The sequence below is a fragment of the Vigna unguiculata genome, chromosome 2 (genome assembly GCF_037176805.1).
Source record: "Vigna unguiculata cultivar grain cowpea cultivar isolate G323 ecotype 2 chromosome 2, ASM3717680v1, whole genome shotgun sequence".
Taxonomy (NCBI): domain Eukaryota; kingdom Viridiplantae; phylum Streptophyta; class Magnoliopsida; order Fabales; family Fabaceae; genus Vigna; species Vigna unguiculata.
This window is the reverse complement of record NC_140793.1, coordinates 16883612-16955700: the sequence shown is the minus strand read 5'-3', so window position 1 is coordinate 16955700 and position 72089 is coordinate 16883612. Positions and strand designations below refer to the sequence as shown.

Genomic DNA, 72089 nt, shown 5'->3' with positions numbered 1-72089 from the left:
ATTTGATAACATAAGCGTACTGCTATTGCACCTATTTCAATTTTATGCAATACGTGAAAGCTAATAGAAAATGCATAATAGCCTAAGTCTAAATATGTAAATCAGATTTTATGTACTGTAGTCAAAATGTATAGATGCAATAACTCATCTCAACCTAAACAAGTGTTAAATGATGCACCGCCGGGCGACAACCAATGTGTAGTAGCATTTGTGATTTTGGTTGTGATGGTTACGGGTTGGGGTTCTGTTATGGGGTACTGGGTTTTATGCGTGTGGTATGGATAAAAAAAATGGACAGACTTTTATTGTATAAGTCTAATGCATGAAATATGAATGGGTGATGATGCTAAACTTGAATTGGTTTTAGGTATTGGAATAAAGGAACTAGTGCAGCTATAGTTTAGGTGAATTTATGAATTTGCATGAGTTGTTTGGATAATGTGGTTTTTGGTTTTGGAGTTCATCTTTTAGAATGCATAATGTGGGACTAATGTGTGAATATGTGACTATGTATTGATGTTAAACTTAGGTTGATATGAGAGATTAGTTGAAAGGTGCTCTGGTAGGTGATGTTTGAGACCTTGCATGATTAAATGCATTATTTGGTTACTACTTTATAATTTCTATGAGCATGGTTCATTCTTGGTTAAATTCAAGTGTTGGAATGGTTTTAAAGTGTTGAATACATGTGAATATCTATGATTGATGAATATGCATTGTGATGATGTAATTAGAGGCATGTTGAATTATGTGAGCATGCATTTGGTATTTTGAATGTGTTTCTGGAGTGATTAGTGTGTTAAGACCTGCGTTGGGCTGCAAAAAACCAGAAGTTTTCACACTTACTAGTGTAACGCCTGGCAGTGCTAATTGAACCGCCAAGCGACAGGTGAACCAGGGCATCCAAGGGTGCTCCTGAACCACCAAGAAGTCTATGTTGCGACATCGCCAAGCGACACTTAGGCTGCATCAAACGATGGTCTAGTGGTAGTTTCCTATTTGGTGTATTTTGCATGTAAAGTTGTGGTGGCCTTGGGTATAGGATATGCTTGCATGTATTAAGAGCGGGGAGGTTCATAATTGAGTGATTAATACGGAGAAGGAGGTTTGTATTGGTGGTACTCTTGTGTGAGTATACGAGCGGAGAGATTCGTATGTTTTGTGCTCACACTTGAAGGTTATTTCGAGCGAGGAGGTTCGTAATAGGATGTGTTCACGCATGTTGGATTATAAGTGTGCACAATGATATTGGATGTGCTAGTCTCATGAACGAGTATGCGCACGATGTGATTGGATGTCCTAGTCTCATAATATGAGACTATGACTACATATTTATCTTGTGATATAAGGTCTTTAAGAATGAGAATCTGGTTAAGTTGAATTATTTTGTGTGACGTGTTCACATTACTTACGTACAATTTATTTTGTTTAAGCGCACCCTTTCTGTTTGTGTTTGGCGATGATCGTGTGATTTGTCACACAGGAGCCGGTGTGATTCCAAGTGATGATAGTGATGCTTAGATGTGGAGTTATGGAATAGCTTGGGAGTTTTATCGAACAAATATGTTTTGAATAATTATATTTTTCTTTAAGTTGAATTTGGATTTGGACTTGTAATCGTTTGATAATGAATTATGGATTTTTTTAGACACTTTTAACGAATTTAAATTTTCCTGCATTTGGGAATGGTATCAGATGTTTAAATCTTATTTTAATTATACATTTCTTTACCAAGTAATATCCGACTAGGGTCTTACACTCACAGCGTTCGCATTTCAATTTGGGTTATGACATTTTAGTTAAGCTACACATTTTGACAATTGAAAGCTACTTTGACCAGGGGCATGTCTATAATAAAACAAAGTTAAACCAAGGGCTAAAAATCCAATTTAGAAAAATAGAAAGGTATCCTGGTTAAATTGTTTACTGAAAGGAGAGGCTTTAAAAGAACACATTATATTTGCAACAGAAGTCTACTAAAAGAAAACTATATTTCTCTACACAACCAAAAAAACTAATTAATTAAGGATAAACACAAGTTTATTTACACTAAAACGAAATTTTATAGAAGAAAAACTAGCAAAGATAGGATGTTATCACCTCATCACAAAGGTAAGCATCTTCATTAGTACACTCACTAGACCCCTTATTATCACCCTCATTCTCACTTTCATCTTGGTTGCTATACTTGTCAACACCCCTAAGAATCATGGTCTTTTTGGTGGGGCATTGTGTTTCTATATGACCTATACCAAGACATTTAAAACTAGCAAAGATAGGATGTTATCACCCCATCACAAGTGTGTGATAATGTTATTCCCTCTTTATCTTTTCCCTTGACTAGGTTCCTATATGGCTCTTCCTTCTTCTCTTCTCTTTTAAAATCATTTTTCACATAAGCGTTAGGTTGAGCTTGGTTCCTCTTTGAAAAAGATTTTCTCAAATATTGTTGTACTACCTTTATGGACATTTGCACTAAATCATTTAAATCTTTGTAAGGTAGAAGCTCAATGTTATCTCTTTTATAAAGATTCAAGCCACTTAAGAATCTAGATATGGTAATGGTCTCGTCTTCAATTATCCCTACTCTCATAATAAACAACTCCATTTTTTTCTTATATTCTTTTATAAACATATTTCTTTGTTAGAGGCTTTGGAGTTTGTCCATAAGCTTTCTATTGTAGTATGAGTGAATGTGCCTCCTCTTAAAGGCATACTTAAGACCATTCCAATACTCAATTGGGGGACCATTACTACGAAGCTTCACTTGGACTAGAGAAGTCCACCAATACATTGCATACCATTGGAAGCTAAGGGTTGCTAAAGGCACTTTTCTTTCTTCTCTAACTTGGTGGCAAACAAAAAGTTGCTCCACCTTCATTTCCCAATCCAAATATGTCTCTACATCATCCTTTCCTTGAAAATATGGTAGGTCAACTCTAGAATCCCTAGGGGTAGGGTCTCTTCTTTATCTCCCAATGTGATAAGGTTGTTGGTAGTAATCTCCTAACTTTATCCTCCATCTTCCTCAATTATAGTTTCATTACTTCTAGATACTCTACCAGAGTTACTCCTACTTTTAATTTTATTTTGAATTTTCTCATCCTTTAGTCTCAAAATTCTAATTTCCTCCTGTAAGATGGCAAGTTGAGCATCTCTTTCAATTGATCTTTTACTTTTTTTGTTGCCTCTTGTGTTCTCCATAGTTCAAGTGATTTGAGCTATTGATAATCTTGTTTTAAGTTGTGAATATAATGCTAACACTCACTTGCACTATGTAGAGAAGGCTGCCTAGAAATGACTAAATTTTTTTTTATTTTAGGTTTTAAAACAAAGGTATTTCTAAGAAATTCCAAATAGGAAGTAGATAGCAAGCTTCTTAAGTTCTCTTCTAGAAAAGAGAGTTAAATAACTTGGATTTCTTAAGTACAAAGTCTTTCCTAGCCAAAGGAACTAAAAGACTCTTGCACAAAACTTCTTTGATGGAATTAAGTGACAAATTAAGACACACTATAAAAAACAATTAAAACAAAGCAAGAATTTAAATGCCTAAGCTAATCGACCCTAATGGTGAGGCTTATTGGTACAAGACACACTCATCGTCTACAAACACATTTACTATTTGAAAAAGGTTATAATTAAGAGATGAGAGAATACCTAGGGCTCCTTTGAAGCTTGGAGTTCCACTTTGACTTCCACCCCCTAAGATGCTACCTCAAGATATTGGTCCACCTCCAAAGAGAGTCTTACATCAAGATGTTCACCAAAACCAAAAGAAGCCAAAGGAAATAAAGCAATAAAAGCATGAAATGAATGAAAGCTAAACTTAGAGGAATGAAATTATATGACAAGACACAAGGAATTACGAATTAAAACAAGGAAAAAATTAGGTTCGAAATAAAAGGCTAATCACACAATTAAAAATCACCTAGAGAATGGCACTAAAGTAAATTTCAAAAACCAAAAATCAACTATTGCGGCATTAGGTCACTCAATAAGCTCAAAGCCGAGACATATAGAGGTTGAATTGCAAAGAATTAAATGCTTAAACTTCAAACAATTAATGCACTAACTCCAAGTAGTAGTAGTGGTCATGATGCACAACTTTTGATCAATTTTTCTTATCTTTTCTTTTGTTCCTTTCGTAAAACTTTTTCTATATTTTTTTTTCTCTCTTTAGAATTTTTCTCAACAATTTTCCAGCACCAATTTCGAACCACTTCTTCTACAAATCCATCATATATCACTTGAAGCAAAGAAGAAAAGAAAAACACTTAAAATTGGAAAGAAACCTAAAGAATCAAAGTAGAGATTATGAAACTTGAAACAAACACAATTTAATCCCAACTCTACAAACTTGTCAATGGTCTAATAACGAGTAAGAACACAAAATTGAAAATCAAAGGCACTAAAAAAGGACACCAATATATAGTGTTTAAGTGATTAAGCAAGCATCAAGGAAGATACCCACTGAACATTAAGATAACCAAGATTATCTAGATGTGAAGGTTCATTTTCAAGGCTCTAAGAGAGAACAAATGTTCAATTAGAAGAAAAATTCAAAACACCAGAAATCATAATATTCGCATAAAAAAAAACCAAAGGAAGCACATGTTCTAGCAAAATTCAAACGGCTAAATAAGGGTTTATGACATGTAATGACTAAACATGACTTCTAAACACAACATTTGGATTTGAAAACCAAAATGACTTAAAACAAGAACAAATCCATCGAACAAAAATAATAAACACTCAATAAAATTTAAAAAGCAAATGATCATAACACAATAGAACACATATAACACACATGGAAGATTCAAGATAAAGCAAACGAAGTTGAACCAAAAGAATAAGACATAGAATAAGAAATCAATTGGTAAAAAACTCAAGTCAAGCAAGGAAAGAAGCATAAGACAATAAAAATTTGAAGAAACAAGGAAGAAGATGAACTTATCTCTTGAAGCGTGTCCAACCAAAGCCCTAGATACCACATGGTGAGTCCATCTTCAAGCTAGAAATCCATTCATATGTAATGAAGGAGTCCATGGAAGGTTGAAGGCGTGAAAGTAAGTATAAAGGAGAGGAGAAGGTTCGGTGATGGTGATTTGGAGTAGCTCTCAAGTACATAACCAAAATACATAACTAAAAGAAAATCCTATACTATTGGGCCCAAAATAAACCATAGTCTAATATTTACAAATATAGAGTCCAAGGTTAGGTATTCACATCTTCCTTAACTTCAACTTGGGCCTATTATGCTTAAAGGAGGCCCAATCTTCTCGTATCCTCCTACGGTTGTTGGCCCTTTTGTTAGAGGCATGTCAACACTTTCAAAACATATATGACCTCACCACCTTGGACTCGTATCGAAACTGTAGAAGAAAGCACACAGGATACGAATCAGCGTGTGAGCGGTACCACCAACATGATGATGTGACCCCAACAAGACTTATAGCATTGGGCCAACGCCTGGGCATATTTCTTTTATTTCTTTTATTTTCTTTATTTTTAATTAATTAAATATTTTCTCTAAAATTGCCTTTATTAAATGCAGATCAACTTTTACAAGCATGTGCATTGTGGGCCTTGGTTTGTTGCGGCCCATTCCAAAAAAAAACCTGCATCATGCGCCTTTCACGTGGGTCTGCACCCAATTGCTTATAGGAATCATGCGTGGCCAGCATCACATGGATCCAGCTTCTACAATCCACGCATCTCACGGATACAACACCTAGCACAACATTCTGCAGCGTCTTTAGAAGAGCCACATGTTTGGGCTTCTATCCAAATAGCTTTCGCTTGAACATCTTTCACACACAAAGCCCATTGAAGCCAACCTCTCAATTAGGGTTCACGTGTTTTCCACCTCTGATTCTCTCACGTTGGGAGCATGCCGCTAGGGTTCAAACAATGAACTTTTTCACGTTTAGCTCAAACACGTCCCTCACCATTCTTCGCTAGGGATTCCAAATCCATTTTCAGTAGATATCATAACCCTCCTTCCAAAAATGAGTTGGCAGACAAACATTGCAAACAAATATGTAACATTCCAAGGAATAGGGCATTGGACAGTGACTTTTGTTTCTACACCGGATGCAATTATAATTTTACAAGGACCAATTGTGGTCACTTTTCACATGCCTCCGACTATGTATGTTAACTCTCTTATAAACTTATTCCCACTTAACCATGTGAAAACTAGTAATAGTATTAGATAAATATGGAATAGTAAATAAATAAAATTTTTTTCTCCTTCTCCTATTATCTGAAAGCTATAGAATGTAAAATATAAGATGTAAAAATTCCGTGTGTAAAATTATGATGTATAAATTATAAAGACATCCTTAAGTTTATATTTTTGTTTTATCAAACTTCAAGTATAATATAATTATATGTTAAATAATAATTAAAAATCAAAATATCTTTCTATTTGGAAAGAGACGTCACACAGATAAATTAATTCACGAGATAAGATAACAATCATATTATCCTAAAAGTACTCGATATATATATATATATATATATATATATATATATATATATATATATATATATATATATATATATATATATATATATATATATATATATATATATATATATATATATATATATATATATATATATATATATATATATATATTCTTAATTAGAAACTAATTTTAGAAATAGAAAATAGTTAGTCAATATAATGATCAATTTAGATATCAATTTATAAAATTAAAATTATTGATTATTAAAATAGTCACTATTATAAATAAAAAATTATAATTAGTCATTAATTAATTAGAGACTAATTTAGAAACTTATTCATTTTGGGAGCTAAAACCTAGATAAGTAATTTTAAAGATCAATTTAGTGACCAATGTAACGCCCCATTTAATTTAATACAAAAATTAAAGGAAATGCCACACATAAGATAGCATAACAACGCAGTCCTAGGGTTCCCAACATCACCCCTACGAAACTAGGCACACCACGATGCCAACAAAAGTAGGATAACTGTTTAACTAAAAGTTACACTCTAAAAACCACGAATACAGGGGCCATAGCCCTAAAGAAAACACGAAAGAAAGAAGTGTGAGATCCAGCCCAGATGGCTAAGTAGCGGAGTCGCCATTCCCTTGTTGCCCATGAGAACCTCGCCCATCTGCTCCCATCAACCAAGTTGATGATCATCGCAAGAGAGAACAGCCACATACATCACAACCATGCAACAAAACGGGTAAGCTAGAGCCAATAACATATTCATCATGCAGTCAAATATATTTTCCTCATCTCATATCCACATAGCAACCAAACATGTTATGACTCTTCATTCAATACACTACGACTCGACTCGACTCATCCGGATACGTATAACTTAGTCGGATTCAGCAGATGCTTGCGCTTGTGGTGGATATCCCTGCTCAACTCTGAGCTGCTCATCTCCGAGCTATGTGGTACAAGTGTTACGATGAATCAAATCTCCCTCACCACAAGGTTAGCCCTTAATGAATTTCAGGCCTTCTGCTACTCTCACCACAGGAGTCAGTCTACTCTAAGTGAGACTAACTGGCCCCTTAGAGTGTCAGGATGCAGTCCTTTCCTTGAATCCTTACCTAGTTATACAGATGGGCACCACCATGGGCACCCACTAACAGGGGCCATGGAATTACGTCCCGACCACTGAAGCGCGACCCCAGAGGTCTCACCTAGAGACCCCAAGGAATTTATACGCTGACACGGACCGACATTCATAGCTCAGAAATGAACGAACATAAAATCATATTTACATTTCCATACCAACCATTGAGATTAATTCCTCATACGCATCATATTTCGAATCCCTACCTCTGATCATCACCACCCCATGAATCTAGGGCCTCATCTCATATTAATCACGTGTTCCTTTGGTTCCAAACCACTCATTCATTTCACATGCCAATATTAGACCCAACCCGTCATAATCATTTCATGAATCATGCCAAACATACCTCATGTTCCATTATATACATATCACTCATCATACAATCATACTCAACCAAAATAGATCATTCAGGAACAAACAGACATCCAAAAACAGTACGGTCTTGCCCAGCATCTCGCTCAGGCTGAGGGGTCTCGCTCAGGCGAGCCTCCCCCTCGCCTAGGCGAGAGCACAAAAGCAAGGGCAGGAGCAACGCGGGATCTCGCTTAAGCGAGATCCCTCTCGCCTTGGCGAGTTGCCTGCTCGCTCAAAAGTTGAGCGAGTCGCCTGGGCGACCTTTCGTGCAAAAACTTAGGCGAGCTCCCTGTTTCATCTCGCCTAGGCGAGATGGACTCGCTTGGGCGAGATTAACAGGTCTCGCCACTGTTCTTCACTGCAACAGCCATGAAAATCGAACCCAAACCAACATACAAAGCATTCTCATACACCAAATCGAAGGATTAAATCATACAAGCAGATATCAACGCCATTACAGACCAAAACTACTGGAAAACAAGAGCTCTAACTTCCCGTACCTGGGATTCAAGCTAGCAAACGACCCAACACGCCCCCAACACCGAACGCACGAGCACAACAGCTCAAGGAGCGAATGAAAGAACTGAAAAGATAGCGAAACAGAAGCACGATATGGGTTACTTGGAACCCTAGCTGTGAAAGGAACGAAAAAGGAACAAAGGAGACGAGAATGGCTAGCATAGTACTTACATGGAGTAGGAGACAACTTCGAACTAGCTCGACGACGGCAAGTGCCTAACCCTAGCAGAACGTACTTTTGGCGCACTAAGGAAGGTGACGGCTACAATTCTGAAAGAGTGAAAGTGAGTGTGGGATTAGGGCAACATAGTAGGATCTTATATGCTGGGTCAGCCCTTAGGCCCACTTACAAGGGCAGCCCACTAACTTTAGGGCAGAAATAAAAAGGGGGCCTTACAACCAATTTATAATTTTTTAATCATAATAATAACTCTTTTAGTAACCAATAATTTTTAGTTTTGTAAATTGATATCTAAATTGGTTACCATAGTTATTAATTATTATTTATCACTAAAATTGGTCACTATTTAAAAATTTTATTGTAATATATATATATATAATATATATATATATATATATATATATATATATATATATATATATTACTAAGAAAATTTAATAGGAACTTAATTTAAAATAAACATTTTTTTTACCAACTTAGGAAGTTAATTAAGATTTTCCTTAATCATATTTTGAATATCAAAACTATTATTGTATTAAGTACACAAGAATAAAGAAAAAATAAATATAAACTATCCTTGACTTAAAACAATCGTACATATCTCAATTTTATATATTTTTTTGTCCAAGCATAATTACGTTTTTTTTTCTTTCGTACAAATCTACATTTGTTTTTCTTTCAGAGGTCTTTTCATTCAAATAATGAATTACAGATTAAATATAAAAATATTTCAAAAAATTTATGTAAAATTAAAATTAGGATAAATATTTAATTTGAAGTCATTACAAAAGCATTATTTTTTATTCTAAGTAATCTTCCTTGTGAATTCTGATCATCTCATTCATCTTAGGAAGCATCATCCGTTCAAAAGGTGTAAAGGGATTTTCTAGAACATCTTCGGCCTAGCCTCTTAATGCTTCTTCTTTAGCCACTCAATCAAAATCACTCATTTGTTTGAGCCTTAGTTTTTACTTCATGAACATCTTTTCTAAAATCAATATCTTTAGCCTTTGTATCTACTTAAAGTGGTTAAGTATCCTTCAAATAAAAACTTTAAGGACACTTTCAATCGATAAGTCTACTTGTCTTGTCTTGAAAATTAAATGCTTCCAAAAAGACAAGAATCACACCTTTTCACATCATTTTAACATCATATATTGATCACGAATTTATAAAAATCATGTTTCACATCATCTTTACTAATTTTTTCGACACATACATAAAGAAAAAAAAATGATATTATGGATAAAGTGAATTTATTTTTTTTCTCACTTTTCTTCTAGAATTTTATAGAATACTTTCTAAAAGGATTTGTTCTTACTGAGATCTGACGAGAATCTTCGAGGTGAGTCAATGTTCTTCTAGAGGTCGAACTGTTACTCAATCAATGAGTTGAGTTGACCTTTAAGAGAAATCGAAAGGGGATCCACCTATAAGAGTCTCCGTGATTATTAAGTTAGAGAGTATGGATCGTATGAGTGTATAAAGTATTTATTATTGAGTGAAAGTTGTCTCACTTCTTCTTGTAGAGTACACATATACAAGATTCAATAGACCTATCAATTGTATTAATAACATATATAAGATAATAAGATAATGAGATAATAACAACATAACAAAAAGATAATGGTACTTACTTATATTCATTGAACTTGGATTGGATCAATGCCATCCAGACTTCATGTTTAGAAGTAAACCTCTTTATTTTAAAATGGTTTTGGGCTAAGTATGTACACAAGCCCCCCAAACTTGGAAGCATGATGTAGATGGAGCAAGGTGTTGATCGAATAGATCATTTTAGGATTTAGTGTTTGCTCAAGTTAAGGTCAAAACCAATATTACCGGCTTTCGGTACAAAGTCGGTTTGGCCGAGTATAAGTCAAAATTTGCATGACCCATATGAGCTCAGTGAATAACATAATGTATATTTTATAATGAATACTTACCTGAGGATTGTTGTTTAGGTTTTTGAAGCACTACGATATCATTAATGATCATTGTTAACGTATCCCAAGGGTTTCGAATTAAGGTTGTAGCATTTTAAACCACACGCATTTTAAAATGACAGGTCACTTTAGTTCCATGCCATTTGGGCACTTAAATTCAAAACACTTAGTTTGCTTCCTTTATAAGTTGTGGTTGTTGTTCTTCAGGCTTTACTCATTTTTTTCTTGGCTTTGTTCTTCGTCCTTGCTTTTTGTTCATTTATGTAATGTCTTCTTCAAAATTAGTCTTGGTATGTATTCTCCTTCTTCAAGTTCGTCTCCTTTAGTTTTGTAGAGGAAATGGACTCATATGTCGTCTCTTGCAATGGTAGCCCTTGTTCTCTTGGTGAAGCCTTCTCCGTAAAGGCGGAAAAATGTGTCAGAAAGAACCTCCAAACCAAAACTTAAAAAGGTTAAGGTTCAAAGGCAAGACCAATTTCCCTCGATCCCTGACCCATAATATTTTTGGTTGTTGGGAGAGGTCAATTGTATCTAGTTTGACTTTAACTCTAAGAAAAATGTCTTAGAGTTTGTGTCTTCTTTTATTGTTTACCCTGTGTATATAGAGGATTTAGTATCAGTTGTTTCTTGTAGTCCTAAAGATAGGGTTTACATAATCGTGGCTCGTGTTGAACATCCATTCACTTTTGTATATGAGTATTTATTAAAAGATTTAAATGTTCAATTTCCTTTAACCGACTTCAAGTGTGAGCTTTTGAATGCTACGACTGTAGTCCTGAGTCACCTTCATCCAAATAGTTGTGCTTTTATAAATGCTTGTTAGATCTTGTGTCCTCAGTTACACATTACTCCTACGACAAAGATATTTATGTATTTCTACCAATTGAAGCATGACGACACTAAGGTTGGTTGAGTATCTATGAATAGGGCTCACATTGGGTCCCTATTATCTTTATACATCAAACATTTTAAAAAGGTATAATTATTGATTTAGTTCCTTAATTTTCTGGTTTGATTGAATTTGGTTATGTTATTATTGGTTGGTTCAAGTTTCCTAATTATTTAAAAAGGTTCAATTTGGTCCTCTTTGTTAAGTTGGAGTTAACACCGTATCCGTACGGACACGAGTCAAGCCGTAGAATTTTTTAGTTTTTTTAATTTTATTAATTTTTTCCTAAAAATTTATAAACTGCCACGAAGGTTGTCGTCGTGCCACGTGGCAGTTTACATTCTTGACATGTGACAGTGGTAATAGTTATTTTCAATTTATTCCTCTATTTAAATTTTTTGTTCAATTTAGTACCCTATTTTTTAAAACAATCCAATTATGTCATCTTCAATTTGAGACCAAATTATTAAATAAGCTTACTTATAACTTATATATACATGTTACAATAATTTTTTTGAATATATACATCAACTCACTTCACCTAAATATTCAACTTATTTTATTTTTTACATTTTTACCTTTGTAATTTTTTACACTTAAAACTTTTTACATTTGTACAAAATAAAATAATTTGAATATTTAGGTGTATTGATTTGATGAATAAATTCAAAAAAAGTATTTTAACATGTACATATAAGTTATAATTAAGCTTATTTACTAATTTTGTCTCAAAGTAGAAAGGACAAAAATGGACCATTTTAAAAAATAGGGATACTAAATTGAATCAAAAATTTAAATAGAGGACTAAATTGAAAACCACTATTACCACTTCCACGTGTCAAGACTGTAAACTACCATATGGTACACAGTAACCTGACACGTGACAATTTATAAATTGTTAGAAAACAAAAAAATAGAATAAAAATTTCACGGGTTGACATGTGTCCTATACGAACATGGTGTTAACTCCAACTTAACAGAGATGACCAAATTGAATTCTTTTAAATAATTGGGGAACTAAATTGAACCAACCAATAATAAGGGGACCAAATTGAACCAAACCAAAAAAATATGAGACTAATTTAGTAATTATACCTTTTAAAAATTATAAGACCATGTTTTTTAAACTTAAGCTTTCCCTTAAAAAGACTGACCATGTTTTATTGTTCAACAAAGATGGTTCCCCTTAGTCTCTTTTACTATGGCAACACGCCTTTAAATTTAACTTAATATGAGAGAATTTGTTGAACGTCAAGGAGAAAGAGATGTCAAAACCTTAAGTAGGCTTTAAAATCCTCATAATATTATGGAGCTCCTCTGGGTGCCCTTAGTTAAAGATCCTAAGTCTTTCTTCTTGGGTAAGAAACGTTACTACTACATTTATGAGTGTTTGTGATTGTGCTAACTTTGTTCTTTTTTGTAGAGGTTATCGGTTAAGGATTCAACTACAAAAACGTATCATGAGGAGATCAAGGTCTCTTTATCGAAGAAAATAAACACTATGGAATCTAAAGAAGTGAGCATTAATTCGTAAAGTAACTCATCGAAGCTTTGACATCGTTGAAATAATGATGGCCCACTACATGGCCATTCTTCGTTATTGGTGGGGCTTGCAACATCCTACGCAGATTCCATAACAAAAGTAGAAGAGTTGGGTGTCACCATTGCTAGTTAAGAAAAGGAAAGGTTGAGCTTGACAAAGCTAATCACGAGTTTGAGCTTGCCCCAAAGACTAAAGGCTTTGAGCTAGTGTAGGGTGTCAAAAGAATTAAAAATTTGGAAAAGGAGATATTCCTCTTGAAGAAGGGCTTAGTGGAAGGCCAAAGAGCAAATGTTGACGCATATCGCTTACAGGGAGAAATGACTCGACTGAATAACAAGTTGGAATAGTTTGTAAAGGGAAAAATAGATTTAAGGGTTGAGAAAACTGCCTTAGAGGCTGAGAAGAATGCCTTAACGAGTGAAAAGGCTAAGATGCAGAGGGTTTCAAGAAGGCTAAAGACAGACAACCCTCTTACTTTCTTCAATTGATTTGTCCAAGTTTTACTTGGACAAAGATGTAGTTAATGGAGAGCTTGTAGACGAGTAGCCAAACCTTATCTTGTAATTGAAAATATAATATAATGTGTGCCTCTTTGGAATTTTTGGATTTGTTTTTGCATTTCTTATGACAATTTTTTCTAGGTATATGTTGTTTATTCGGTGGAGAATGGGGTTGCCTCCCGTAATTAGTAGCGACTAGGTTGTACTTGGTGGAGAGTAGGTTGTACTCGATGGGGAGTGAAGATGCCACTCGTAATTATTAATAAGTAGGTTGTACTCGATGGAGAGTGGGGTTTCCGTTCGTGATTAGTAAGCCATTTATGTGTAAGCTAATTGAGAGATATTCAAGAAAATAATAAATACATGTGAGGATGCTATAAAATAAAAAGGGTTCCTATTAAAATTTTATTTGGCGAAGACCAATGGGATAAAATTCGAATGAAAGAAAATGAGTACATCAATCCTCATACAATACTTAGCTATAATAAGTTTTCAAGTGTATGGCATTCCATATCCTTGGGACAAGCATTATGTTTAGTTCATCTAACTTGTATGCCCTATTCTAGAGGGAGTTAGTGATGTGAATGGTTTGTTCCATTAAGGTGTCAACTTTACTTCAACTTTGTCTTTCTTGGTCTCTCTAAATTTTGCCATATGAGATATATTTTGTGAAAGAGACGTTCTTGCACTCATATGTTATATCTTTGTGCTACTCGTTGCTTCACTGCGGTGTCTCGTATTAAAACTTCTTCTTGAACCTAATTGATAAGATTGAGATTAGCTCAGAGGATGCCGTCATTTTATGTTGCATCAAAGTACTGCCTCCTTAATGATGTTTGACTAAGTTTGACAAGTATCATGACATCAATGTAGTATGAAAGCCGGAATGGTATTTCGTTGGTTGATGACTGTAGGTTGTAGTGGTAACCCAGAGTATGCCTAGAATGTGAGAATAGAAGTCCCACATCAGTGGGAACTTAGTTTGGGATTTACTTTTCATGTTATAAAAGGTAGCCTATTGTTTCTTTAGGAAGCATCCCAAAGTCTTTCTTTTCTTTCTATTTGCTTTAGTGGGTGAGAGAAAAAACAAGAGAGAATATTTGTTTCTCCTTGAAGGTTCTCCTTATTAGTTTTTCCTATTTCCTAAAGAGAAGTCCTCATTTGTTTTCTCCATGGAGATTGAGAGAGTGGTATGTAATTTTCTTTTCTTTGAATAAATTATATTCATTGCCTATTGTCTGTTTGTGTTCCTTTATTTTCATCTTGTATTTTAGTTGTAAGTACTTGTGCTAGTACTCTGATACCTAACAGTGGTATCAAAGTTGTTGGTTCGTGTGATTATATTCCGCTGCTATTGTCATTAGAATAGTGTTGTGATAGTGGATAAAGTGTGGTAGTGTGAAAGTGCATGTCTAGGAAAGTTCTAGCTAGGAAAGACTTGGTACTTAAGCGTGTCCATTAGTGACCCATCTCTCTTTCTTGGGAATTACCTGGTGCATTGATTCACGATCTACCTGCATTATTCCAGTAGACAGTACTATTCATAGTGAGAAGCGCATAAGTCGGTTTTAAAGCCATGACAACAAGATACGTGATAGAGAAGTTCAATGGAAAAAATTTCTCATTGTGGAAATTGAAGATGAAGGCAATTTTGAGAAAGGACAATTGTCTAGCGACAATTGAAGAAAAGCCTGTGGGCATTACAGATCAAAAGTGGAAGGAAATATATAACAATGCTATAGCAAATTTGCACTTAGCATTGGCAGATACGGTTTTATCCAGCATTGTAGAGAAGACTACAGCAAAAGAGATTTGGGATACTCTCACAAGCTTGTACGAGGTTAAGTCACTTCACACAAGGATATTCTTGAAGAGAAAACTCCATACTCTTCGAATGAGTGAGTCTACATCAGTGACAGACCACATCAACAATCTAAATACATTGTTTGCCCAACTTTCAGTGGTAGATTTCAACATAATTGAAAATGAATGTGCGGAGCTTCTACTACAGAGTTTACCTGATTCGTATGAACGTTGTTGACCTCCTACACTTTGAGGATGTTGCCGGAGCTGTTCTTGAAGAAGAATCCAGGCAAAAGAACAAATAGGATATGGTGCAAAATGCAAAGCAAGCAGAGGCTTTGACGATGACAAGAGGCAGATGAACAGAAAGTGGATCTAGTGGGAGTCAGATTCATGGTAGACCAAAGTCTCGAAGTAAGAAGCATTTCAAGTGCTACCATTATGGCAAGAAATGGCATATGAAGAAAGATTGTTGGCATTTGAAGAATGGAGGAAAGAACTCAACCTCACAAGGTTGTGTTGCAAATACCTCGGAAGATGGAGATATTCTAGTAAGCGAAGCAGTAATTAGCTCTAATGGTGGAAGACAACTTCATGATAGGTGGATATTGAATTCAGGTGCAACTTGGCACATGACTCCAAATCGAGATTGGTTTTACACTTATAAACCTATCTCAAGTGGATCTGTGTTCATGGGGAATGGTCATGCCTTAGAGGTTATTGGAGTTGGTACTGTCAAAATAAAGATGTATGATGGTACTGTTGGACAATTGAAGGATTTGAAGAAAAATCTGTTGTCTGTTGGACAATTAGATAATCTTGGGTGTAAGATCCATACTGAAGGTGGAATCTTAAAGGTAGTGAGAGGGAATCTGGTAGTGATGAAGGCAGAGAAGATTATGGTGAATTTGTACATGCTTAAAGGAGATACATTGCAAGAATTTAATGCAACACTTGCATCGATGAATCAAGAAGAAGTAGTGATGATGTGGCATCGAGACTTGGGCATATGTCAGAGCGAGGGCTGCAGATTCTTGCGGAACGTGATCTCTTACCCGGACTCAAAGAGGTTGATTTACCTTTTTGTGAGCACTGTGTGATAAGTAAGCAACACAGATTGAAGTTTGCTAGAAACACTACTAGAAGTAAAAACATACTAGACTTGGTTCATTCTGATGTGTGGGAATCACCAGAGGTATCCCTAGGAGGTGCAAAGTATTTTGTGTCGTTCATTGATGTTTACTCTAGGAGATTGTGGGTGTACCCCATCAAGAGAAAGTCATATGTGTTTCCGATATTCAAGGAATTCAAAGCACAAGTAGAGCTTAAAACTGGAAAAAGAATTAAGTGCTTGAGGACAAACAATGGAGGAGAATATGTAGATGGAGATTTTTTGGCATTCTACAAGCAAAAGGGTATTATAAGACAATTTTCTGTGCCGCATACTCCTCAATAGAATGGTGTGGCGGAGCGGATGAATAAAACTCTCCTAGAGAAGACAAGAGCTATGCAGAGTACGGCAGGATTGACCAAGTCTTTCTGGGCAGAAACAGTTAAAACTGCCTGTTACATGATAAATCGATCACCGTCTACAGTAATAGATTTGCAGACACCAATGGAGATGTGGAATGGTAAACCAGCTGATTATTCTTCCTTACATATATTCGGTTGCCTGTGTACGTGATGTACAACTCCTAAGAAAGATCGAAGCTGGATCCGAAATCCAGGAAATGTATATTCTTGGGCTATGCTGACAATGTGAAGGGGTATCGCCTATGGGATCCAACTGCCCACAAGGTTGTTGTCAACAGGGATGTAACATTTGCAGAAAATGAATTGTAAAGTAAGCAGGCAAATGATAGCTTTACAAAAGGCGCTACCATGGTACAAACAGAGAAGAAGCCTTCAGATGATTCTGTTGAGACAGAACATGAGCAAGAAGAGCAAGAGCCAAATGAGGTTGGTAATGAAGGACTTCGACGATCGACACGGGAGAAGATTACACCGTCTTGGCACTCACAATATGTTATGATGAACCATGATGCGTATTGTCTTATAAATGAAGATGAAGAACCTTCAACTTTTCAAGAGGCTGTAAGTGGTACAGATGCTTCATTGTGGATGACTACAATGCAAGAAGAAGTAAAGGCTCTTCACAAAAACAAGACATGGAGTCTTGTTGAACTCCCAGAAGGTCGGAAAGCCATAGGATGTGAATGGGTCTATAAAATCAAATGTGATAGCAATGATCAAGTAGAACGATATCGTGCCAGACTAGTAGTAAAGGGGTATGCTCATAAACAAGGTATTGACTTTAGTGAGATATTCTCTCTTGTTGTTAGATTGATAACAATTAGAATTATGTTAGCCTTGTGTGCTGCATTTGATTTACATCTTGAGCAATTGGATGTGAAGACTGCTTTTCTTCATGGAAAACTTGAAGAAGAAATATATATGCTCCAACCAAAAGGCTTTAAAGAAAAAGAAAACTTGGTTTGCAAGTTGAACAAATCTCTATATGGGCTAAAACAGGCGCCTAGGTGTTGGTATAAGAGATTTGATTCCTTCATTATTAGCCTCGGATACAACAGACTGAGTTCAGACCATTGTACTTATTACAATAGGTTTTATGAGAATGATTTTATCATCTTGTTGTTGTATGTGGATGACATGTTGGTGGTAGGCCCCAACAAAGCTCAAATCCAAGAATTGAAGGCACAGTTGGCTAGGGAGTTTAATATGAAGGACTTGGGATCAGCAAACAAGATTTTAGGGATGCAGATTCACCGAGACAAAAAAGATAGGAAGATTTGGCTTTCTCAGAAGAATTACTCACTGAAAATCTTGCGGCGCTTCAACATGCAAGATTGCAAGCCAAGTTCTACCCCACTTCCTATTAATTTTAAGTTATCCTCAAGTATGAGTCCTAGCAGTGAAACGGAGAGGATGGATATGTCTCGAATACCGTATGCATCGGCAGTGGGTAGTCTTATGTATGCCATGATTTGTACAAGACCAGACATTGCACAAGCAGTAGGAGTGGTCAGTAGGTTCATGGCAAATCTAGGTGGAGAGCATTGGAGTTCTGTTAAGAGGATTCTTAGATACATCAAAGGAACCTCAGATGTTGCATTATGTTTTGGAGGATCAGGATTTGTTGTCATGGGCTATGTCGATTCAAATTTTGCAGGTGATATTGATAAAAGGAGATCTACTACTGGCTATGTGTTTACACTTGCAGGAGGTGCAGTAAGTTGGTTATCCAAGTTACAGGATGTTGTAGCTCTGTCCACTATAGAAGTTGAGTACATGGCAGCTACTGAAGCTTGCAAGGAAGCTATTTGGATTCAAAGGTTGATGGAGGAACTCGGGCACAAGAAGCAAAAGATCGTTGTATATTGTGACAGTCAGAGTGCCTTGCACATTGCAAGGAATCCTGCCTTTCATTCCAGGACAAAGCACATAGGTCTGCGTTATCATTTTGTTCGAGAAGTAGTAAAGGAGGGGAGTGTGGATATGCAAAAGATTCACACAAATGAAAACCTAGCTGATGTTATGACTAAGTCGGTTAGCATTGACAAGTTTACGTGAATTCGGTTCTACTATGGCCTATATGAAAATAAGCAACGTGATGGTGTGAAGATTTGATTAGTTTAATAAAAAATCTTCAAGTGGGAGATTGTGAGAATAGAAGTCCCACATCGGTGGGAACTTAGTTCGGGATTTACTTTTCATTTTATAAAAGGGAGCTTATTGTTTCTTTAGGAAGCATCCCAAAGTTTTTCTTTTCTTTCTATTTGCTTTAGCGAGTGAGAGAAAAAACAAGAGAGAATATTTGTTTCTCCTTGAAGGTTCTCCCTATTAGTTTTTCCTATTTCCTAGAGAGAAGTCCTCATTTGTTTTCTCCTTGGAGATTGAGAGAGTGGTATGTAACTTTCTTTTCTTTGAATAAATTATATTCATTGCCTATTGTCTGTGTGTTCCTTTATTTTCATCTTGTATTTTAGTTGTGAGTACTTGTGCTAGTACTCTGATACCCAACATAGAATTTCTTTGCCTATATATAGTGTTATGGTTTGGACAAACTTCCTTTCTAACTCGTTCAATATGACCTTGTTTGCTGCTTTCGCTTGTCCATTGATTTTTGGAAGAGCTATTGAGGATAATCGACACTTTATCTTGAGCTGGTGGAGGAACTGCTTGAACCCTTTGTCGATGAACTATCGAACATTGTTGGTCACCACCGAACGGGGTAGACCATGTTTGGGGCCTGCATTAGTGCTTTTAATGGTATAGGAGACCTTCAGGCTAAGGGCATAACATTCTCTTGTCTCTTTTGGATTTTCCTTTATGGTGATGATAGTGTTGTCGCTCGTAGAAAACTTCATTGTCATATGAGAAGGGTGCATACGACAACGCCGAGTTTGTTAAAAGTGTGTCATCCTATAAGGATGTTATACTAGGTGTTTGCCTAAACTAATATATAACCAACCGTCAATGTTCGGTAGACTTCTATGGATAGGATTGTATTAGGGCATTGGGTATATCTAGCTTGAGAAACCTTGATCAACAAAGTAAGTTGGCGGAGCTTCCTTGGTTATGAAGACTTTATGCACTCGCCAACAGTGACAATGATTGGATGGTCGTGTTCAAGGTCATGCTTGGAAAAGTTGTCATTAGTGAATGTAACGTATGATAAAGATCGAGGTGAGAATAGCTAACCGAATTAATGCTCCGAAGATATATTTTTATGTTGATTTGGACCTACCTCAGTCGATGAAGCCTCCAGCGATCATGTGGATTATTGGCATTGACAAGATTTTGTTGTCAACTAATATGTACTCAATTTGATAAATTTAATAATAATATAACTATATGATATAATTGATTAAACCCCTTTAAACTCCAAACATTCAAAACTTGAAAAATACTAATTATGATGAAACATCAAATAATCTTGATGTTAAGATTTTGTAGTTGAAAAGTTTTGTATTGCAATATTAAATGGTTAGATTTCTTAAATATTATAAGTTCTTTTACCTTAATTTGATCAATTAGAGCTGAAAAACTTATTAAAGTAATATAGAACTATCTATGAAGGTAGAATTCTAACAAATTAAATAATCTTTGTAATCGATTAACTTTTTTTTTATTAGTTAGAAAAACTCTAAAAACACATTTTAATCGATAAAATATTGAATTAATTAATTAAAATCACATAAAATTTAAGTTAAATTTCATAACTATGTTTTAACTAATTCAAATAAACTTTTAATAGATTAAAATACATTTTAATTGATTAAAGTATTGAATTAATCAATTAAATAAAATTTAAAATTACATTTTATAACTGCATTTTAATCAATCCATATGAGCTTTAATAGATTAAAATAAGTATAATTAATGATTTAGTCCCCTAATTTTTTTGGTTTAGTTCAATCTGGTCTCTTATTATTGGTTGGTTCAATTTAGTCCCTCAATCATTTAAAAGGGTTCAATTTGATCATCTTTGTTAAGTTGGAGTTAACATTGTGCCCATACAAGACAAGTGTCAAGCAGTGGAATTTTTAAATTTTTTATTATTATTTTTTTTCTAAAAATTTATAAACGGTTACATGTCAGTTTACCATCATGCCACGTGGCAGTTACAGTCTTGACACGTGACATTGGTAATAGTTGTTTTCAATTTAGTCTTCTATTTAAATTTTTGGTTCAATTTAGTACCTCTAATTCTTAACACCATCCAATTTTGTCATCTCCAATTTGAGATCAAATTATTAAATAAGCTTAATTACAACTTATATATACATATTACAATAATTTTTTTAAATATATACTTCAAATCATTCCACCAAAATACTCAAATTATTTTATTTTTTACATTTTTATCTTTGTAATTTTTACACTTAAAATTTTTATACTTGTAAAAAATAAAATAATTTGAATATTTAGGTGTAGTGATTTGATATATAATTCAAAAAAAAATATTTTAACATGTATATATAAGTTATAATTAAGCTTATTTACTAATTTGGTCTCAAATTGGAAAAGACAAAATTAGATCGTTTTAAGAAATAAGGGTACTAAATTGAACAAAAAAATAAATAGAGGACTAAATTGAAAACAATTATTGTCACTACTACGTGTCATGACAGTAAATTGTCATGTGGCACGACGGTAACCTGACACGTGGTAGTACTACCAAAAAAATGTATTTTAGCGACCACCGAATTCGGTCGCTAAATAACATAAATCAGTCACTAATACCTTTTACAACTGAATTAGCGACTGAATTTATGTGGTAGCAAAATCCTTGGTGGCAAAAATAATAACGATCGATTTTTATTTAGTCGCTAAATAGCTAACAAAATATCAATCGTTATTTGGTTCCTAAAAGTTTGGTCACTTCCCAAGCATAGGAGACCAATTTAGCAACCAGAGGTGATACTAAATTCGGTTGCTAGTTTGATCACAAAAGATAGCTAGTTAGTGACCAACTATTTCGGTCGCTAAAGTATGATTATTATATTTATGTACAATTTTTTTTGGTCGGTAAATTGTTGGCAAAGTTATGAGACAAACAGTGACCAATTAAATTGGTCGCTAAAGTGTGATTATTATAATGATATACAATTCTTTTTGTCGTTGAAATGGTGGCAAATTTTTTTATCAACAGGGACTAATATTGGTTGGTCACTAAATTGGTGGCAAAGTTGGGAGACTAACAGCGACCTATAAAATCAGTCACTGATTAGCAGGAAAAACAAAAAATATTTTTGGTATTATTTACGATTTTTACCTGCTTCAAAATACTATTTTTACATGTTTATGAATGATAAAATTTAATCAAGCTAAGTAATAACAAACTACATTAAATAATATAGTAAAGTGTAGTGCATACATTACAAGTGGTAAATATATAACATGATCCAAAAGAACAAAACAAAAATAGTTTGAAAGTGAGCAACATTGAAAGACACCAAATAACTAAACATGAAACTAATGATCTATTGGTCTACTATCAGCGATATGGTCTACTCTATCATCTCTAATTGTAGTAGGATCACTAGGACCTGGCACAACATTCTTCAAATGAGTATGTTGCAAAATAAGTTTCATTTGTTCATCTTGTTGGCGTATACGTTCATTTTGTTCATGCATACGTTCACTCTGTTCGGCATGATTTTTCAGCAAGTGTTCAACCTTTTCTTCAAGTGTCTTCTCTTTGACATTCTTTGCCATAAGTTCAGCATTCAACTTTTGAATAGTCTCATGCATTTCTTCTATTTGATGTACTACTGGAGCTTGGCTAGTAGAAGAGTGAGAACCTACAAAACTATAAAACTTTTTGCTTAATGTACTAAGTCCATACACATTCCCTTTCTTACTTTCACCTCCAACAACACTAAAGTGTATTTCATTCTCATTAATAAAGTGAACATGAGAGTTTTGTGAAAATGAGCTTTCATGCATGTATTGTTGTTGGACTTCTTCTCGGCGTTGCTTATATTTTTCCGAAAAATAATAACATAAATTATTCTCAAGAAGGAAACACATAACAAACTTTAAATTATAACATTAAATGTTAAACATACTACAAGGTTACGGGCCTTATCATTGACCCATTCTGCATTCTTCTTATCGAAGATGAAAACTACTTCCAATAACACCAAGGTCACAAACAACTTAACTATTCTGCCATACACTCTCAAGGGTTTAAAACATGGTTATTAATTCAATAACAGCTTACTTAGGTTGTGTGTTATAGTCACATGTTACCCAACTTAACCAATCAGCGTCACGGTTGCCCACTCATGAAAGATCACTATTTCTAATCATTTTACAAGCTTACCTAAACATATTAATAAAATGCCTATTATAATGAAGATGTTTTAGAGTTGAAGTAAAAGGAGTTATTTTGTGACTCTTGTTGACTCTGTTGGTACTCGGTGTAGAAGCCAAAGTTGATAGAAAGTGATGCCAATGAAAGAATTCTCAACAACGTGATTAAAATATTAAAATTATTGATATTTTTATAATTAATAATATTATTGAATGTTTAATATACATAATTAAAATTATTATTATAATTATTTTATTTAGCTGGTGTTATATATATATATATATATATATATATATAATATTAGGTTAAATTACTCTTTTGGTCCTCAAGTTTTTCGTTGTCTTAATTTGGTGTTCATTTTCTTAAAAGTAATTCAATTTGGTCCTTGTCATTAATTTTGACTAGACGGTGTTAAAGTCAATGTCACTTGTCAATTTCTGATTTTTTTGAATTTTTTTTGAATTTTTTACAGGTGTCATTTCACAGTTGTGTCACGTGTTAAAATGACTCAATTTGGTCCCTATATTTGCTTTTAGTTTCAATTTAGTCCTAATTTTTGTAAAAATGAAGCAATATTGTCCCTCCTTAAATTGACACTCAATTTCATTTTTTTATAAATCTTATGATGATATTCTTAATAAAATTGACATTTTTATTAAATATTTGTAGAAATATTTTTAAAAAGCTTTTTTTTAGTTTTATTATTAAAAAAAGTTCAACCCCAAACTTAATTTCAAAAATTAACAATTTTGTCATCATATATAAAGGCATTAAGTGTATCATGTTATACAAAGTTAGTGAAGATTAAAAATCAAATAACTTGGCACACATAAGTTTAGGAACTAAATTTCAAGTTCAAAACAAAACCAAAGTCTAATGTTTTGTATAGAATTTAAAGTTAATTTAAAATATTTATAGAAATATTTAATAAAAACGTTAATTTTAGTAAGAATATCACCATAAGATTTATAAAAAAATAAATTGAGTGTCAATTTAAGGAGGGACAATATTATTTCATTTTTACAAAAATTGGTACTAAATTGAAACTAAAAACAAATATAGGGACCAAGTTAAGTAATTTTGACATGTGACACAACTGTGAGGTGACATGTGTAAAAAATTAAAAAAATTTTAAAAAAATCAAAAAATTCAAAAATTTAAAAAAAAAACAGAGATTGACACGTGGTGTTGACTTTAACACCTTATGGTCAAACTAACGGTAAGGACTAGATTGAATCATTTTTAAGAAAATGAGAACCAAATTGAGACAGTAAAAAATTTGAGAACCACACTGATATTACTTGATAAATAGAGGGACCAAAAGAGTAATTTAACCATAATATTATTTACTTTAGTTTTTTTAGTAGTTGTTTTCAAATTTTGTTATAATTTTTTTATTAAAAAATTAAAAAATTAGTAAATTTAAATTGTTTAATCTAATCAAAGTATTTTAAAAAACTAAATAATTTAAAATAGAAATTATTCCGAACAATAGGTAAAATTTTTTATATCTTTATTTTAGAGTTTTATAGAATGAAGTGGTATATATATTTTTTTAATCTTTTATTTTTAATAATTTATTATTTATTTAACGTGAATATTTGAGTTTCTTTCTCCAATTTAGGTACTTGAAATATAACTCAACAAACGAGGACTCTGAAAATGTTGACTTATAAAAACGATTTTAAAAACAAAAATTTAATAAAATATTATTTTGTATTTGAAGAATGTATTTTATTACAAATAATACAAAATAAAAATGATACACATAACTAGAAAAATCACTAATCTTCTTTGCATGATGTCTAAGTAAGCATTTAACTTAGCAAATAAAAGTCAAACCAAATTATACATATTACACAAAGGTGGTCAATTGTTTTTAATTGTATTAAATTCGAAATTGTCAATACTTGTTGTATGAAAAAAAATTCAATGACGAACTAGATCGTAACTAATATTATTTTACATGCCAATGTTTAGTGACACAATTAAATATTAAATTTTATTTTTCAACTAAAAACAATAAATATTTAGCAACTATTAAATTTTTGGATCTTAATATAACATTTACCATAAACCCTAACCCTAAGTTTTAAAACCCTACCCTTAAATCCCAAACTCTAAACACACATCTAATGCAATTTTAAAAATATTGAATTTAGCGACCAAAAACATTTGGTCGCTAATTAATGTGTTCAATATTTAGCGATCACAGAATATCGGTTACATATTCATACGTTAAAAACATTACATTTAGCGACCAAATAGTTTTCAGTCGCTAATTACCATGTAATAAATATTTAGCGACCACAAAGTTTTCGGTCACTAACTATAAAAGTATCCATATTTAGTGACCACTATACTTTCGATCACTGATTCATCCATTAAAAACATTTTAGTTAGCGACCAAATATTTTTCAGTCGCTACTTGTCATGAAAAACATATTTAGCGTTGATTTCGGTCGCTAATGCAAATTTTATTCGATCGCTAATGTGGTTGCTAAAAGGTATACGTTCATTTGTATAAATATAACTATCGATTTAGCGACTAAATTTTAGCAACTATATGTTAAGGTCGTTATTTCAGTCGTTGATTAAATTTATGTAAGTACAATAGTATTTGTCGCTATATTGGTCACTGATTGCAACACAAATAATTCAGTGGCTAATTCGGTTGCAGATAGCAACCTATATTTTTTGGTCACTAATTTTGGTCGCTAAAACACTAATTTCTAGTAATGAGTTTATAAAGTTTTAGAAAAAAAATTAAAAAAAAAAGAATTTAAAATTTAAAAAAAAAATTGAAAAATTTTACGGCTTGACACGTGTCATGTATGGATACAATATTAATTCTAACTTAACGGAAATAACCAAATTAAATCCTTTAAAAATAATTTGAAAGACTAAATTGAACCAACCAATAATAAAGGAACCAAATTCAACCAAACCAAAATATTAGAAGACTAAATCAGTAATTATACCATTAAAATAAGAAACAAATTGGTTAAAATTACTTAAAATTAATTTTAACAAGGTTATTCCCAAATGAAAATTTCTCTTCGGATCATTTTAATGTAGTGTTTCTATAAAATTATTTATGTAATAATTTGAAAGACTAAATTGAACCGACCAAACCAAAATATTAAAAAACTAAATCAGTAATTATACCATTAAAATTAAAATAAGAATCAAATTGGTTAAAATTACTTAAAATTAATTTTAACAAGGTTATTCCCAAACGAAAATTTCTCTTCCAATCATTTCAATTTACTGTTTCTATAAGATTATTTATTTAATAATAACTACAGTAAATTACAATGATATTTTATGTATTTTTAATTTTAATTATGATATGTATAAATTTATTTTAGGATTAATATTTCAATTTTCATACAAAAATTTAATTAATCTCTTTTCAAAATTTTAAATTTATTTAGTTTTAAACTTAAAAAATACGTGAATTTAGTTCTTTTAATAAATTTTGTTAAATTAATTTAAAGTTTTTAAATATTTTCTAGTCTTTAGGTATTTTACTGATCCATCAAATTTCTAACAGAATTATAACGTGTAATTTTTCTTAAAAAGAAACAAAATGACATCATTTTATCATTGTTTTCCAAAACAACGCTCACTTTTACTTTATTTTTCTATTTTGCTTTTTTTTCTTCATGATATATCATCACTTTATTAAAATTTATAACCAATAACTTGAGAATAAAACTAATGAAATAATTATAGTTGAGTAAGAAAATATGTAATCTAAATTTTTACTCAAATTATAATTTGGTAAAGGTTAACATTTATGTGATACAAAATACTACCACGTTTTAGTCGTGCTGTGATTTTTTTCTTATTAACAATAAAAAAATGTGTTGTGATTTAAATGTTTTTGCTTTCCTAGCGACAATTACGGTCTCATAAAATTTCAGTATGAATTTCAGGTTTGAAAGATCCAAAATTCACGGATTTTTTTTTTTGTTTCAATTTATTTATTTATTTTTAAATAGTTAAATTAAATTATTTTGTAATTCTTTAAATATTATCTATAGTTCTATACTATCTATACTATTATTCGCAGAAGATTGTCCATTTTTGGTGTATATGTTTATTTTCTATATTTATAATTTAAATAAATACTTTTTTAAATTAAAATAATTACTTTATCAGTTTTATTCTTTAAATAACTTTTTTAAAATTAATATTTTTTATTTCATTGTATTTTAAAATTTAAACATTTTTTAATTAAAATAATTATTTATAACAATTTTTAAAATTATTTATATTTAGTTTTATAATTATAATAATACTAATTTTATTATTATTTCGTTATCGTAAAAATTAACCAGACTAGTTTATTAAATAAAACTGTTTCCTTCAAAGTCCTAAACATTAAATTATTAAACTGAATCAGTTAATTAGTAATTATTAAACTATAAATTTTAATAAATTTTTAAGAGTAATTAAATTGTATTCAAATACACACAAATTCGTAAAGAACAAAGATCCAAACACATTAATTATCTTTTATTAAGGTAATAAATCCTCATACTATAAAACAAAATACAAAATCATATTATATGTACTTTTTTCAACTAAACAAAGTCAAATATCTCTTTTTCGAGTCAAAGAATTTCTTCTTTATAACTTCAATTTATGATTTTTTTTTTATCCAGTGTTGTCAAAATGGACCATTTGGTTCGATCTGGCTTGATCTATTATAGGTTAATCATTTATTGAATCAATTCAATCTGACTCATTTATTAAGGAGTAAAAAGAAAATTCAAATCTAGTTTGACCTACCATGAGTTGGTGAATTAAACAGGTTGATTCACTGACTTTCTTAATTAAAAAATAATACAAATTTTCTTAGTCCCAAAAAATCTAAATTATAATTGTGATTAAAATCTAAATAAAATTCAATACAATCTAAATATAATCCAAAATAATGTTCAATCCTAATACAAACCAAAATCAAAAAAATATAACGTTTGCATTTTTCAACCCAATATGTTGGCTAAAAAAAAAAATAGTCCAACCCAATTCAAATTCAAAACAATTGTGTGACCCTTTATTTACAGGTGGATTGGTGAGTCAACCCAATTCACCACCGGTTCAACCCGAATTTTTGGTGGGTTGAGTTTAAAATTAACTAATACATAAATCTGTAAAAAATTTTAACCCAACCCAATCCGGACTTGTAGTGGACCAGGTTGGTCCATGAATTCTGACCCACTTTGACATTCATACCTTTAACCTTATTTATACTAGCGAACACACAAGCGCGATAGCGCTTGTGTGTTTGCATTTTCTTAATTTTCATAAAATTTTGAGTCAAGATGAATAAGAAATATATAATTAAATGTAAAATTTGAAAAATAAAATATGTACACATAAGAAATTTTGAACATAACGGTTAAAGACAAAAGAAGTTTTAAAATAATAATTAATTTTAAAAATAATAATTAAGGGTAAAACAAGAATATTAAAATGTGGACACAAAAGATGGTATCTCTTTACATATTGTTATAGATAATAATAATAATAATAATAATAATAATAATAATAATAATAATAATAAGAAAAATAGGATTAAAAGTCCTTCAACTTCTAGTAAAAATTGGAATTAGTCCCTTATTGAAACCTTGAACCAATTTAATTCCTTGTCTTTAGAGATGCATGCGTGAATTTAGTCCTTTAAACTAAATTTTTTAAAATTTATTTGACGTTTCAGACTAATATTAAAGTGAACATATCTAATCCTAATAATCTACATTTACATAATTGAAAGATTAAATTGATTCAAAATTTATAAAAAATCTAATTTCAATTTTCACCCTGAAAAAATCAAAAACATATTAAACCCCCATAATAACCGAAATAATAACCCGTAAAAAATTCGATCCATATTTATACACTTTTAAGTCTAGCTATGTATCATTAGAAAAACTTAATCGGTGAGCTCTCCTTTTCATTCATTTTTCCATCCACACGTTTATCTTCAAAACAACGTCGTTTTTCTCACACAAAAAAAAAAGAAAAAGAAGATAAATACAGAGTTGATTTACACTTTATAATAATAGATATTTTTTATAAAAAAGTAGCTGTAAAAATGATAAATACAGCATGAAATGTTGATTTTTGATTTACATTTTATAATAATAGATATTTTTTATAAAAAAGTAGCTGTAAAAGGAATGATTAAAAATTTGAAAAAACGAAAAAAATGTTTGATCGAGCTCACTCACATCATATCCGTACGTAGGATTGCAACAGTTTCGGTTTGAAAGAGATCCAGCCCAACCCTGACCTCACCTAAACCCAAATACGAATTTGTTCTTCTCCGTTGTTTTCCCTGTATATAAATACCCCCTTTCTTCACCATTCTCTTCCACGCCCTAACCGCAGCACCAATCCCAAACGCTCCAATTCCCTTCAGATCGTTCCCTCGTTGTGAATGGTAGAAACCTCGTCCTCCTTCGGTTTCATGCGCTCCCTTTCCCCATCAAGGGCGAGCGCTCCCTCCCATTCCTCCCTCTTCGGCTCCTGCAAACAAGGCTGGTACTACCGCTGCCTCGGCGTCGACCCCTAAATTCCAACACATCCAAACAAATTCGCAATTTTAACACAAACCAAACCCTCACCAGCTTCAATTTTCAGATCTCCAAATTTCGGATCCTTCTTTTTCCTCTACTTTCTTTGTTTGTTTATTTCTTGTCTTTTGGGGCACGATGTTGTTGAGCAAGCAGAAGAAGAACCACAACGTGAAGAGGTTCCTCATCAGCATTAACGTGCTGGGGAGTGCAGGGCCTCTTCGCTTCGTCGTCAACGAGGAGGAGCTCGTCGCTGCGGTCATCGAGACCGCGCTCAAGAGTTACGCGCGGGAGGGGCGCCTTCCTCTGCTTGGGACCGACAACGCTGGATTCTCTCTCTATTGCCCTCATCTTGGGCCTGATGGTAATTTCCCCCCGCAACTTCATACAATAACGTGTTTCTTGTTTTCATTTACAATATTCCTTGTCATTTTTTCACGCCTTTTTTTATCATTGATTGGGATTTTCGATCATTTTACAGAATTTTCTGTGAAGATTCTTCTTGTTTTCTGTGAAAATTGATTTTGGTTAGGTTAACGCTGAATGATTCAACGCTTTCATGTTGTAATTTCAAAAACCGTGTTAATTATAGTCTTTTTTATGTTCTCCATAGGACCTAAATCATTTTTTTTTATTTAATAAAAAAAATTAAATTTACTGCATTCAGCACATTCAATGGGAGATTTAGAATTAAAGATGAATTTTTTTTGTATTTGATTCTTGGGTTAGATTTTGATATTGCTGAACATGCATTTTGGTTTCGAAGTAAATAGATTCAATCGGCTGTGAGAAACGTAATTGTTTAATCTTACCAGCATTCACACGATATTAGGTTTAGGGAATTGAGAATTTGAGTTGCATTCTGGATTTGGTTCTTGGATCATCTTTTAACATGGAAGTCCTAATTAGGATTTTGTGTTTTATGATAATGGTAGTGAAAATCCTGAATTGTGGTTGGAATAAGAAAGAAGAAAACTGAAAATTTGTTAATCTGGTTTTGATGTTGATGCAGCTCTGAGTCCGTGGGATACAATTGGATCACATGGAGCGAGGAATTTCACGCTTTGCAAGAAGGCGGAGAATGCGAAGGAGGCAGTTGATGACGGAAGAGGGTCGAGTGCCGGACTTCCCCGGCGGGGAAGTGGCAGCTTGAGGTCTTGGCTCAACAGGTCCCTCAACCTCAAGATCTATTCCCATTAATTAATTCAATCAAATTCAAGTTCCGAGTTGTGGACAATTTTTGTAATGTTCTTTTTCATTGTCGTCGTCGTCATCATTATTATTATTTTTGGTTACTTTTATTTCGACATATGATATTATGTTGCACCTCTGATATGTTACTGTCATTGGTCGCCATAGCAAGATGCACCTCTGAACTCTTGCATCAATTAAGTTGTTTTATTTTTGGGTTGATTGAAGCTTGTGATTACACCTGCAAGTTGTGACAAATTGAGAGTTGGATGCGTTGAATGGACGATTGTTTTACATCGTGTATTGGATTTCGCAAGACACGTGTTTGACCAGCCAGCTCATGACTTAAATTTACTTTCAAATATGCTGTGGGTTGGTGAACCAAGATTGGAAGATAGCAAAGGGAGATCTCTGAGCTTTTGTTTTTGGTTTCGTACTAGCGAAGGGCTAAAGTATTTTTTAGAACATATTTTCTTTATAAAGAAAATAATTTATTCATTTTATTATTATTATTATTGGGTGTTATTATTTTACAAATAGTATATATATAGCAGATATTAAAAACCAGAATCATCAGAATATTTTCTCTCACAAGTCGTGTTTAGCTTTCTAAGGAGCGTTTGGTTTAGGTTATTTATGGCTTAATCTGACAGAAGAGAAAGGTGAAATCAATCTAGATAGAAAGATGCATAAACACCGCTAACTACTGCCATAAGGTAACGGTAACCAGTATGTATTGGAATAAAAATAAAAATTCATATATAATTAAAGGAATTATGACTTAATATAGATTTATTTTATTTAAAGAATAAAAGTGTTGATAAATATGGTATAAATGTATTTGATATTTTATTTGATGCAAGTTAAAATATAATAAAATAATTATATTTTCTTATTACTAAAAAAATAAAATATAATTACACGTAAGAAATTTTAAATTATAAAAAAAATAAAAAATAGAACTAAATAGCCAAAAGTTAAAAAAAAATACCATTAAAATATAAATTAAATAATAAAATAACTGTATATTAATAATGTTGTTGAAAATTTCGAAGAGATTTTATTTTTACAAAAATAAAAATAATATCTTTTACATTTCAAGTTTTTCACATCTCAAACTTTCATTGAAAAATTATTATTGTTTAGAAATTTTGAAAGATATTTTTATCCTTATAAAAATTTGTTATATAAATTTATAATATAATTAATTAATAAAATTAATTATTTTAACTTTTAATATAAAATGATGAAATGAAATATCATTAATTAGATTTTAATTGGTGGACGCTGTATATCATCTTCCCACACTTAATAAAATAATAAATACAAAATAAAATAAAGATACATAGATATCATTATCCTATGAAAATTACATAAAAAGGATTTAGATTCTCAGTCTTTGTAAAAGTCGTTATTATTTAGGGAGAGTATGTTTTAATACTTAATTTTGGCAAATGTCCCTATACTTATTTGGAATAAAAGGCTAAATAGTTAATAGTTGATAGTTACGTATTCCAAATGTCTCTGAAAAAATGTTGAAGAACTTCAAACAATATTCCTTTCAGTCGACCTAGAGTTTTGGTGAACCATCATTGCGTGAAGAAAAAGTGCAAATGACTTGTAAATATCATATTGAACTCTTCAACTGTCGTTACATTTCAATCCATCACCTTTTGGTTGCACGGTCATCTTTTTATTCTTCAACCAGATTTCCACATCTTAGGTTTTGTTTGGTAAAGCTTGATAAGAGTTTAAAAATAAATGAGAAGTTAAATTCTAATTTTTGTATCTTAAAAGTTACATATTTTTAAACCTAATTGTCTCACGATAAAAGTGAAAATAAAAGTATTTGTAAAATTAAATTACTCAGATAAACTTATTTTTAAGGATAGAAATTACTTATGTATAAAAACATACATTTCAAGTTTAAATTAATTTTAAATATACTAAAATAATTTGAATAATACAATAAAGTTTAAAAATAGTTTAAAAATTACAATATAAAGAAAAATTTAAATATATCTGCAGTTCTATAAAATTAATGTGCTTTAACTTTTATTTTATAAAAGAGTTCTTTCTTTCATAAGGTTGAAACTTTTTTAATATGTCAAAAGTGAATATCCAAAAGAGTTTAAAAGTCAAATGAGTGTTTGATTTACCTTTAAAAGTCAAATTTTGTAGAAAGGCGTCTTAATTCCCCATGAATGAATTCTCCCTATAAACCACATTTGATTTTGAATATGAAATTGGATTTGTAAGAATAAAATGATTCTTCCTACAGTATAAATCACATTTGATTTTGAATATTAAATTAGATTTGTAAGAATTTTAAGTGTCTCGAAAGTGTAAAACTCTTTCTTATGTGTTCTTATTTTAGATATCTTCTACTAATCTATGATACAATTATTCTTGTTCTTAAACTATAACGTGTTCTTGCACGTTTTATCTTATTCCATTTTTTATTTTCACTTTACAACTTTTTTTTTTTCGTTTTGTTGCTGATGGTATACGCCCTAGTCTATTTAAAAAAAGTTATACAAGGTGAAGAAAAACTTTTTTCTTTTATGTCATTTTGGAAAATCTCTGGTAGATTAAAATTATTTAGACCTTGTATTAAGGGTCATGTAATGTAGGATTTTTTTTAGGTCTTATAGGATCTTTGAACAATCTTGCTTAAGTTGTCGGCAATGCTTGTGCCTAGTTTAAGTGAATCTTAGGTGATTAATTTTGTAACCCTAGCTTGGTGGAGAGACATGGCAAGCTATTAGTGGAGAGTTTTGTTACTAAGGTAGTGGTCATGTGTTGCTTTCCTAATGGAGAACTTTTGCTAAAGTGGCTTTCCACATGACACTCTAGGAGTGTGGAGTTTTTCTTAAAGTTAGAGCATCATATGTCATGCTCTCATTTACCAAGATGATATTTTTAGGGTTTGGTGCAAGGTAGCATTTTTAGGGATTTTGGTCTACTTTGGAGACACCTTACTCTATAAATAAAGGTGTCTCCCCCCATGTATTTTCACCTATGAATTGAGTAATGTTATGTTGTCAAAATTGTATAATACTACTCATTTAGGTCACCAAAATGCTAGAGCATTCCATGTGGTCTCCTCTAGCCACCCTCCTCTTGAATTGGCCCAATCTCTCTTAAGAATACACTAAACACCACCATAACATCTCCCCTTGCTTGTATAATATAGCTTGGAGGAAGAGCCACTATCTCACCACCCCAAACACCATAAAACTAAGACACCCACCACCCTTTTCCATAACTTTTGCACAACCATCTTCCTTGAAGATTTCCATCTTGGCTTTAGTCATATTGCTTGGAAGGAGCTCCTCCATCATTTGGTATTCATAACTTAGGTTATTGTGTTTTCCTTTGTGTTATACTAACCTTGTCTTGTTGTAGCTATCATCAACCTCCCTTGAACAAAAAATAGTGTTGGTAGTAAACATCTACGATTTTCAAAATCAAACTGCATCTAGCTTAGAGGTCCAAAAAATACATTTTTATAGTCAAATGAAAGTCCTTTGAGTTTAGTTTCCAACTGATGAATTCAAATTTTTGCCCTTATTTAATGTTTAAATTTGGGGATTTAATTGAATTTTAGTGCTTAAAAGATTGATTTAATTTGAATATATGATAATTGGGTTTAATGAGTTTGAGATAAAAATAGCTTAAAAAGTGATTTTAGTTGCATAAAATATTCTTGGATATTCTAACGTTTGTTGATGTAGCTGAAGTTAGATTTGATTCATTAAAGGTGTGAAATTGAATTGTTCTAAGTTACAAAATAGGGTCAAAATTAATCAATTCTGGAAAGAAATTAACAAGGAGCTGAATGTACCCCTAAATTACATATACAATCCATTTTTTAGCAATGAGCCGCACAATCAACTTTTACTGTTGCACCTCCCTAAATTACTAACTTCCATCCCTCCTATCACTTAAACTCAATTCAACCAGATTATGCCATGTGGCAATCCTCCACTAATTAAATTGATCAACCAGAACATGACATGTGTCTAAATCCAAACACTCATAAACTAACCAATTAGAGCTCATCGTGTAACGTCCTAGTCAGAAATTACTTATTTAAAATTAAAATGATACAAATATTAATAAACAACATTTATTACTAAAATACTTTCCCAAAAACACAAAAAATTAAATCTTTATTTCAAACGTGCCAAATAATAATTCATAAAGGGCACTTATTACAAGTAATAAAACAGTTCATAACACTGATTACAAAATCATTCATAAAACTCATAAAACATATGTAAAACTCTTATGTTGACCCCACTCTGTCTCTAAGCATCCACATGCCCACCTACATCAACATCTGCTCCCATGTAATGAGTTACATGATCATTGCCAAGCACACACAGATAGGGTGAGCTCAAGTAAAAGGAAATACAATATAAATTAATAATACAATTTCAAACCCATGACTCGTATTAGAACCCCCAATCCTTAATCTTCGACTTCCAAATGTTTCGTTGGACGCCTCTTGATTTTACACCCATTGATGATTACATTGAGCGATCTTTGCTACCACAAGTGCCTACTCGCCCCTCCGATTATAGGCCACCACCTAATAGTCCACACGCGGGAATAAATTTGCCACGACCACGATCCGCGACACCAAGTGGAGTTCCCCAATCTGAACCATAGTCCGCATTTATGCCAGGACCACCAAACTCGTTAGCTAACACTCAAGAGGGCAATCTTCCGGAACCTATCAATATGAGCCACAATCTCGCACACCCCACTGAACTTTCAAAACCACCAGGCTACAACCTCAAGTGGCCACATGTTATCCCAATACAAGTTGCACTCGTAACTGGGCCCCAACAAAGCATCGCATCAAGACCTCCATCCAAAGTTGTGTAGAATCCTCTTCGCGATCCAACTCTACACCCGAAATCGCCTGGCGTATCACTCGCGTTACTAAGCGGAAATTGGTCCCCGACCACTTGGCGGTCTCTTCCCTTCGCCAACCAACAAGCTTTCCCAGTGCCTCTGTCAGCGAACTCCGCCTAGCGGAGCCTTCCTTTCTGCCAAGCGCCACGTGAATCCAGTTGCCACTACCACTGTTTTAGGTCTCCATCGCCTGTTTGCTCGTCCCATGTCGCCAGGTGCTATACCAGTACTGCAATGCTACTAGTTTTTGGCACTCTTGATTAGGTTCCAATGCACCCCAATCATACACCACACAACTCATATCATACTACAATTATCCAGTCATAATCCTTATGACTGAATCATAATGCATACATCCATTACCAACATTTCATAATTAAAACATGCATTTATACTATTATCTATGAAATTTATCATACCCTTATTCTTTTAACCAAATGCAACATGCCACACTGCATTTCTACAAACATCATAGATTGCACACAATAACAATAACCAAAACAGGCACTTTATCACATCATAATCATAGAAACCTTTACTTTTACATGCATTTGGTCCCAATCATCACACACTTACATATATAATTAGTTGTCTAACTTATATACATTTACTTCATACCTCCTCTGCCACTTAACACACTGTATGCACAAAATTACCAGATCAACTCCAAAGAACGCAGATCACAGAATAAAACTCAGACCCCGTTGTTTTGATGTGTCGCCTGACAGTAGTTCATGCGCCACTAAACGGTGCATACAATTCTAGAAAAATCCCAGATTCTTCTACACCTGCGTAAACCCTAAAACCCCAAATCAACAATTCCAGCAGACGTTTTGACATAATTTTAAGATTCCAACATTGCATAGGGTTCATGCTTATTCAATTTAGAATTAATTTCATAAGGCAAATCAGAATCATAAACATAGATCAATTTTATTCATCCCCAATCCCCAACATGAACCCTAATTTCCCACTCATGCAAGATCCATGTGATTTTCAACAATTAAACAATCTCAGATAATAAATCACCACGCCAATCATTTGCGTACATATATAATCTCACTCCACACATCACCACACCATTAAACCACCAAAAACTAGAAGAAACTTGGCAAGCCAGTTCGTGTCGCTTGGCAAACAAGCCGTAGTTGCCAGGCGGTGCATGGAGAAACCCAAAAAATGTTTTCTGGAGGCATGAGTCACTTGGTGGGCCTTCAACACCGCTAGGCGGTTTATGGAAAGTCTAGAAAGATGAACTTACGTAAAATTTTAGCAGAATCAAAACATCTCATGCATTTCATACATCACATATTCATACAATTAAACGCAAAACACAAAGTGGAACTCCCCTAACCTGGATTCCTTGTTAAAATTTGAAATTTGCTTAAGTTCTCCTTGCTCACAATGGTTTCAGCCCTTGTCTCCTCTCCACATTCCCTATAAGCTCTTGTTTCTTCAGCCTTCCCAATTGTTCACGCTAGGTTTTATGACCTTTCTCATTCATACCAAAAATACTTTTACAAATAGAAAGCTCAATTTGTCTTTGCCAAGGTTCGAACCATAACAATCCACTTCCGAAGCAAGTGCATAACCAATTCAAGTAATTCATGTTTCATGATAATTCTTATAATTCTATGATTATATTAAACATCATCACGATCAAACATTTTATTATTAAAATAATATCCAATTAAAATAACACACAATTTGGCATAAATTGTAGGACTTGAACCCAAGTCCTCTCAACACAATCAAGTACTCTCAACCATTTGAACCAGTACTATTCCACATCATAAAAATCAGTATTAAATGTCATAAAGGCTTCCACTACCCACATTTATTAATTAATTATTTATTTAATTAATTAAATTTCTCTGGTCTTACACATTGCATCATCATCTTCTTCCCATCTCCCAAACAGAAACCCTAGGTGTTTCTCCTCTTCCATCATCCTTCCACCTACAAATTTGCACCACCGTAACCTCAACGACAGCCACTGCACCGTCCACTGCACCATTCACGTTCCAACCATTCCTGCACCATCACGCCAGGAACACGTACTTGTTGGAGCTTTTGAGCGACAATGTGCCATCTTCGCCTCGCAACAAACCTGCACATTAAAAACGCACCAAGCGTTGCTGGCGAACGCTGCAGAAAACACTCCTGCAGCAAGATGCAATGAAAACGAAGCAGAATCATGAGCCATCATTCAACCATCAAGTTGCGCACCATTTGGTCATATCATGTTTGTTGGGTCATTTTTTATTTTGAAATTCATCTATGTTGTCTAGTTTCATGTCAGTTCTTTACATGTCATTTTCTTTTAGTATAGCTTTTGAAAAAAAAAATCACAAAAATATATGCTTAACTTTGTTTTCAAAATTTAACTATATACATCCATTTGAGTACTTTTACTTTGCATTTTAGAGTTCACACTTGTCATTAGACCATTGAAAAGTTCTTATCCTCATAGGTAACTGTTTTCACTCAAACTCTCATGTTTTTGGGCAAAAGTATCTCTCTCAACACTCTAGGACAAGAAACATTTCCATAAGCTTGTGCAAAATGTAAATTCAACTATTGAGAGGTCATCAAGACTTTTTACAATTTTTATTGTGGTTAGGATGAAAGTAGGTTAAACGAATGGTAATCAAGGCTACAAATTAGAGAAAATGTGAGAAATTATGGGAAAATATTTTGGAACAATAATGCAAGGTACTTGATATTTTTATTTCAGGCCAAACTTCATTCTTTTCTTTTTTGATATTGTCAACCTTTCCACTTTATTTTTCAGATTTCCTTCATTTTTCAACCAAGGATTTTTTTTTTCATTTAAGCATATTTTTCTCTATATATTTTTCAAAATCAACCACTACTCAGCTACACTCCCTTGCACTCAAGTTCCAAAACAATTCCAATCCTTTCACAACCCCTCACAATTCTCTAATTAGGTATTTATTTGGTTTTTTAGGTTTAAATGGCTTGTAATGGGCTAATAAACCAAGAAATGACTTAAAAAGCTCATAACAAAGGTGCAATGGAAGAGATCTATGAGTTGGTAGGATATTTGAATAGGATGCTTAAAAATAAGGAGGCTTAAAAATAAAGAGGCCTAAGCCACATCAAAAGTGTATCCTAATGCTCAATTGTATCAAGAGAAAGTGCACAAGTTCTAGAATGTCATTAACCTAGGTGCAATCACACAAAATGGAATCAAAAGCTCAAGACTCACTAGGTTGAAATCTAACAAGAGTGACTCTAGAGTTAATTCATCACAAATCTAAGCATTTCTACCTATTTTAACTCATCCTAGCATGCTAGCTCATATTTCTCTTAGCTTTAGAAAACAAAACTCAGCAAAACAACAAAAATTTCTCTCGTCTATTTAACTTGCAAAAAGGTTTTCACAAAAGGGTTTTAATAAAAAAAAAAGCTGCAACAAAAACTCAATCATGTAAAAGACTACTTCCTAAAACTAAAACAAGAAATGAGATTCACTAAAAAAGCAAATAACGTCATAACAAACTTGAACTCAAATAGTACCATAAAAACAAAAAAAACAAATAGATGAAACATAATATAAGTCAGTCCTATGGTGGACACTAATTGTTCTTACATAGCTGAAAGTATATTTTGCCAAGACGTCAAGAGCACTCAAAATGCTTCAAGTCCTCAACTCCATGGGCTATTCGTCCTTATCGAGGATATTTGTTCTCCTAAGGTCAAATAGGGGTTGTGCTTGTAGAAGACACCTCATCACTCAAGTCCGCGAAATGTATTAAATGGCAATAAATATAGAAACTAATAAATGTACTCAACATACCTTGTAAAATGTGTTATTTACACTAACATTTATGGACTTTTATCTAGATAGACATGAACCACATGGTCCAATTACCTGTTAATCTTGAATTGTGTTGGTCAATTAGAATTATTATAACCATACGACTTATGAGGTCGACTTGATTGAGTAGGAATGTGCTGGATAACATACACCCGATCAAGGACAAGTAGTAGACTGATATGGCCGAGGGATACTTAGCCATGTATAGTACACATTACAACACAAATCATTGGTTTAAATTTTAAAAGAACATATTGAAACATCTTCAACCATTATATTTTGGCATATTTGGTTTGTTTAATACATGTTTTGCAATCATTAAACACACAACAATCATTTCATGAGTCAATCATCTTAATTTCAACTTCCAATTTCCAATTTCCAATTTTTCATTTTATTAGTATTCTTTTCCAAAATAACAACAAAATTGAAGGTATAAGCTTAATTCAAATTTTATTTTCTTAAATAAGAAGTTATTTAAATTACTAATTATTTTAGATGAACAACATTTAACAGTTTATCCTCAACTTTTTTAATCATTACACATTCCTGGCAACAATTTGATAAATAGTCCTTTGCGATAGTTATAGATATCCTAAGAAATGTATATGAAGTTTTATCTTTATACGACTTGAGAATATAAAAAAAATCGTATTTCGAAAATTATAATATAAAGTAGAATAATCAAATAATCAAATCAATTAAACAATAATTTAAGTATTTTTCTTTTGTATTTCGTTTTTGAAAAAGAAAACTCTTCCTATTTGTACCTCCATAACTTAATTTGGAGAATTCTAAAAAAACTAAAAAGAAAATCAAGCCTTTAGGATCTATTTCATTGATTGAGTTGTCCTACTCTTTATTATTCATTTCTTTTTCTAAATTCTTTTATAATAAAATAAAATTAATAATACAATTTGAAAATAGTATATTTTTAATTCTTTGAATATTTTTAATACTTATAATTATTCATTCTATTATTTATGATTTTTGTGATTTTTCGAATAATAAAACTTTCATTACTCTGACTGATTTATATAAACTAATTATTTTGTCAAAGTTGCTAAAGTTTGGATTAGTTTATTATTTTTATTATTTAGTGAACCGATTATATTTCATAAAAAATTGGGGCGATATGATTTTTCAATTTTTTATTTACATAACTTTAAATGATAAAAATTGAAAACTACATAAAATAGTACACGATAAGAAAATAAAATTAGATATATAATAATATATAATATTTTATTTCTCAATAATTATTTAAACTTAATTAAATATAATCTATAATTCAATTTAAAAATATTAATATATTCAAATTATAATTATAAATATAACTAAATACTCCATAATATTACGTCTTACACTAATTAACTTTTAATCTATAATTTCTATAAATACACAAATATAAGTTTAAAGCTATTTACTGTAATTAATTAAATTATTCTTTCATCTTACAAATACTTCTATAATTTTTAAACATTTAAATAAAAGCATCTAAAATATCACATTAATGTTGCATTACACTCTATATATTTTATAATATAATAAATCATCCAAATATAAATAAATAAATATATTAAAACTTTTCTTAATTATAACAAATAAAATTACTTTTTCATATCTTTATCTTTCCTCAGTTTAGCGGTTGTGTTGCGATGTAAAATCTCAGATATAGGTCTGGGAGCTCTTGTCTTCGCATCAAATGCTCTCACGCAAACAAAACCTGCCAAATTTTAACAAATGCCAAATTCACATATCTTTAACAACATATATTGAACATATTAATAATTAAATAGTTTCTTACCATTCCAGAAACAATCTTGAATTTGACCCATAGACAAACCTACAATTAAATATATAAAAAAGTTATATTTTATCACAAACAGTAGTATTTATAATTATATATATTAAACGAATGAATTTAGTTACCTCTCATGATTGACGATACAGTCGTCCCAATATAAACTATCCGTTGTTCTAAGTTCCATAACCACTTTCTAGGTACATTGATAGGACGTATCATTGAAGCATAATCAACAAACACCTTAAACATAATTAACAAAAATAAGCATACATATTACAAAAACTAACCTAAATTTAAAAACATTCCACCAATACTTACTTCGTTAACTTGGAAATACGTCCCATTAAGTGGAAAACGACCCCTCATAGCACTTCGACATGGTATCTGTTTATAAATTATAAGTTATTTAATAAAATTTCTTTTCTTTTTTATTTTTTGAAAATCTTAATTGGATATATAGTTACCATAAGAGTTGCAGGTATAGTAAGTGGATTTGCTTCCTCATCCAAATTTGATTCGCTTGACTCTTCTAATTCACCTGAATAAACATAAAGTAAGAAAGTAATATTTTAATACAAAATAAATATTTTACAATATACTAAATAATTTTATATCATAATAATATACCTCTATCCCATAATATTAGGAGATAAGGGCAAGGATCATCTGCTTGCCTTGGTTCGCACTGCATAAAACTTTTTTTTTGTTAAAAATATATATTTAATTTAATTTTTTATATTTAGAATAGAAAAACAAACCTGCATCGCCGACAGCAGAGGATGATTATCTGGCAGAACGTAACTAGAAGAAAATTAAAAACAAAAATGTTAGATATTATTTTTTTTAAATGATAATATTTAAATTGAATGAAAAAACTTACACTAAACGCTCAGTTTTTAGGCGACTAACATCCTTCATTTTTGGCATAGGAATATGATCTGCATAAGGTGTAATGATAGCCGTGGATCGACTAATATCTTGGGTAGATTCTGAATTATAATTATCTTGGCGGTTGAACATGATAGTAGAAATGTCTTCAATGTCTTTACAATCATTCACATGTTCATGTCTATCTGGTGATGGTGGCTGCTCAATGATAGGTTTGCATGGCTTTGGCTCATAAATCACACTTGTTGATTCAGGTAAAGCAAATTTTGATACTGTTTTATCCTCCTCATCTAGCTTTGCTTCAGGTAAGGCTAATTTTGCTCTATATAAGTAAAATATTTAATTAATTACAATAAAAAAAAAGTTACACTTATCTAGTATTTATATAAAATGTAATTCCTACCTCATAAAAGCGCTTTCATAATATTTACACTCAGTTTTCAATGGACAAGCATTACAATTTGGCTTTTGTTTTGTGCAAAACACCTGAAAATAATTTTAAAATGATTACGCGTGAGTCTTATAAATAAAAAAGAATAAAAACAAATCTAAAATAAAAATAATAATAATAATAATAATAATAATAATAATAATAATATTTACCTTTCCAAAAGTTATAAGTTGATAATGCAATTCATACCTGTTAAAAGTAATATCATTAGATAAAAAATAATAATTAATGTAAACTGTTTAAGATGTGTAAATTAAGATGCCATCATTACAATTGCTGCGGATCAAGTGTGCATAACCGTGGCCAGAGGTATTGTTGAATTTTATTTGAATCAGGAAACCTATACATTAAAAAGAAAGTTAAACTAATGTAATTAATAAATATCCATAAAATAATAAAAATTGAATGATGGAGACTTACATCTCTAAATTATGTATTTGCATATATTCTGGCAATGGTTGGATGGGAACCCATCCTAAACGGACAACAATTCTTGCCACATTTATGTCCACCTTAATATTAACAAAAAAAAAACAAGTATGTTATATAAACAATTTTATATACAATTTAAAAATAATTAAGTTGTATTTAATAAAAAAAATTACCGGAAAAGCATTGTGATGGAGGGCTAAAAGTCTAATGCACTCTACACTCTTTAATCCCAATCCATGTATGGTCAACAGATATTCCCTGTAACAACAATGACGTGTATTATAACAACTTGTTACTTATTTTTATAATTAACAAAATCATAATCATGAAAAAAAATTTAACAAATGAAATAAGTGTTCTTTTAAACTTACTTTACATCTTTTGGTGGAGCATATCTTAACCATTCCAAGTCTAGGCTTCCGTTGGACTCCATCAAACTATTAAGTAAATTCTGTAAAAATAATTTATAACAAAATGATTATTTTAATAATATTAACATCTTAAAAGTTCATAGAATTTTGTTTTTTCAATTTAAACTACTTAAAACAAAAGTGTGAACATAAACTGGCAACAAATTTAAAATGGCATTTGCAGTTATTAATACTAGAATGAAATAATGTGGTTGGAATTATTAATATTTATTAATAACAGAATGAAATAAAATAAATAAGAATAGTTAAATCTTTTTATAATATGAAAATAAGTTCATACCTGGATTCTTCTTGCGATAATGTTATGCTGACCTCGAGCTGCAATAGCTTCAGCAAGTTCACTTGGTTTTGCAACTCTCACTGCTTCCCAATCCACAGAATCCATATGTTCTTCACTTCGAAAATTCTTAGTATATAATTTTCTTAATGAATCCCAATGCTTTCTCTTCTCTTCCATCATCTTCTCCTTTTCTTCTTGATTTCTTGTTTTCTTTACGTTTGACTTTTTCTCATCATCAATTTTTATAGAGCCCGACTCATTTTTATCTTCAGCTTCTTTCTTTTCTTCTCTTTCCTCCTCAAATTTCGAACTTGTTTCTCCCTTTTCAAAGGTTGCTTCCTTTTTCTTTAAAGGAAACCTTGAAGCAAGTGTCATGAACGCGGAGCTTCAAGAACCAATCATAAACATTTAATAAGCAATTTAAAATCAAGGATTTAAATGGGTTTGTTTCCAAATTATGCATACTTGCTGATGTTTTAAAAAACTATATATTTCATAAATATTTTATAATAAAATAAAACATAAAATTATTCTTATTTGTATAATAAATTTCTTAGACAAACACACACAACAACAAAAAAAATTAACTTTACCTTGATAAATAGTCAGCCACATTTTGTGTTAAGAAGACTCCAATCACAGAATCCAAAACTGAACCTTTCCATAGTAAAAAACGTCTATCTCCTGTCAAGTTTATCACCAACCAAAAAAAAAAAAGTACCAAATTCGCTATGATTAATAATTTTTATACTCAAATCATAAACCATTATAAAAAACACATAAACTCCATATGCAAAAAAAAAAAAACATATATAACAAGGTTTCGATATCATAAATTTATTATGGGTAAAACATAATTATTATCATTATTATATTTTGAATTTGGATGACACTACCCATAAAAAATTTGGCATAAATTATAACTTCTTAATATATAGTCTAACAAAATTAAAATTTTGTATAAAAAGTAAACAAAAAGTTTGTCAATTGGAATATTTTACCGTTATAGTCTAGCTACAAAATTAATATTTTACACACATATTCTATGTTAATATGAAAATATTAAAAGTAACTCTCAATTAAGATAGTAATTATTAAGAGACAATAATGTTTTAATAACACAATAAATTTTTTAATGGTAGACACTAAAATATTGTTTAAAAGATCGTTAGTAGAGCATGTTTTCAAAAAATACGAGTTCTTCTAAATATTCTGAAAATTAGCTGATAAGGTTCTGTTTCTAAAAAAATAATCTTCAATAATAATAAATAGTTAACACCTAATGGTTCCTTATGAACTGTGTGAGTTTGAGAGTTTGTTAATTAATAACAAGTTTAATTTCTATTTTTTAAGTTAGTTTTTATAATAAACTCAATTTGACACTGATGATTCTTTTTATAATAATTGATATCTAATTAATTAAGATTAAAGAGATGGTCTTACATTTCCATGTACTTTTAAAATGAATAAAAAATATTTGGATAAAATGTGGAACCAAACAACAGAAACAAAAACATACCTAGGATGACATGCATGGTATTTATGAATTCTTCAGCCTTGGATTGAAATATTTTTCTGATGTTCTCCCAATATTTTCGCTTCATCTCATCATTCTCATCATGTCCTTCTTCTTCCATCAACAAGTTCCACACTCTTGATGTCTCCTCATCAATTAAAACATCAATATTTAAAGATGACCTTTTGTATGGAATCAATTCTAGCTCATCCATCTTTCTTTCTTTTCTCATCAAAGAACGAATTTTCTTGATTCTATATATCAACTCTTTATTCTTGAAACCTTCTATTCTGAAATCTACCTCGTGTCTTCTCTTTCTAGTGAAAGACTTTGACCTCATTCTTCTTTCAATAGTGGTCAATAATTGTTGCAAAAACACTCTTTGTCTAGCGACTCTCTTTTTCTTGAACGAGAATGAAAAATTTGATCCAATTTGTTTCTCTTTCAGTACACATAAACCTGATAAGGATAATACGTTCTGATAACTTTGCATTGAATTGTGTTGAATGCCTATTTCGTTGCTAGCATTTGAAGAATTTTCACTGAACAACTCCCTCTCGCACGAACCACCACCACCACCCCTTCTTATATCATTTTCTCTTTGTTCTGGGGTTGAAGGTTTTGGAGTGCTACTTTTGGCTTGAGAGTGTTTTCTTCCTTTAGGTGTTTGAGACACCAATTTAGGCCGATACACCTTCTTCTTTTTTCTGGGCAATTCATCATTAATCTCTTCCTTCTTCTTTCTCTTCTTTGAAGAAGAGGGTAAATCAAATTCAACTTCATCATCTACATATAGGCCAAAACATTAAAATAAATATTTTTAAACTTATGTATACAAATATATACAAATGAGAGGTAAAACCATTTATCAATGATTATGGGAAGTTCAATTGTGTTCATTAAACCAAATCACCACAGAACAATGTGTTGTTCATTTAAAAACCATGTAAATGTGTAAATATGGAAGGTATTAAAAAATGCACAAAAATACACAAAAAACTATTAAAAGAATGGAGATAAATGCATTTCAAGTTCAAAATTGTTAATATATATTCAGCTAATATGCCAAAAGGATATGACCAGTTACAAAAGCAATGTAAACTTTTAGGCCTAAATTTCTCACCTTCCATCTTTATATATAAAAAAACACAATTTATAGTTAAACTATAAAAAATTAAGAATTGAGCAACACCAATGCAAATACCTCTGACAACATGTTCCCTATTGGACTTTGCAAAAGTCTCCGAATTGGATGCATCTTCGTCTTCAACATTCTTCATCATATGTTCTACGTACTGAGTACTGATGATTTGCAGTGAAATGAGAGTGTTGAAGCAACAAAAGTAAAACGTTAAGATTTTATGTCAGTTATTTATTTATCTCAGTGAATTTGAAAGTCAGTTAATCTTATAACTCTAATATTTATTTTTAATTTATATTTTTTTTCTAATATTATAATAACTTGGTAGTCTATATTTCTTTAATATTATAATAACTATACTTGATATTTTTTTTCTAATCTTATATTAATTATTAATTTAAATATTCTTTTTAGTGATACAGAAGTTTAAATTAATATCAGTTTTTATTTTTGTTTAATTGAAAGATAGATATGAAAATTTATTAAAACCATAATATTTCAGTTTAAATTTTAATATTTAATATTATAATAATAACTTGTATCTTTTGGAATATGATAATAATTATGAATTATTATTAATATATGTTAAAATTATTTCTTTTTAATATAATCTTAATCAAAATTAATAATGTTATTTTATATTTATAGTCATATCAAAAGGTTATATGTAGCTCTGTGTTTTAGGTGCTCTAATCTAGTTTAGGGAGCACAGCTCATTTGTCTGACTCAGTACTAACCAAAATAGACATTGATATGATTATATGTTTTCCTTTTTTAAATTAAAAAAAAATAATTGATTTATTATTAAATATTTCAATTGAAAAATTATAAAGAAATAAATTATTTAAAATTTCAATATTTTTTGGCTTGTTGAATGTACAGATTACAAAAGATAAATGGATGAAAACATGTATAAAAATTAATTATAAGAAGGTAGTTTTTATTTATGTATAAAGGATTAAAAATGCATTTTACGGGTCTTTCAAATAATTGAATGTACCCAGATGTGGTTAAGTAAATAAAGGTTGTTTTTATTTTCATTATAATAAGAGTTGAAAAGCTGTTATTATTACCAATATCTTGATCTTTTCTTTAAAAGAAATATTGATATTTTTTGAAAACAACTGAACTTAAATTTAAGAATAAATTTAGATATGTTAACTATTGTATAAAACAAGTCAACTTTAAAACGATAAATATTATAGGATTTCTATATCTCTTTTAAAATCAACAAATGATTTTTTGCATTAAAATGACATTTTTTTTGAGAGATATTTTATATATGAAATATCCTTTGGTAAAAATTATAAGTTTAATTAGATTATAAAAAATTCAAACTATTCATATTCATATTACTTGCAAAGTGTTAGAGATTGAATTAATTTTTGAATTTGGAAAATGAAAAATCAAGTAAATTTCTATTAATTGAAGTTATGAAATGATTTTAAAAATTCAGAAAAAAATTTCAGAAAAGACCCTTCACCAAAAGGGTAAAGGAAAAAGCAATATTACAGTTGCGTCATCAAAATAGTTTATCTATTTTATAACCTCCACGAGAAAAATATTTGCACAAGACAGAGGAGTTCAATTTTGATGGAGGAGTGTTTGTGAAGAAAGCAATAGAATGGAATTTGGTATAGTTATTGGAAACCACACAATAAAAACAATATTACTTCTGTAACCATAAATAAGAGGAGAAACATAAGTGTCCAACATAAATTTAACTATGTTGGACATCCTATCTCGATTTTATTATTTAAAATGTTATTTTTTTAACAAAATTACAAATCTTCAAATAAATTTTCTGTGAAAACTGTAACTTTATTTCAGAAAAAATTACAAACTTACAAATTAAAAATTTATGAAATTGTAACGTTTGGTGAAAAATAATTACAAATTACAAACATAAAAAATTATAATTTTTATGAACTAACAAATCTTTCACCTATAATTTTTTTCTTGACAAATTCTCTGTCAAACCCGTAACCAAGCCCTTACACCCAAAAGAATTAACAAGTCTAAAAAAGAACTTTTTGAATATTACTTCTTTGCTACTCCATTCTCCATATTATTAATATGGATATGTGCCTTCAGTGAACAGAGGAGCAAAGCTAATTACCCTAGTCGCTCCTAATTTTATTGAGATATTTGCATATATCCTAGAAAATTTGGAATGATGACATCTTAATAGGGACGTACTTTCCCTTACGTATCAAAATGCATGTTGTAAAATTTCATTAACTCTCGATCGATATGTAAAATCACTTGCGTTGCAAGACACAATACAAGGTTTCTGACACAACTTACTTTACTCCGTATCCCTTTCAGGGTATACAAAATACATGAAAGTAAACAGAAGATATGATTATCAAAACAAAACTAACTCCTATAAAATTATAAAATTATAAAATTATAAAATTATAAAATTATAAAATTATAAAATTATAAAATTATAAAATTATAAAATTATAAAATTATAAAATTATAAAATTATAAAATTATAAAATTATAAAATTATAAAATTATAAAATTATAAAATTATAAAATTATAAAATTATAAAATTATAAAATTATAAAATTATAAAATTATAAAATTATAAAATTATAAAATTATAAAATTATAAAATTATAAAATTATATGAGTCTCTGATAACTAGTGATCATGATGGTATGTCATGATCATTTGTGTGATGTTTCTTTGTGGAGATAGAACTTATTTAGAGACATTTTTGTGTCTTTAGAGTTGTTTGGGCCTTCTGTTACAGGCAAGGGAAGCTAATTTTAGTTTTGCATGTTGAAATTTGTTAATTAGTGCTATGAACTGTGAATGTGGTGTTTTAAGTATTGAATAGGTATTTTCTGGTTCTATGATGTTGAACTGCATGTTTAATTGTAAAGGTGTAAATTAAACTATATGTGTGAGTGCTTGATTTGATTTTGAATATACGTAATACATAGAATTCTTGATGACTTATTTTTGGATTGGTGAAATGTTGTGAAATTAATCAATGTGTTGTTAAGAGTACCCCTTTTGAGAATGAATTGGGTAATTACATCACTTGCATGCTTTCTAATGAAAAGTGTTTTATCAACCGCACTTCTAGCATATCCTTTAGATAAAAGAAAGTTGCTTAACCTCTCATATCACTGTCGTGGTGCTTGTTTCAAACCATATAAAGTCTAGAGGGTTGTGATAGATACACTTCTTTATTTAAGAAACCATTCAAGAATGCACTTTTTACATCCATTTAAGAAAGTTTGAAATTACACATGCAAGCATATGTTAACAATAACCTCACAGCTTCTAGTAGCTACAGGTGCATATGTTTCATCAAAATTAATACCTTCCACTTGATTATAACCTTTAGCAACTAGCCTAGTCTTATTCCTAACAATGTTACCATTTCCATCCATTTTATTTTTAAACACCCATTTAGTACCAATCACATTCATTGCATCAATTTTAGGAATAAGAGACCTCACATCATTTCTAGAGAATTGATTAAGCTCATCTTGCATAACAACAACCCAATTACTATCACCTAATACATCATTCACATTCTTAGGTTCAATTTGAGACACAAATGCAACATGTTCAAAGAATACAAGCTTGCCTCTAGTGGATACTCTCTGTTTTATGTCACCAATTATGTTGTCCTTTGATAATCCCTTAGGTTCAATCCACTCCTTGGGTAAGTTGTTGTCTGTAGCTTTTTCAGCCAACTGAATATCCTTTTCAGTTGGTTGATTTCCTACAGTAGATTCCAATTCTGCAGCAGTTTTCTTTTCCTGCAATATATCTTCTTCATCTGCAATCTTAGGCCTTTGATCTTGTTGCATTGGGTTAGTTTTATCAAATACAACATGCACAAATTCTTCAACAATCATTAATCTTTTGTTGTAAACCCTATACGTATGGCTATTTATAGCATAGCCTAGAAAGATGCCTTCATCCGCTTTTGAGTCAAATTTGCCCAAGTGCTCTTTTCCATTGTTTAAGATAAAACAAACCCTATATGTATGGTTATTTATAGCATAGCCTAGAAAGATGCCTTCATCGCTTTTGAGTCAAATTTGCCAAGTTGCTCTTTTCCATTGTTTAAGATAAAATACTTGCAACCAAATACTTTTTGATGATTTAGAGTAGACCTTCTACCTTTGAATAGCTCATAAGGTGTTTTCTTTAAAATTGGCCTTATCAACACACGGTTTAGCACATATAAAGCTATGTTGATTGCATAAGCTCAAAAGTACTTAAGCAATGAGGTTTCATTAAGCATGGTTCTAGCTAATTTCTCTAATGGTCTTTTCTTTCTCTCAACCACTTCATTTTTTTGTGGGTTCTAGGAGCTGAAAAGTTATGCTTAATACCATGTTTTTTACAAAAGTGCTCAAATTTTTCATTTTGAAACTCTCCATCATGATCACTCCTTAGAGAGACTATTTTAGAACCTTTTTCATTTTCTAAAACCTTGGCAAGTTTCTTTAAAGCATAAAAGGTTTCATTCTTGGCAGCTAGAAATCAAGTCCATGTAAATCTAGAGAAATCATCAACAATAACTAATGCATAGTAGTTACCACCAAGACTCATAGTTCTAGAAGGACCAAATAGATCCATGTGAAGCAATTCTAAGGGTCTTTTAGTTGAAATATAGTTTTTGGGTTTAAAGGAAACCTTAGTTTGCTTTCCCCTTTGGCCTGCTTCACATATCCTATCCTTCTCAAACTTAAGTTTTGGTAGTCCTTCAACCAACTGTTTTCTATTTAGCTTATTCAAATGATGCATATGTATGTGACAAAGCCTCATATGCCATAACCAAATATCATCATCTTTTGTAAGCAAACAATTAATGCTAAATGATGCATGGTGCAGATTAAGCAAGTACATATTGTTGACTCTTCACCACGAGTTCGGGCCAGGTTAGGTTGAAATTTTTTACAAATTTTAATACAGGTTAATTTTTGAACCAGCCCACCTAGAACCCGAGTCACCTGAGTTGAACTCGTGATGAGCCGGGTTGGACTTTGCATTTGGGTCAGATTAGGTTATTTTTTTAGCCAACACATTGGTATTTTTGTGATTTTGTTTTGTAGTTGGAGTTTAACATCCTTTCGGATTGTATTTGGATTCTATTGAAGTTTATTTATATTTTAATCAGAATTATAATTTATTTTTTTTGAGATTGAAGAAAAAAAATATATTTTTTTTAATTAAGTGAATCAATGAGCCAATTTATTTAACCCACCAACTCATGGTGGGCCGAACCGAGTTCGGATCAAATTACCTATTTTGACAACTCTGCCGAGGAGTTAGAATTTAAATTTTCAATTTTTTATAAACCTAATTGATCGTTTGCACAATATGCAATACTTGTTTAGGAAATTAAAAATGTAGAGGGAACAGGGGGTTTGTTAAGAAAACTTTTGTTTCCTCTCCAAGCATATTATGATTTTCCTTTCATTACAGTATAAGTCAAATTGAACATTATTAAAGTTATTCTTCAAATGTTTCTACACGATGTTTGAACTTCCTAACCACATAAATGGTTGTTGATAACCATATTTTGGTAAACATATCAACCTTATTATGATATTTTTATCTAATTATTTATTTTTGCCATCCAGAAAGTATGTACATTTCACATTTATTTAAGTATTGCACTATTGAAATTGTGGTTACCAAGGTTGACATACGTGGTCATTATATTGATTTCTATTAGAAGTCAGTAGCTAGTTTCTTTGTATCATCATAGTTATAACTTTATTTTGTACTCCAAAACAGTTTGGTTTGTAGGGGGATTTTTGAAGGTTAGTTCTCAATGGTTTCCCACATTAGAATGTGTGGCTAGGCAAGTCACATGTTTTGCACAATCAAACATAATACTCCCTTTGTTACCAAGTAATGCTTATTGTCTAAGGTAGTAATTAAAGGAAATCAAGATAGTGCTTTGGCCATTCAAAAGTCAGTTCTGTAATTACTAAATTGATGCAAAATTAAATGTGGTTACCCTTGACATATGTGGTCGTTTATATTTTTTTTTTTAACAATATTGATTTATGTTCCTAACTGATCCAACAACCACCAATTGCACTATCACAGAATACACACTAACCACATCACTCACAACATACAGGGCTAACCAAAATAAAGACAATAATCAACATGTAAAGGTACAAAACTGGCAATAACTGCAGATCCAAACCAGGGCAAGCAAGAGAACACGATGCTAAGATCCCTAAATATGTCTATATCGATGTGGATCCATGTATCCTTAATTATGATTTTATTTCTTAGACTTAAAAGAAAATTGAAATTTTTCTTTATTCCAAACTTAAATTCAATTTGGTATTCAAATTTTAAAAAAATGAATATAATATTTCTTATAACTCAATCGCGGTAAAAAAAATTGTGTCAAACCGCTTTTCTAGTTCACATTTGATATGTTTACCGCGTGTTTTATACATTCTAACTAAAATATCAATTTGGTATGTCATTTAATATGTGAAAGAAAATTAATGCAATTGAGTTAAAAAGTCCATTATTTATTTTTAAAGTTTAGCATCACACTGGATTTAAAATTTTAGACAAATTTTAATTTTGTATACAAATTTGAAGAGTAAAAATATATTTAACTATTAAAATATTAATTTTCTTAATAATAATTTTCTTCCCACATCTTACAATGTTAATATATATTCGATGAACAAACTAGCAACTACTAAATGAGAAATCTATCAATTGAGTCGATAAAAACTTGTAACCTTAGTTGCATTATACTAAATGAGACATTTTTATAAAATGAAACTAAGTCAAAGTTTTCCTAATATTTATTATATTCAAGTATAAATATATTATTTTTAGACAATATTATCATATTAATTTTGAATAATGAATTAAAATCATAGGAATGTATTTAGTTTCAGATATTAATAAAAGATCAAAACATACAAACTAATTTCAAAGTAAATATATATTAGACTAGATACATGTCAATCTAATTTAAATTAAGCCTTGTTCAACCCATTATATTTACTTCATTACCATTTGTGCACATGGTGATAAAAAAGTAGCGGCCCACATTAAATACTTGATTGGAATTAATCCTTTTTAAATAAGTTTCTCGATGTAGAGCTGTAAAATAATAAAGTAAAATAAATTACATTTTCAAAAGTTTCTGCAATAAAAAAATAATTTTAAGAATTTTATTCAACAAATTTTTGAAAAATTTCTTAACACCTAATATTTATTATTCTACTATTTGCAATATCTTCAGTCCCAAGTTGAATTAAAAACAAAATTAAAATGCAATTACTAATAATTGAAAATATGTGCAATGCACGTGTCAAAATACAGTTTAAAATATAGTTCTCAATGAGGATGATGGAGAAATGAACCTCCTACAAAACTTCTCTACCACAAACTGTACACCGGTAGGGTAGAAAAATGGGCTATCCAAGGAAAATTTTAGGTTAAAAAGATCGAAATATGGATTTTCTCATTTTATCATGAAACTTCACTTTCTTCCCGTGGCTCCAGCTCGTGGCTTACTTTTAACCTCAGACTCCTGTTCACATGAGAAGCAAGGTTAGTCTTAAAATGGGAACAAAAATTGAAATAAACGATAGTTAATATTTACAGGACACGAATAAAGCATCCCTAAACTTAATTGTGTACCCCTCTTAAAAGCAAATTGATCATTGCTTAATCATATTCCAAGTGAAAGAATAACAATTGTTTCATTCTGTTTCACTATTTTACATTCATTCAATCTCATACATCCATTGAGTTGTTAAATATGTTCATGGAAAGATTATACAACTTAAGCATGCATGTACACATGCATAGGCATACCTGTGGTAAGTGCAAATAAATGTAGTTCTTCGGTGTAGCTGGATTGTGATTTTCTGCACCCTTGCTCCAATCATAACAAGCCTAAATAAATGAAAGGTTTCAGAACCAAATAAAATTAAACGGATGGTCCACGTTGGTATGTCAACAAAAACAAGCTAACTTTATACTTTATTTTCCAAGCAAGTTCATGAAGTTGAAGAATGAAATGTGTGCCATACGAACCAGAACAAACAAGACAAAAGACTTCAATTATATACCCAAAACATGAATCTCATGCAGTTCATACACACCAACAAATGTAGGTTTCCTTATTTATGGAATTATAGATGATAAAAATATCCTAATATGTCCATTTTGATTAGGAAAAATATACTTAGAATCTACATGTTCACTCCTCTGCTAAAGAAATTTGGAATGATTTAAATAACACATTTTCTTTATTCCATCACATTATTCAAGTGGAAGGTCATGAGAAATAAAGAGAAAACAAATATAACTGTATAAAAGTAAACAAGTATGGTTCATGAAAAACAGAAAATGGAACATACCGCATAAGCAAATATGGAACCATCATTATTGAATGCACTGCAAGGTATGGGTTGACTACATCTTTGCATAGCCTGCCAAACATATTGAAGTCTTGTAAGCATATGACAATAACAACAAATACTTCAACGGATTGAACGTATATACAAGACAACATAGTACTTTCGAGATCTTCATACATTACCAACCCAATAATAAGGGCTTAAAGATCCCAAAAAGAAACACAAAGATCCAAATAGGGATACTGAAAGGAATTAATCCTTCCATTTTCTGACAAGTGATAACAGAAAAATTAGAAACTAAGTGCCCCATGGCCCCACCCTGAAAAAGAAAATTAATGGTTTGAAAGGAGAGTAACAGTAATATCTTGGTGACCAGGTGTTTAGCCATACATACAGATAGGTTACTATGAAATAGGAGCAAAAAATATTACTTTATCCAGAAATAAAAAGCAACACAAGTATATTCTGGAAATTCAAGAGATCAGTTTCAAAATGAAAGGACAAGTAAGAATAGAGTATTAAAGAAAGCAGGAACCTTGAGTCTCTGTTTACTGTCCTTGTCCCAGAAATTAAAGGAGCCATCAGATCCAGCAGTAGCAAAAGTGTGATGTATCTGAAAGCCAAGACAAAAAATCAGATCTTCTATAAAGAATATTATGATATACGGTGTACTACCGGATGAAAATTTAAGGAGTTGACTGCATATATCTCATTGTTCTCTCTGTGGCATTTAAAAGTAAAATTCTTGTTTTGTATTGCATCATCCAGGTGATGTACTCCAACCCTTCCTTCTATTGAGCCAACCTACAGAGAAACAGTGTATAGTCAATATTCCATAATGCCAGCAGTTCAAAATTTTAAAGCAAAAAATAAAATCATTTTCAGCAAATATACAACAAGGATGTAACAAAAATAACTGCAGGAAAACAACAAAAAGCATAGATGTGACAGGGGAGACTAGTTAAACTCAGAAGCGGATTGATGTTTGAATTTGTATATGTAATACAAGTCAAATAGAGTTGAAGGATAACAAGGACATGTTTAAGAGAACACAAACTGAGGGCAAGTGGAAGAAAAAGGAAAAGTGAGAAATTGAGAAAATTCAGGAGTCTCAAAGTGGTCTAATCACCAAGAGACTAAACAGGATTATGATTTGTAATCTGTGTACGCTGCAGAATACATAGGAACTATATAGGAGACTGTTGCAACATAATCAATGGAGTTGTGACAATTTATAACAGGGTTGCATCAAAAACAGAATCAAGCAATCACAAATGATAAGTACCCAAGTACTTGGGGAACCCACACTTATAAGCAAGCTACTAAGAGGGGAGAACCAAACATTTAAATACTCCACGAACATCCCATACTAGTAGATGTGATACTTAGGCTTCCCATAATACCCAAGGTTTGTGTCCCTGATGATCTGGATATCAAGAAGATGATTCTAAAGAAAGGTCACAGGTGTAGACTTAGTGAAGAGTGCATGTACAGGGAGAATCTAAAAAATAGTTATAGTTAATAAATTCCTGTACAATAAATTTTATTTTGTTTGTAAAATTTTAGAAATTAGAAAGCAAGGGGTTGCATTAGAAGGCAAAGTAGAAAGAAGAATTTTGAAGCCTATCAAGCCCAAAACAAGTATTCAAATTCTCAACCAAATGGTTGTACAAAGAGGCAAGGAGAGCATGCAAGCAAACAAGAGAAGCATGACCCTATCATGAGAAACATGTCTCAATTTTAAATTTTTAAATTATTTTCCCTCCTTCAAAATTCAAACTTTTGGTCACATGTTAAGGCCATTCTAGGTTTGAATTTACATTTGATTCCTAAGTGCCTTTACATTTTACCAGGAATAGTATTTTCAGATCAAAGGTTACAAATAGCCTACTCATTCTCCTTGTAAAAGAAATTTCAAAATATATTGAATGAGATAGTTATTTCAAGAACATTTGCAGAGTGCCTTTGAAAGAGAGTTCTCTTGCTTTGGTCTTATCTTTAGATTATAGGATCAAGTGGTGAGTCAATTCAACACTTATGTTGAAGCTCCTTCATGTGGCATGGCATCCTTCATCATTCCATAAGTCCTTCTCTTTCATTCTTTTCTTTGTTTCCTTCGAGTTGCTGAGATGTTCTTGTTATTTCTCTTTTGTTTTATTTGTATTCTTATTCTAAGTTTATGTTCATCTTCTCTTTGTTAGAACCACGCTTTCACACTTGGATTTCAAGCTCAAATATTTTTAATATTCTTCATAAAAAAGCTTGGATTCAACTTTCTCAGATTTGGAGATATTTGCTACTTTGCAGAACAATTTGCAAGGAATAGCATTTCTCTATTGCCCCATTCTCTTAAAAAGGAGTATTGAGGATGACCACCTCTACCACGACATCATCCTCAATTGCTACGACTTCCTTTTCCATAAATGGATACCATTACACAAGATTCAACTTCAATAAGCAGATTTCCTTTCTTAAGAGTTAGAACACAAAGAAGTCTTGTTATCAAACTCACCACTGATAAAACTTATTGGGTACAGAGAATATGATCACAAAGATCATAGTTTGTATTCATGACAAAAAATATTATCACCATGTACAACTAGTTGAATTTCATTTTAATTTCTTCTAATGAATTAGTTTGCAAGAACATATTCACTTCAACATCAGCTTGAGCTTCCTCACATTAAAGGTCATATCATGGTTTCATTAAGAGATGCTAGCTTATTATGAAAATCATAGAGGTGTTTGCTAGGAGGATCTGTTTGCATCAGAAATAAAGTTAACTTCAGTTTCAAAGTGGTCATGGTATCCTAAGAAACCCATTATTCCATGGAGCCAGACCAACACGAATAATTCTTCAAATTAAGTCTCTCACTTGTAATAGTCGACGTAGCCAAAAAGATAGGAGCAGAACCTATTGAAGCCATTTCACAAAGGGAGAACAGTGATCAAACTTGAGATCAGACAAGAGAAACCCAAAATTCATGAGAGCATGTGTCCCACACAAATGTACGTTGGAATAGTAAAATGAGGTCAAAAACATAAATGGAAGAGTCCGGCAAGTCAAACAGAAGTGTGGTCAATTGGTTCTGACAACGAGAAGGTGGTACATGAAGGACACACACCACAATTGGAATGCGCATAGATCAGCAAATGACAAAGCGTGGATACACGCACCAGAATCGGTGTTCCTCAAGGCACACCACACCCTAACTTGTTTTAACAAAACTGTGTCAGATAGCAGAAAATATGGTAGACACAACAGTCAAGAGCCGTGACGATGATGGCGGACTTTGCCGGGAGACAATGAAGAAAACAAAGCAGGATCATACCCACTCTGATACCAACTTGAATAAGATGATAGAGCGCAGTGTACTCAACCTACAATGTTGTGGTTTTTATTGATGTATATATATAGGATACAAAAAGAGGCAAGGCATATGCCTAAAACCCTAAAGCTGGGTACAAAAATAAATATTAATAAAATAACATTACATTTCATTAGGCATTAAGTGACTCGCAAAGTAGGATTGGACCACTCTGATACCATGTTGAGAATAAGCCCAAACCAAGTGTCAAATTGTCCCATATCATAGCAGTAACAAGATTAAAAATAAACTAAAGAAGGAAACAATAAGACTTTTATTAGTGTATTTAAATGAAAGTGAGAACTGAACACATACCAAAAAACCTTGTTGATCTGGAAAAGCTGCAACACATCTTGTCTGATATTTCAGTGGAGATACAATTCTCTTGTATTCAGTCTGTTGGCATTTCAATATAAATTAGAAGAATAACAAATATCATTGACATTTATTGAAATCAATAGCTCCTTATACTTATTAAATACGTGTAAAACCCAAAAGAATAGACCACTTGAATACAAACAAATCATGTGAAAACAGCAAGTAGATTGAAAAGTAACTGTATACATATAGGAGCCATTTCACGTGGAGGATGCTTTTAATGAGAATAGGAGTAAATTTAGGTCATTCAGGCACACATGGATAGTCACTAATCTTTTAAAATAATTTTTGGATTTTAATATTGACCATGCATTGTAAGATCTAATGGTCAATACCTATTCTTCTCATTACAAAGAATAGATCCTATCCCTATTACATTACATCCCTGATATATACATAAGTATATGTATGTACACACAAAAGCACAAAAAGGGAAAATATAATGGTTAAATATGGGCATTCATATTCAAATGAGGTTGCATTTTCATGGGTTCACTTTATATTTTCAACACTCTTCAATCGCTGCGACGACCTATAAGATAAATCCTATATTTTCTCTTATTTGCTGACTCCTGAAAGAGATACTCCTATAGTGTTGGTTACTTGGTTAACAAGATATTGAGAACAATAACGCAGTGCGTACAGAACAATCTAACTAATTTTAGTGCTTTTCTAAGGTGTAATAATACTGAGTAAAGTTCAGATGATCCAGATCCGGTTCCTGTAAAGTGCATGCAGTGCGCACAGGTGAAGGTGGCAATGTAATATTGTGTTGTGCAAATTCTTGTAGAAATCTAAACCATTATACTTGCAAGGAGCGGAAGTGCCAAAAACAGATAATGCATATTTCACATGATGCAACAAAATCACACACTGGCCAATGGAAAAACAGAGACTTGGGGCAGCACATGCGAAATGTGGAAAATAGGCCAAAGATTTGGAGGGTGCACCATAGCAAAATTAGCAACAGAATTAAGGATATTCAGCTGGCAGGGGTGGCAGGGCTTGACTTGTAATCAATTAGTTATAAAGAATAAGAGGAAGGAGGGAAGGGTTGGCACGGGATTTAGTTATTGAGAAGAGTGAGATCACTGAGAATATTCTCTAGTGTGGGGATACTGTGGGTTTGGGCTGATAAGACACCACTTTCAGATTATCTTTCATTTCCTGTTATTTTATTGTTCTAAAATATCAATCACAGTAACATGCAGTGAAGATTGCACTTCTGAACCTATATATCACTAGCACTCATGTTACACAAATTAGACAACAGTAATAGAATTTCTAGTTGAAAAATTCACATCATAAGCATAAAAGTAAAAATTACATTACGATGCCAACCTATTTCATTCAAACCTACAAACAACACAGAAAAATAATTTAGAAAGAAGAATGAAAGATTACCTGAGGATTTTGCAAGTTGAATACAATCAGATTTCTATCTGCAGTTCCCACAACCATCAGAGGATGTTTGACTGTTATTGCATAACACCGATCAGGAAGTTGTTGTGTATGCACTGGATTTGGCTGCCTTGTATCCCAATACCTAAAATAAGGAAAGTACAGTTTAAAATAATTTACTAACTAGTTAAAACTTCAACATAACCCGCCACACATGTAACATGAAAAGGGACTAGTACAAAAAATCCCATTTTTTACTACTAGAAGTTCTCAATACAAGTTTCTCAATGTTATCCAGATAAATAATCATAAACTTCTAAAGCATAATAAAACAAAAGGAGGAAGAATGGTCATTCGCCAAAGCCTCACACCAAGATCCAAGTATTTAGTAATGATGCATAAAATGGTTACTATATCTAAACTTCACTTTCAGCAAGTTCATGAAAAAACAGAAAGTGACAATATTCGGAGATACTGTTCCAAATGAATCCAAACATACTGATATATACATTTCATAATGACAGTTATTCTATTTGTATGCTTCCTAGCCTATCCTAGTCCTAATAATATACAAATACACACTACAATGTTCGTAATCGAGCATGCAATAAATGGCCACCCTACCAATAGTTTTCAAATGATCATAGCATGCGTCACATTTAACTAGTGCCATTTACATACAATACGGGCTACGTTGTTGTACATTTAAACTCTACTAGCTAGAACAACATTCATCTGAACTAGGCATAGCAACCCACACTAGGATCATTGTTGAGAGAAATTTTATTTAATTAAGAGGCGTACACTTTAGAGTGACAAAGGGAAGACCAAGGGCCTAAGCTCCTCAAGGTAAAACACTCTTTTGCCCATTTATACACCAAACCTAAAGAACGGCAATGTTTATTACTACCATCTCCAGTGCAGACATAAGCCTCCTAATCCCCTGCCAACCTAAAATACGAACTAATTGTCATGTCACTTCAGCTAGCTCAATCTAGAGACCCTCTTAAAGCGTGCTCACCTTACTGGACAAAATAAAATGTTCTTTCATACCAACTTACTGAGACATGTCATCCTTCTACAATAATAACACAACATCACTTAGAAACCCTCTAACTTTCAACATGCAGAAAAATAGTAAAGATGCATACTTCAGGGTCTTGTCCCAGCTTCCAGTAGCTAAAAGATTCATCTCCGGTATCCAGGCAAGATCTTTCACAGGTGCATCGTGCATCGCAACAGTCATTGGTTGTCCACCAGAAGTAAGTGGCCACATCTTGACCTGCTTGTCGCAGCCCCCAGAAAAAACGGTTGTTCCATCATCCTTCCAAGCAGAGCACAAAACCTACACAAATAAAACAAACAGCAGAATCAAAATGTGCCCCAAACAACAATAATTAACAATAATCCATTTTTTCTAATATAACCTATTTGGAGTTCAAATTCATTACCGGCTGGTCATGAGAAATGGAAGCCTTGGGAGTACTGGAGACAACAGTCCCATTCCTTGTTATCTCCCAACAACGAACCTATCAAATTAGAAACTCACAGAAAATTAGAAACAAGGTTTAGCATTTAGGATAGAGATGTCAACGGGTCGAACAACCCACGACCCGATCCATGATAAAAAAATTCACCCATCCAACGAGTAATCACCCAATTTAAATTCAAATAAAAATAAAAATAAATTAAATAAAATTTTGATTTTAATTAAATTTATTTAATAATATAAATTAATTTTAATTTTAATTAAAATTAATTTAGTAAAATATAAATATTAATTTAAATTAAATTAAATTTTAATTTTAATTAAATTTAACTTAATACATTATAAATTAAATTAAATATAAATTATGTTTTAATTCTTTTGCATAAAAATAAATTATCATAATTTTTTTATAAAATATAAATTAAATTTTAATTTTAATTGAATTGAATTTAGTAAAACATAAATCAATTTTTCATTTTTAATTTTTTTCAAAATTTCTCTAAATACATAAACCTGTCTCTTCCTACCGATTTATATTTGGATACTAAAATTAACACGATATTTAAAAACATGAATAATTTAAATTTTTAGACATTTCTTTATTAAAAAATATTAAAAAATATTAAAAAATATTAAAAAATATTAAAAAAAAGTAAAATAATATAAGAATTAAGGTAAAGATTTGATCCATAAATGGTAAAGAAATGTGTTAACATGAATATATAAATAAGTTGTAACTAAATTTAATTATTAATTTTATTTCTAATTTTATTTCATATGAAAAAAGAAAAAATTGGATCATTAAGAAAATTAAATTGAATCAAAATGACAAATAAAAGAACTAAATGAAAACCATTATCTGACATGTGATATCAGAAATTAACGTCTAATTAATAAAAAGACGGAAACGATCGAATTAAATAATTTTAAAAAATTAAAAAATTAAATTGAATTTAAAAAAATAAAGAATTAAAAGAAAATAAAATCAATATATTAAAAGATTAAATCACTTATTAAGTCATAATAAAAATAAATAAATTTAGAGACCGAGAAGAGGAAACCTGATTATCCCATGAAGTAGCGATGAGGAAATTGGCCTTGGAACTGAATGAAAGACTGGAAATTGAATCAGAGGGCGGTTGGACTACCTGAAATTATCATTTTCGGGGGCAAAAAGCACTGAACAAAGAATGTGACGAACGTTGAAGTATGGGAATATTGTTATTATTATTACCTCAAAGGATTTGTTGGGATTGATATTTGCGGCTCCAGAGGTGGACATTGTGATCAATGTACAGAGGGAGAAATTGAGGAGTGGAAAAGGAGAATGAAAGGTTTTAACTAAAATCAAATGTGCTACCGTGTATAGGGTTCACACAAGTAGCTATATATACATAAAAGAATATCAGATTTTGTTGTTAATTCTTTTATTTTTAATTGGGTTAAATATGATTTTGGTTCCTCAAGTTTCAGTGAAATTTAGAATTAGTCTCTTTTTAAAACTTTCGACCAATTTAGTCCTTCATCTTTAAAAATGCATGAATTTAGTCATTTTAACCAAATTTTGTTAAGTTTATCTGACGTTTCAAGCGCATTTCATCATAGTATTTGAATTATTTATACCGTTTGACACATTTTTGCTTCAATGTTAACTCAAGTTTTATCATAAAATGCGCGTTTAAAATGTCAAATAAACTTAACAAAATTTGGTAAGAAGGACTAAATCCATGCATTTATAAAGATAAATGACTAAATTGGTATAAAGTTTCGAAGATTGACTAATTCCAAAATTTACTGAAACTTGAGGGATCAAAAACATATTTAACCCTTTTTAATTTCACCTTTCAACAAATAATATTTTTTTTAATTAAAATAATTATTATATCATTTTTATCTTTTAAATACTCGTACGCTCAATTCGTTTAGATTTAACTGTTTTATTCATTTAATATTTTTTAAAATTAATTATTTTTAAACTAAAAATAAGTATTTCTTGCAACCGAAATTACGACGGAACGACGAACCAAAAATAAAATTTGTAGAAAAATAGAGTTTATTCTGTAAAACTACGGAAAAACCAAAAAGATAAGACAAGGTATGCTAAAAAACCAAATTTTGGATCCGAGAGTTGGTTACGTGTAGCGTTATGGTACCTTTAATTAAATATGGAAAAAATGTGGTTTTCAAAATATTTAATTTTCCCCAAAAGTAACAAAAGGATGTAAACAAAAATAATTTTTTGGTTTTTTGCCCAACGAGGATTAATCCTCTCTCCTATGTATATATCTCCATTCACAAACAATGGAGAATCATGATTACGTAGTTCTTTATGAAAAAACTATTTGAAAGATTTGTTGATTTGATTTTTTTTATAATTTTGAAAACTTTTTTTATGTTTGTTTTTGGAAATAATTGTCATGCAACGTGAGCGGCAAGACAAACACAAAAATTAAACAAAAAAAATTGTTTTTTTATCTTTAGTTCTTTATATAGTTTTTTCTATTTTTTAGAAAAATAAATTTGAAAATTGGTGTCACGCGGCACGAATGGCCGAACAGACCCTAAAAAAGATGAAGAAAAATATTTGTTTATGATTAAAAAATATATAATGAAAAATGAAAAAAATAGATAAAAATAATTAAAAATTGACAATGATGTACCTTCCAAATTTTTCGATATATGTTCTCTTCTAAATCAATCTCACCCTCTTGTTTTCCTAACAAAGGTAAAAAAAATGTGTGTTTATGTGGTTGGTGATGGAAGAGAAAGAAGAAGTGTAGCGAATATTTTCATTCGATTTCCTACCTCCTTCAATATGTTTTTTTAGAGAGACAAAAAGGAGGTGTGTATGTGAGAGTGCTGATGGGAAAGAATTAGACAAGTTTAGAGAATATTTTTTTTCGGTCTTGATAGAGTGTGTATTTATACTCACACTTTGCAATATCAATACAATTTCAGCCTTAATTGTAATGAACAATATAAGGAAGGAATTGGTCATGATAGGAGCACATTATGGGATCAAATCATAGCAAATCAACGCACAAAATCAATAAGATCAGTAATATTGATTCTAACCGTTAACAAATCATAGCATTAAAATCAATCCCAATTAGTAATATTGTATCTAATTATATGAATAGATATTGCTTTTAATTATTAGAATCAGATCACTAATTTCTCCATCAGAACAAAGGTAGAAGATATGTTGAGTTATTCGGCTAATGAAGAGGAGTGTGATAACAAATTAGGCTCTTCCTTCTTTTTTCCTTTTTTCTTCTTTTTTTCATCTCTCTTTTTTTCTTTTCTTTTTCTAAAATTAAAGTTTGAAAATCTTTGAAGAAAATTTTGTTTCACATTTTTTTTTATTTTTCATTAACTAAAAAACTTTTTTTTTTGAAAATAAATTTATTCACCCGGACAAGATAGAGTGTTGGTTGTATCTTTAATACAAAATTATCTACAAAAAAAAAATAAAAATATTTATAATAAGATTTAAAAAATTACTTATATTTATTTTTAAAACTAAAAAAGTAAATACACATAATTTCAAATAAAATATTTAAAGATAATAACTACCATATATTTTTTAAATTTGACGAGATCTTTTTAAATCTTTTTAGATTTCTCCATCAAACAACTACGTATTGAATTATTTAGAAGATAATGGGAGGAGATTACAAATGACTGATTTGGAAAACTAAAGCAAATATTAGTTGGTGATAATTTATTAGATATCTATAAATAATTTATTTATTTAATTATATTATAAATTTTAACCAACTATATTTGTCAAATAGTTTTAAAACTGGCTATATCTCTTTAAATATTTTTAGATATTCATAACAACTATAAACGATAAATGATATTTATCTTTATTTTTATTTTAAAATATATTTGAGAGATTTTAGTAATAGAAAAATCCACCCTCTCTTCTTTTATTTTGATGTTATTTTGATTTCATGGAGTGTTAAGCTTCAACAATTGGTTCCACCATAATTTCATTATGGATTCTAAGGCTAGAATGAATTAATTTATTTTTGTTCTTTTGATTATTGTTGTAGTTTTTATCTTTCTATGTCATTTATATCTGAATCACATAAAAAGTAATGGTTTTTACATATAGCAAATTAGTGAGATGTTTTAATTTATATGCATGTTGATCATATGAGTCCAAATGGCTTTTAATTTTAATTGAGAATGTACTTGGATTAAATTTAGAAACTTTAATATGTTAGGAGAAATTGGTACAGGCAGTCATGGATACACTTCTTGATAATGGAATCCGCGAACAACCAATAAAGGACGATAATATTAAGGTTTACAAATCATTTTCTGATATAATCGAGGGCAAAGAGGGAAGATTTCGTGAGACCCTGCTTGGGGAACAGGTTGATTATGTCATTACTGTAGGTCCATCACTTTTATTACATAGATGTGGATGGCCTAGCGAAATAGCAATAGAACTTTTCCAGACATTTATAATTCATGGTCTAATTTGAAAACATTTTGCTTCCAATATAGGAATTGCTAAAAGTAAAATATTGCAAAAAGAACCGATTGTATGGGAAATACTTCAAGAAGTTATGTAGGGGCATCCTATAATACTAAATAGAGCACCTACTCTACATAGATTAGGTATACAAGCATTCCAACCCATGTGATTGAATGAGTTTTTGCCAATAATTGAGAATGTAGTTTGATTAAAGGTGAAAACTTTAACAAGAAGTGATCAAGAATGTACTTTGGTTAATTAACTTTTTGCTTGATATTAAAGGTAAAAGAATATACATGATTAGGCATAACAATAGTTAATTCATAATGTACTTTGATTAAATTTACTATGATTAATCTACAAAGTACTTATTTTTAATTGAGATTGTGTTTTTGTTAATAGTAAGAACGTCAACAAATTAATTGAGAATTTTTATTGATTAATTTGAAAATGTAAGACAATAATTAATTAAATGACAATCCTTAGATAACCAATGAAGAATCTATTTTGGAAGCAAATCAATCTATTTTCTTTATCATTGTTTTTATATATTTTAATTTTTTTCCAATATTATTTTATTTGACTAACCATTTTGTATAGTTTTTTCTAAGAACTAATTTGTTAGAAATCAATTATGTGTTCATGGGAGACGACTTTGGATTACCTTACCATTTCTATTTGTTGATTACTTTCTAAACAACACTAGAGTTGTTATAGATAAGCAGTATTAATTGATTGTGTCAATGACAACGTTATCAAATTTGTCATTGACATGACCAAATTAATACTACTAAACTATAGCAATATAAACATAAATTTCATAAAGTTCTATATAAAATACTAGATTTGGAATATTGATCAAAACAACCTTGAAGCAAATGGTAAGAAAGATACAGATTGCTAAAGCAATAACATACAATTATATAAAGATTCGAGAAAAGCATAACATTTATATATCTAATTTGCATCTCCCATATCAATAAAAAAGTGACACACAGGGCCATTCCTCTCACTCTTGGAGATCGTTGCAAATATTTTTTTTCAACCACTCAGGGGTTCTACAGATGATATATTAGGTGAAAAATTACATTTTCAGGAAAAAATAAAACAATTCAAAGTGTATCAACTTATTCAAGAGTTTGAGTGTGGTTTTGTGGTTGAAAGATTGTCACCACCCAGAAGACAATATGTTAGTGGTTGTTTGTTTCTAATTTTGAACTTGGGAAAGTTGAGTACCCACTTCGAATAGGGTTAAATTAGTGTGGTTTATGCCAAACAAATGAGTCTCGAAAGTGTTTAAGCTACTAAGGTATCTTGCACTCTCTTGTGCTAGTAAATCATAGAATACCCTATGAGTGATGAAACTGTCACGCCTACATTAAAAACATATTTGAACAAATAAAGTTATACATAAATTAACCACATGTTACATGATAGAAATTGAGAAAAGAAAAGGTGAATGTATTACCTGAAGTATCAAGTTATACTCGAATTATATATGTCATAAGTATGCTCATGTGAGAATGTAATAATATCAACACCCAATTTCGTCCAACTTAATAAAAATAATAGAATAATTAATAATAAAAATATATTTAAAATAATAATAAATAATAAACAAATATAAAAATAATATAAAAATAAAAATAAGTAATATTTTTTCCATTTTCTAAATGATAATAAATAATAATAATAAAAGAAAAAGAAAAAGATTATTTTAATATTTTATGTGTTTTCTTCTTGTTTTATTTTAGCCCAAAATACTCTATCCACCCACACCGCATTTTCTTGCAACTAACAGCAGCCCGAAATTTTATATTCTCACCCCCACTCTATGCTTTGTCATTTCTACTCCAAATCAAGAAGTTAATGATGAGATTCTAATATTTAGAAGTTGTTCTAATATTTAGAATCGTTTTTCCCAAGGATAATTGATTTTGTGCTATGAGTTTATGACATCTCTTTTCCATATAAAGAAAGTAGTAATATGATTCTAAGCACTATCTCTTACTAATTAGAATCAATTTTCCTGATCACGTTTGATTTTGTGCTCTGATTTTTTATGTTATTTGATTCCCATAATGTGATAATATTAAGACTAATTCTTGCCTTTTAAATTTCTTTGTAATTAAGACTGACTTTATTACAAGGTTACATTAGATATATAATGTGTATATAAACCCATCAAGCAAAAGAATATTAACCTTTTACAAATAATAAAATAATATGTTTAATCCTAAACGTTATTTCCTAATCTTTTATTCTTTTTTTTAATGCTTTTATAAATTATGGATCTATAATAGTCACACTTGTTTTTGTACCTATCTTATTTTGAAAGTTTTTTAAAATAAAATAAATAAATAATTTAAGTATACTTTTAAATTTTAAAAGACATAAGTGCTCGTGTGACCGCTTGCGTCGTCTTAGTACTTAATACCTTCACTCTTATATAAGATTACTAAAAAAATACAAAATTTTCAAATATAAAAAAAAATGATATCAATGTCTTTGAACAAATTGTTTTCAAAAGGTTTTCTTTATATAGAACTACATGATCCTAATTGTCCATTATGAATGGAGATATGTAGGAGCAAAGAATAATCCTTATCGGGCCCAAAAAACAAAAATCTTTTTTTGTTTTCTTTTGAATTTTCTTTTTTTATTGTTTTGAAAAATAAACATTTAAAGGAGACCACATCCATTTGTATTTTAATTAAAGATACTGTCTTAGGACGGGCGTTATAGGGTGTTAACACCTTCCCTACGCATAACCAATTCACGTACCCAAAATTTGTTTTCGTAGACCTTGGTCTCTTTTTTTATGGTTTTCCATAGTTTCCTATAATAACTATGGTGGCGACTCCCAAACCTCTTTTTTAATATTTTATTTTTGGTTCGTCATCCCGTCGCGATTTTGGTTGTGAAAAATATAATAATCAAAATGTTCCTAATTGGCTCGATAATAGTGAGTATGCCAACACATCAACACATAAAATTCCTAAACCAAATCCAAAGGTAGTCAAATATAAAAATAAATATAAAATAAAATCATAATAGGAAACATATATTGTCTTTGTTATTGGAACTAAATTTTGAAAAGAAAACTACAATGGAAATAGAGGGCCTAGGGGAGCTTATACCAAAGAAATCCAAAGTGAATTGCCACTTTAAGGTCTTTCTCCTTGAACAATAAAAGAGAATTATTTCCAAGTTTTGAGGAAAGTCAATTATCATAAGACCAAACATGGGGTCAGTTCAATAAATGCAAACAACCTCGATACTTGTTTATTTTCTTCGATGAGAATTCATTTCAAAACAGTCGTACAATACAAAAATTTTCGATAAAAGTGACGAAATAATGCATAGAATTTGTTTGGCAATTGCATAAATATATAATAGGGTGACAATGGTGACAATTATACAACTCAGATCCATTGCAAGAAGAAGATAAGTGTATTAATAGTATTTGTTTATGATCGACAGAGTGTGGTAACGTTTATGTTTCTGAAGGAAAAAAAAGATTTAAAATTTTTAACTTATAAGCGATTTTTTCTTCTTCGTTAAGTACTTTAGAAAAAAACTTATTATCCCTGAATGAAGACAAATCTTGCATTTGTTAACATATATTGATGTTTTATCCTACTTTCTTTCTTTGTTACAAAATATAATTATTTACCCCCCATAAAGTTCCCAAGCGATTGCAACAACTCAATCAACACAAAATGCAAATCTACAACTTAAAAAATTGAAGTTATAAATAAAGGACTTGAAGGTGTTCTTACGATGTTTCACCACCAGTAAATTCTACATTACTTTTCTTTCTTTATTCTTCCACTTTTCAGAAGTTATCTCACCTTACATTAAACAATCTTCTCCAATTCTCGAATCGAAAATGAAACAATATAGAGAGTAGATGATAGAATTAAACAAATTTTGCAACGCATCGAACAAAAATACATAGACGCCAATCACAATCACCTTCAACCTAAACCAATTTCTTTCCCAATTTCATAATTAGAACCCTAAATTAGAGTCCCCAACATGGAAATATGAGACACATGGACACACCTATGAGTGAGGTATTCACGCATAGAGAAGGAGATACACAATGTCGCAGTGCACAGAGATGTTCATGAAGGTAACACCGGGAGAGACAAACATCTTTTTGTTTGAGCGAAATGTAGAGTGTGTAAGAAATTGAAAAGTGAAATGTAAAGTGAGAAAAGTGAAATGTACAACAATTAAAGTGAAAAATATGAGTGAAAATTTTCTTTTTTACAAAAGTGTGTAAGAAAACTTATAATTTTTTTTATAATATGATATTATTTGTAAATATTTAAGGCAACATTTTTTTTATCACACATTTCGAAAGCAACATTTTAAAAAATGTTGCTTAAATAATCAACACTTTATAAAATGTGGTCTTTGGTAATTTTTAAGCCACACTTATTAAAAAGTGTGGTCTTTGGTGATTTTTAAACCACACCTATAAAATTGTTGTTTTTTTATGTTTTTAGGCAACACTTTTATAAGTGTTGACAAGTTTTGTGTTGCCTAAACGAAAAAATGGTGTAGTGCTTATCTTTTTTCATTATTAGGGTTTCCCAAAGTTTTAACTTTTGGGTTGTTATTCTTATCATTACCCAAACAACAATGACTTTTTCACTCACCCTTTCAAGATTACATAACACTATAAAATGCACTCCTCGCCATGAAGATGGAAAAAAATAAGAACATCTCAAGAAAATAATCAATTTGAATCTCACTTTTATTTCCCTCTCAAATTGTACTTTCTTTTAACAAAGTATTTATTTTATGGTGTCAAACTTTGTGCTTTTGGTGATTAAGGTTTCCAACCCTTTAACTTATTATTTTATTGTGAGATCTAAACCTTAAGAAGGATAAACATTGTTGTTGCAAAGAGTCATGACATGCATGAGGTTTCCTGGTTTCATAAGGTTAAGGGTTGATGGTAACCTCCTAGCCATGGCCAAGTGCATACATAAGGATAGGTTTCATCGTGAAAGGAAAAGATGCATGAAGATGAGTGGAAATCAGTGTAGAAAGCATGAAGGGCTGTCATCAGGCACCACCCAACTCCAGAATATGGTGCCCAATGCCACAACGATAATTTGTTGATCATAACTTTCTCTATAAACCTTCAAATGTGTTCATTCTTTTTGTGTTGGAAACTAGACTCAAAGGGCTTTCATTTGATTATAAGCACGTAATATTTGGACCTATGAGTTAGGTGCAAATTAATTTCAAAAATCATAGACATTTGAGCCTTGTATAATGAGCCATGTAGTGTACGATTTTGGACCAAAGAAGAGACTTATCTACTTTGGGAGAGATTGGCCATGTGTCATGATCTCATTGAAGAGGTTTTCTCCTTGTGGCCACATGGTACTCTAGGAATTGAGAGTATTTTCCACCTTCTTGAGTGGCTACATGGACTTTAGGAATGCAAGGTATTTCACACCTTCTTGAGTGGCCACGTGTCCTCTCCTATTGGACCAGATTTATGCCTTGGAATCCAAGCTAATCAAGTTAGAGTTTTTAGGGTTTTGCATCTCCAAATTTGAGACACCTTAGGCTATAAATAAAGGTGTCTACGTCCTTGTAAATTTACTTTGAAATTAGTAGAGTTATGCTGCCAAATTATTTGTGCACACTAAAAATACGTCAATTAGTAGTTTTCTCCATACAGAATCTAGTTAAGTGAAATCAACACATAGAATTATAAAGTCAAATAGGTTGAAAATAAGTAAGATTAAAGGTTCTATGCAAATGTTGTTTTAAGTGAAATCAACATATAAAATTGTAAAATCAACAAATTAAACGTGTATAAGATTA

At 31.0% G+C, this 72089-nt stretch overlaps 3 protein-coding genes and 1 long non-coding RNA gene across 4 annotated transcripts; 1 reads left to right on the top strand and 3 right to left on the bottom strand.

Annotated features, from left to right (window-relative positions):
• The first annotated feature begins 29608 nt into the window (after window positions 1-29608).
• LOC114166863 (uncharacterized protein At4g22758) lies at window positions 29609-31209 on the top strand. Its single transcript, XM_028051740.2, has 2 exons — window positions 29609-30162; window positions 30811-31209. Exons 1-2 carry the CDS (start codon window positions 29937-29939, stop codon window positions 30996-30998), a joined length of 414 nt encoding a protein of 137 aa, XP_027907541.1. The 5' UTR covers window positions 29609-29936; the 3' UTR covers window positions 30999-31209.
• Window positions 31210-41322: 10113 nt separating this feature from the next.
• Window positions 41323-46844, bottom strand: LOC114174494 (DNA glycosylase/AP lyase ROS1-like). Its single transcript, XM_085670078.1, has 18 exons — window positions 46769-46844; window positions 45568-46350; window positions 44642-44732; window positions 44049-44433; window positions 43709-43788; window positions 43511-43595; window positions 43326-43417; window positions 43177-43245; window positions 43058-43094; window positions 42858-42940; window positions 42447-42776; window positions 42325-42367; window positions 42194-42251; window positions 42031-42104; window positions 41885-41950; window positions 41692-41806; window positions 41567-41605; window positions 41323-41485 (listed from the first exon to the last, which is right to left on the bottom strand). Exons 1-18 carry the CDS (start codon window positions 46842-46844, stop codon window positions 41370-41372), a joined length of 2622 nt encoding a protein of 873 aa, XP_085526204.1. The 3' UTR covers window positions 41323-41369.
• Window positions 46845-53991: 7147 nt separating this feature from the next.
• LOC114173618 (protein RAE1-like) lies at window positions 53992-63038 on the bottom strand. Its single transcript, XM_028058106.2, has 11 exons — window positions 62976-63038; window positions 62803-62889; window positions 61704-61781; window positions 61404-61597; window positions 60256-60397; window positions 58789-58869; window positions 55781-55909; window positions 55641-55718; window positions 55106-55177; window positions 54558-54638; window positions 53992-54270 (listed from the first exon to the last, which is right to left on the bottom strand). The coding sequence occupies exons 1-11, from the start codon at window positions 63021-63023 to the stop codon at window positions 54220-54222; spliced, it is 1041 nt and encodes a 346-aa protein (XP_027913907.1). The 5' UTR covers window positions 63024-63038; the 3' UTR covers window positions 53992-54219.
• LOC146888370 (uncharacterized) lies at window positions 61018-61330 on the bottom strand. Its single transcript, XR_014986617.1, has 2 exons — window positions 61274-61330; window positions 61018-61203 (listed from the first exon to the last, which is right to left on the bottom strand). It is a non-coding gene; the product is annotated as an uncharacterized LOC146888370 (long non-coding RNA).
• Window positions 63039-72089: the final 9051 nt, after the last annotated feature.

Bases quoted from the DNA above. Each gene is read 5' to 3' on its own strand.
- LOC114166863 (XM_028051740.2), top strand. From the start codon at position 29,937: ATGTTGTTGAGCAAGCAGAAGAAGAACCACAACGTGAAGAGGTTCCTC. The intron at 30,163-30,810 runs GTAATTTCCCCC...ATGTTGATGCAG, and splicing joins CCCTCATCTTGGGCCTGATG to CTCTGAGTCCGTGGGATACA.
- LOC114174494 (XM_085670078.1), bottom strand. From the start codon at position 46,844: ATGAAGAATGTTGAAGACGAAGATGCATCCAATTCGGAGACTTTTGCA. The intron at 43,418-43,510 runs GTAATTTTTTTT...GTTAATATTAAG, and splicing joins TCCATCACAATGCTTTTCCG to GTGGACATAAATGTGGCAAG. The intron at 43,095-43,176 runs GTAATGATGGCA...TACTTTTAACAG, and splicing joins ACACTTGATCCGCAGCAATT to GTATGAATTGCATTATCAAC.
- LOC114173618 (XM_028058106.2), bottom strand. From the start codon at position 63,023: ATGTCCACCTCTGGAGCCGCAAATATCAATCCCAACAAATCCTTTGAG. The intron at 61,598-61,703 runs GTAATGAATTTG...TTATTTGTGTAG, and splicing joins CCATTTCTCATGACCAGCCG to GTTTTGTGCTCTGCTTGGAA. The intron at 55,178-55,640 runs GTTCCTGCTTTC...TATGTTTGGCAG, and splicing joins ACAGTAAACAGAGACTCAAG to GCTATGCAAAGATGTAGTCA.